This window comes from Mastigoproctus giganteus, chromosome 8 (genome assembly GCF_048544385.1).
Source record: "Mastigoproctus giganteus isolate SK-2022 chromosome 8, ASM4854438v1, whole genome shotgun sequence".
Classification (NCBI taxonomy): domain Eukaryota; kingdom Metazoa; phylum Arthropoda; class Arachnida; order Uropygi; family Thelyphonidae; genus Mastigoproctus; species Mastigoproctus giganteus.
Genome location: NC_143582.1, coordinates 151,345,574 through 151,417,662, shown reverse-complemented (window position 1 = coordinate 151,417,662; position 72,089 = coordinate 151,345,574). Strand labels below are relative to the sequence as shown.

Genomic DNA, 72,089 nt, shown 5'->3' with positions numbered 1-72,089 from the left:
TTTAAAACAGTTTTGGCGAAATTCACACGGGTATTCTAATATCTTAAGAATTTCCTATAAAGGCTTTGTACGTAGAAAAACCGTCTTATCGGATCATTCAAGAGCTATCTTATCTACCCATGTGTATTATGTCCATAAATTGCTCTGGTCTATTTGCATGTTTTGCTGAATGAAAAACCGGAAGTTTTTTTTTCGCAATGGAGACTGACTAACTCAGCCACGAAGTGAAAAAGCTCAAAAGAGTTCCTCGCGTCATTGACAGGATTCGAACCCGGGCCCTTTCCATCTGGTGTGGGGATGACCTCGTACCATTACTGCTGTTAGGGGTATTGCATCAGTCCTCAATATAACGCCATATTATTACTACTGATCGTCGTTGTTGTTGTTATTTTGGTTTTTAGGAGCATTAGCAACTAAAGCCAATATTGCTCCGGGATATGCGGTAGTCATTCCCTGATCTTTCTGCATCCTCCGTATTTGGTGGTGACGGGCTCGAACCCCGGTCTAATCAAGAAGCGTGTGCTACGCACTGCTGCTCCTTCCCACCTGGCTACGGAGGCGCCTACTACTAATCGCAATAAAGATATATATATACAGGGTGATCCACTACCAGTGCGACAAACTTGCAGGAGGTGTAGGGGGCACAAAGACGAATAGGAATCACATAGCATTGCAGGGTCCGAAATGCCTTCGTCATGCGGTAGAGGACGTTGAATGGGAGGTCGCGTGAACAGCGATCCCGCTGGAAGTCAGCATTTGCGAACCGGTTCCCGAGGCAGTAGGATGGACGAGTATTCAAACGTTGAACTGGCATACATGCACCTCGAGTATGGAGCTGCGGACTGTAATGGGCGCGCCGCTCTGCGCTTCTACCAGGAACGTTTCCCGCAGAGGCGTGCTCCTCATCATACGATTTTCGCACGTGTGCACAGAAGGTTACGTGAGACTGGTTGTTTCACGAGAGGTACCATGAATCGAGAGCGAACGACGAGGACGCCAGACAATGAGGAGAATGTCCTACGTCTTGCAGAAGGCAATCCGAGTACGAGTACTCGAGCGACAGGCCAACGATTGGGTATTTCCCAATCCACTGTATGGAGGATACTGTCAACAAACCAAATGAGTTCATACCATCTGCAATGTGTCCAATCATTGGAGCCTGCGGATTATCCACTCCGGAGGACTTTTGCTACTTGGTTTCTTCAACAGAAACGGTTCGCAAATGCTGACTTCCAGCGGGATCGCTGTTCACGCGACCTCCCGTTCAACGTCCTCTACCGCGTGACGAAGGCATTTCGGACCCTGCATTGCTATGTTATTCCGATTCGTCTTTGTGCCCCCCTACACCTCCTGCAAGTTTGTCGCACTGGTAGTGAATCACCCTGTATATATATTATAACCACTGTGCGAAGACTTTCCATGTAGAACAGCCTATGGTCCGTAGAGTAATGGGGATTATAGTGAAAGTCCATGAATAGAAGAGGAGGGACTCATGAGAAAGTGCCACTGCACTAACACTTCCAAACATCAACAGTTATTTGCCAGTTTCATTTAAGACATCCACACAGAAAGGGTGCGGGGTAGAAATCATAAAACTAGTCAGAGAAGATAATGAGAACTCGCCATACTCAATGAGTAGAATTAAAAAAAAAAAAAAAAAAAACACATCCGCTGTGATGTTTCAGTTAGCGTTGTTCAACTTTTTCACTCTTAGTACGTAATAAATATATACTTTACAGTTCTCTCTCTCTCTCTCTCTCTCTCTCTCTCTCTCTCTCTCTCTGTGTGGTACATAACAGAAACTTGTTATTTCCAACTGAAATTTGACAGAGAGAGAGAGAATCCGGTGACATGAAATAATAAATCTGAAAGACTACTGCTTTCCTGGATCCAAACTGAACGTACGTCAATTTTTCTCAGGAATGCCTCGGATTTATATAAAAACAGAAAAACCCTCTATTACTTCCTGTATAACTCAGTGATATACGTACTTACCGAATTCCTGGCAAATGTCCCCGCTGGATTTCTCCTTTTGTCGTCTTCTTAATCGTTACAGGCGCCAAAGAGCGGAAACTGGCAACGGGCATTTTATACGGGACCAACCTGTCAAATCGCGATGCCGTCTTCCTCTTCCACGTCACGGCCGTTGACCTGAACAGGCGGATCTGGGATTGGCCAAGCGTGAGTAACTAGACTTTCGAAGGTCAAGGTGTGCCTAACAGCGCTTAACGGGGAGAAAGCCAGCACCGAAAAACACAGATATAACAACTCCAGAAGTAGAGGTCACTGCGGACCATAGCGGACAGCTTCTAACAAATTATCGGTTAAGGAGAGGTAAAAATGAGCTAATGACTGCCAAATGATAATATAGAAGAAAGGGCAACTCCCTATAGGAAAGCAAAGACTAAGGGATGGGAAAGGGAATAGCAGCTAGGAAGATAAGGAGGAGGAGGAAGAGGTGTTGCTGTGAAACAAGAATATCGTTTATGGGGCACAATTAGGAATGTTTGTGGGAAAATGGAAAGTTTTGAAATGCAAAGTCAAATTTCCTATCTCAGCCTTTAAGCAGCAATCAATGATTTTCTTTATTACTTGAGGTAGATTCTTGCAATCTGAATCGGTACTGTTGTTATCGATTTCAGTGTGAAACTGCAACCACAGGAGACCATTATAATTTACCTAAACCAGTTGTTTCAGAGAGAGAATGGAAATAGCGGACGATATTTTGCACAACCTTTTAACTCCATGAAGCGAAATTATTTTCGCTCAGATGGCTGAATTTTCACTCATGGAGTTATCATCGAGTAAATTAAAGGTTGGAATTGTTGGTTCAGTCGCTCACACCGCAAGGGACATGACAAACAAGACTGCTTCTTTTGATACATGACATATTCAACAAGATTTGTTTCCAAGGGTGTTTTCCAACATTCCTGCTGCAAAACGGACTGTCATATTGCTATAGTAGATTACGAGTAGAGTTTATGTTATTGCGAACCATTTGAGACAATGCTACTTTTAAAAAGCAAAATTTATTATTAATTTTGTTTCGGTTACTTAGAAATTTTATATTACTTTAAAAATTAGATTTAGTATTGAATAACTATTTTAATTAGTAATCTAATTAATTAAATCAACTGAAACCAGTTCTTTTTAAAGACTAGATTGAATAATATTAAATATTCAGATAGCATTCTATCGCAAGTCGTTAGAAACATTTAAGACGGTGTATATGAATATATTTCTCATGAAACCCTTTATTTTATGATGAAATACGTAATCAAAATTCTGCAATGTTGTTTTTAAAAATTTAATGAAAGAAAACCAAATAATACTCGTATAGTCCTTGTTTACAACGTATATAAAGAACTGTTTATCTCGTTTTATTTTTAAAAAGTATTTTATCTTATTAATATAAAGAAACTGTACAAGGAGCAGATAATGTAAAATTTAACATTAAAATATATTAATAAGTGTCAAAAATATACAGTTAATTTTTATATAAAATCCAAATTTTACAGTTACAGTTCTCCCGGAACAAAAAAAGCCCTGGAAATTACTGTGCCTAGCAAGAACATTTTTTTGTAACTCTAGAAATGGTTTTACAAAAAAAATGTATAACGAAATATATATGACTTCAAAGTTAACACAATTCACTAAGTCGATAAAGCAGTTCAACATAAAACAACTGGTACCGATTACAAATTCCAGCTTACCTATGTTTTCCTTCATTTCGATATCTTCCCTTCTAAGGAAAATGTCTCTACAGATGTAGTAATATTCTGGGCACATTTCAAATATGAAACCATTCGGTATTTGACTAAACGTGAAAGATGAAATTCAAGATCCTTAATTATTATTATCTCTAGTCCCAAAAATGTGAAATCTCTACAACATTCAATTGAAATCTTTATAACATTCAGTTGGTATCGATTAGACAGAAATGTTGAACATTACTCAGAAACCAACCAATTAATTTAAATACAGTAAAACTTAACAGGAGTATGGTTTCCAGCTTCAAATAGTAAGCAACCCATTATTTTTGAATGCGGAATCCGTAATTCATTTGTTACCAAGCACCATCTCCAAAATTCATTTGACTAAATTTATTTATTTTATTACTTTTTTAAATTTTATTCATTTAATTATTTGCAAAATCAAGAAGCACATTCCAAATGTAAATAAATTTAGGAGGCGAATAGCTGGCTTGATAATGAAGTTAAAAGTCACCGATTAAATCGCATATAACACCTGTGGACATGCAAACAAATTGTGTACCATTTAAATCTGTTAGATTTGATTGAAACTGATTGAAAGGTTGGATGAATTATTTTAACGATATCGCTCTTGAAATGTCCAGTCAGAATAAAATGAATACTCCGTCTGGCAGTGGGACACGTGATTTTAAAGGAAATGCCGGAAGAATAGAAGAAAGTCACTCGATAATAGTACATAAGTATTACTTACTTACTTATTATATTTCGGCCACCCGAATAATTAAATTCATCTGCCGAGCTGTTTCTTATGTCTGTTAATTGCGTGTGTTCTATGGTCGATTTGTATGTTTGCTGGATGAAAAACCCCAGTTTATGGGGGGGGGGACCTTGCTATCTACGCCTGAGACCGACTAACTCAGTCACGGAGTGAAAAAAAGCCCATTAAAGTTCCTCGCGTCATCGACGGGATTTGAACCCGGGCCTTTTCCACCCAGTGTGGGGAGGACGGTGACGATACCACTGTGCTACCCGCGCAGACTGTACATACGTATTTTCATTTTTTTCAGGTTGGTTCTTCAAGCTGTAATGAAAGTTGCAGTTTCAGATATTTTTTCATTCTATTCACTATTCTGTATTTCGCCGATTTCAGAGCAGAAGGCTAATCGAAGACCATTTAATGATGTCCGTTGGATTGATGACATTAAAATACGGGCAAAGAGTGTGAAGAAATTAGGCGCCAACTCAGCGTTGTGATGGGCGTTTATAAGAGTTTTAAGAGTAGGGTAGATGCCCCCGAAGGAATTAAAACGGGGTCCATCAATCTCTCAGCTGTCAGCTCAATACCAGAGCTCACACTTGTGAATCAGGCAACACACGGCAATCTCCTAGGCCGAATGCGCTGGTCCCACAGAAGATGGTCATTGTCAGAGAAAAGGGAAATATATTGTGCAAGGACAGGTAGAATACAACCAGGGTATGTCTGCCAGAGACAAAAGTTGATGACGTTGTAGAGCAGATATCATCTTTTAAGGGCACAAAAGGATACAATTGTACACTAATGATATTAATAGTAGATAAGAGGACTTAACAAGTACAGGAAAAAGTCGAAAAAGTACGGGAAGTCGAAAGTATAGGAAAAAATCGGTACAGTTAGGAAAAAGTCGCGAGTAGGATTGAATTTGAAAATGTCTGCAATTCTGCTCAGACACAATAGGAAGGCGTACATCTTGAGAGCCATATCAATCAATTCAGCCCTGGAGAGAATGTGCAAGACTCATGAAGTAGAATTTTTCCCGGCGAAGTCTGCACTTGATAACAGGAGAGGCTGTTTTTAAAGGGATGGGATACACTTAAATAGAAGGGGTACAAGAATATTTGCTGATGCTATCGAGGCAGTGATAGGTGGTTTTAAAAATTGCTAGCTTTGGGAATACACAGACTAACAGGTTAACCAGAGCCGAAGGGGATTCTTGTGTTGCTTCTATTGGAAAATGCAGCAGACTGAAAGGAAAGGTTTTGGGGATTTCATACCCTGCTATGGGTTATCATGGAACAAGTGAATACATTGGCTATGTAAGGGTAACTAAGAGTAAGAATACGTGCAATGTCCATTAATGCCAGAAGCATTGTAAATAAACTTGATGAATTTGAAGTACTGCTTAAGTCATCAAATGCACAAATTGCAGAGACAGCAGAGACATGATGTCACTCACACATAAGTGATGCTGAATTTGAATATGGGGAGAACAATGTATACAGGAAGGAGAGACAGGAGAGGAGAGGTGGGGGATTATGCTCTTAGTTAAGAAGAATATTAAATCTAAGGCAGTTCACCGGTGTCTACAGTAATATCAGGAGTGTTGTCAATAAAATGGCCTGAATTTGAACTCCTGGTTAGGACAACTAACGCTAATGCTATAATAGGGCTAACAGAAACGTGATTCTACCCAGAAATTGGTGATGACGAGTTCCACTATGGTAAGTATGATGTATTTAGGAAAGATAGGGAAGATAGAAGGGGTGGAGGGATCATGATTCTTATCAAAATCAGCCTGAGCGCGAGAAGAGCTTTTGCTGAGTCAGAAGCTCTTCAGAAGCTCAGAATCTGCCAGCATTGAATCTGTGTGGTGTGAGTCAGTTGGAAGCAAAGAAACAATCTAGAGAGCAGAAGAATATGACAAGAGCCTTTACATGCAGATTGAATGGGCAAGCAAGCGTGAATGTCTTATTATGGGTGACTTTAATCTGCCCAAGACTGATCAGAACAAGTGGGAGTCTCACCATGGGGAAAAACTTTTTTAAATAAATTAGATGGTTATTATTTGTATCAGCGTGTTAGAGAAAGTACTAGGGACGAAAATATTCTTGACGTTATCATTACTAACGAATCAGATGACTTCACAGAACTTAAAAGTGCAGGAACCATTGTCAGCAAGTTATCATGCAATCGTCAGTTGGAAGATGAAGAAAGATGTTGCAGTAGTTAAAGGTTTTAACTTCAGAAGAGGGGACTTTGACAGTTTAAGGCGCTATATGGCATCTGTGAATTGGGCAGATTGCCGAGTGATGGCGAATATATTTGAATTGCGGAATACTTTCAAAGCAAAAATCACAGAAGCCATGCATGCATATATCACCATGGGGAAATTTAAGAAAATATTGCAGGAGGAGGAGGCCGAAATGGCTGACTGTGGAGCTGGCTGGTCAAATAGAGCAGAAAAAGATAGCATGGGACAGTTATAGAGCGATGACTGAATATGAAGCCTTTAATAACATGTAGTGCCCACTCCTTATTCTGGTCACCTCAAAGAACCAAAGTATAACTGCTAAATTTTCTGAATATCTGGCGTGACTGCACGCCATTGCGATTTATTTAGGAAAGAGCCACATACATAGCAGGATCTGTTGGGGTGATTTTTACACTTTCAAGGCATGATCAATGTGTTTTATTAATTTACCGGATCTTACCTGGAAGAATTTATAATCAAATAATTAAATTATGAGATAACAAACATATACACTGCGCTGCCACTTTATTAGGTACACCCCTGCTGTGCACACAAATGGTTTGTCCCACAACGTTGCAAGTCACATGACCACAGTTGTTGATATAAATGCAGCAGAACAACCTTTCTAGTATCAGTTAAGCGTACAAACCGTAGCAAGAATGGGGAAAAGGAGTGATCTAACAGACTTCGAACGTGGCATGGTAGTAGGTGCAAGACGTGCTGGACAAAGCATCTCTGAAACGGCAGTTCTCCTGAACTTTTCACGCACGACACTTTCAAGGATGTATCGAGAATGGTGCAACGAACAGAAAACATCCTCACAACGGCACTCCTCTGGAAGAAAATCGCTTGTTGATGAGAGAGGTCAGAGGAGGATGGCTAGAATTGTGCAAGCAAACAGACGGGCCACACTGTCGCACTTCACAGAATACAACCTTTGTGCGCAGAACAAAATATCGCAACGGACCACTAGTGGCACTTTGTCGCCAATGGGCTACAACAGCCGACGGCCACATCGTGTACTTTTGTTATCAATGAAGAACAAGAGAGCACGCCTCCTGTGGGCGCAGCAACACCAAAACTGGCTAAAGTTCCTTCTGCATCATGTTAATGGAAGGCTCAGAATTTGGCGAAAACAACATGAATCCATGGACCCGTCATGTCTGACGACTATTGTGCATGGTGGTGGGGGCAGTGTTATGGTGTGGGGAATGTTTTCTTGGCACACGTTGGGTCCATTGATACCTATAGATTCACGTCTGAATGCCACATCGTAAGGTGTAAGGTGTAAGGTGTATTTAGTGTCAGACGGCACCAGGGGTTTCCCCCATCTCCGTGTTGCTTTCATTGTGGGTGTACCAGTTCACTGGGAAATGCCAGAGATTTAAAAGTGTGTGGGCTTTGTATCTGTGTGATGTCGTGTACCGTTGTTCATCTGGTCGTTTAGCCGCTGGACCCCTGCTGAGGCCCAACGTTGCCCCACCTTCGCCCCGTGGAGGCAGACCAGGAACCCAGTAGTTTTAGTTTCACTCTGGCAGGTCCTGCCACCTAATTTCCTGAGATTTCAGAGGCTAGGACCTTAAAAAAAAAAAAAAAAAAAAAAACGCGCGCGCTCTTTTATATGCACGTATGTACAGACAGAGACATATATCCATCATCGTCGGTTTGATGATCGTTAGGTGAGGGGGATAATGCTTGCATAATAAAGGCCGAAAGAATGGGCGAACGGGAATTTTGACATAATTACGTTTTTGTGTGTGGGACATTCACTAGCATAAAGATAGAGTGGGTGGGAGACTGAAGGCTGGGGGGGTTAAGGCAGAAATATGGGGATGATAGAGTAGGCAACCCCAGAAGTCAGTGAGGCATGCCCATGCCTCACCAGGAGAAAGTAGGGGGCGCCGGGGGGACCGTCCCACCACCGGCGCAGGGGAGGGGGTGGAAAGGCACCAGGCAAGGGAGCCCGGTGAGCTGAAGAACAGATGTTCTTTGGTTATAATGGTAGTGGGTTGTGGGCTGCGGCCATTTGGTTTCTCCTCGTCGTCCTCCTCGTGAACAGTGCCTGTGCATAATCCGAGAAGGCTTGATACTCCTCCTTCGTGTCTAGGAGGTGATGTTCTTGTCCCTGTGGTAAGTAGTGGATTCTGGTGAGGAAAACACCACGTAGGTCTTCATAGAGCCTGCAGTCATACATTAGGTGCTGCCAGCTCTCCAGCCCCCCGCAAGTGCAAGTTGGATCAACCTGAATCCCAAGTAGAGACAGTTTGGCATTTATAGCTCCGTGTCCAGTTAAGAGGTACGTTGCTTGTAGACCTGGGGAGAACCAGTTGGGTGAGGTTGGGTAGTTTTGTTCAATATTGGGTAGAAATTTCTTTGTGATCTCTCCCTTTTGAGAGTTGCTCCACCTTTCCTGCCATGCCTGCTGCAGGTGAGTTTGTATCATCGTATGCCACATCGTACTTAAACATCGTTGCTGACCAAGTGCATCCGTTCATGTTGACAGTTTATCCTCAGTCAGATGGTTACTTTCAGCAGGATAATGCGCCGGTGCACAAAGCCCGAATCACTATGGAATGGTTCCGGGAACATGACAATGACTTTTCTTTGCTGCAGTGGCCCACTCACTCCCTGGATCTCAATCCTATTGAACATCTTTGGGATGAGCTGGAAAGGGCTGTTCGCTGCAGGCCTACACCTCCGTTGAATCTCAAGGAACTGCGTGACACACTCATGTCTGCATGGTACTCCATTCTTGCACAACATTTTCAGCATCTTGTTCAATCCATGCCTAGACGAATTCAGGCTGTTTTGAAATCTCAACACGCTACTAGGTAGGTGTACCTAATAAAGTGGCAGCACAGTGCAGATATATTCAAACAATTATGAATGTATAAACAATAATAAATATGAATGTATTAACAACAATAATAAATATGACTGTATAAACAATAACAACAATAATAAATATGAATGTATAAACAATAATAACAAATAAAGAATAATTATATTCATGTATGTTGGCTAATAGGTATGTAAGTGGCATAATCAGTCCTGACATGTTTATGTAATCGGTCTGATCACAAAATCTAGACGTGCTGGAGGCAAATCAAACAGTTTGGAAACAGCGTCCAAAGCTCTATCTAGTCCATATATATATTTTTTTCCAATGAAAAATACTTGTTGACGTATGTTATTCAGAGACTCGCACAAATCTGAAAATCATTACATCAAGCAATGATCCGAAATCTAATAGTTTCTGAAAGCATGTGTCTGAGCGCCTTATGCCACTTTATCCTTGATAATGATAGTACCTTAAAATTTTAACATAAAAAAAAATAATAAACAACAATAATTCAGTTCAGAATGGCAGGTTCTGCAGGTTTTCCTTAAAAAAAAAAAAAAAAAAAATCGCTATAGCTAGAAATCAAATAAAAAAAAAGACTTAATGAGTTTATTGACCTGTATTTCTGCTGACAGATGAAAAGGAGACCTTTATTATGGTCTTCAGTAATGAACTTGTAAACCTTTTCTTCTTTCTATGAAGGAATTTTGAAGGCTCAATATAATAGATCCATGGTGACAGTTGCCATGTTCACTTTGTTCTGCACTGTGAAAATCTTGAAGAAAGTTAATAGGCACACTTCAATGTAGCCATTGCAAAAAAATAAAATAAAATAATAATAATAGATCAGGAAGGACACGGACCTAAAACAGAAGATCAGAGATGTGGCATACGCAACAAGTAACGACTATCCCGATCCCCGTGTCAACCACCGGTATGGTGCCAAAGACCCTACATAACAGCCCGGCAGCAATAGGTCTCCAGGAGTACACATACAAAGAACTCCAGAAAGTCGCAATCCTGAACACCTGTAGGACAGTCAGAGAGTTCCCCGACCAACAGTAACACCAGATATAAAAACCACCCTGTGCACTTGGTACCAGTGCCCGTCACGGGATGGAACGCCATAAGGGAGAAATAATGTAAGAATAATAATAATAGCTGTTAAAAGAAATAAAAAAGAAAAATTATTTATTAATTTTAACAGGTATCTGGTGAGATACAACCCTTCCCTCTGGAACCATAAAAAATGCGTCATAGTGTCTCTGTCATAATAACTGAGAAACGAATGAAACATAAAATAAAACTCTTATGTTAACGACGCTGAATTTTCTTCAGGCAAACAAGGGCCATTTAAAGAAATCATGACTTTAGAGAAAGTTAGTTTAAAGATTGCTATCTGACACTTCCAAAAATATGTTAGATAATATCTTGTTTTATATTAAAAACTCTATAAAGTATTAGAAATGATAAAAGGGCAACAGGTTCCTAAATAAGCTTTTCAAACTTTGAATATTAAAATGATTGTTCTACTAATTAAATATTAAATAAATAAATAAATAAATAAATCTTTATTGTGAAGTAGAGTTACAGCACAATATCCCATCACGGCGACGAGCGCCAGGGGTTCACATATAGCAGTTAGGGAAAAGATAAGTACGGCGTACAAATACAAAAGGCTACAAAAATACAGCGAACACATACAAAAGGCTACAAAATGCCGATCACAAAAGCAAAAGAAATACAAATACAGCATAAAAACGCAGAGCTAGACAAATACAGAAATACATACAAGTTGGCCATATATCAGGGTTCGAGGGCTTTGATAAAGTTGTGTCTGTCCTTCTTGTTACTTATTATGCTGTCGATGTCGGCATCCACACGGTTGAGAGTAGCGAGCATCTGCTTGGGAAGAAATCTCTCAGTGAGTACAAGCCTGTTGTGGTGAGCCACGAGTGCTGGTACCGACCTTAGGCTTGGCTGTGGAATCCTCCAAGAGCAAGCGTTCCAAATGTTTGGAGATCATATCTGGCCCGTGATGAGTTTGGCTGTGAAGACCAGCCTCTTTTCCAAGATCAGGAACTTCATCATCGGGATGTCGAGTGCTTGTGCCATCATGGTGGTTTGGCCCATTTCAGTAGCCAGTATTCAGCGGTGTACACCCGCTTGAGGTTTGTAGGTGCAGCAGAGGCCCATATTTCTGCACCATAGAGAATGGCGGGGTAGACGGTGGAGGTGATGAACCTTTTAACAGTGACAGGATGTCGGACGTGTAGCAGCTGCTGCTTTGAGATCCACCGTAGACGAGAGAATTTGGTACTGATTTTGTTGATCTGATTGACAAAGGACATCTTTTGGTCAAACAGAACGCCAAGGTCTGTGTGTGAGGGTACGTTTGGTATTCGTACCCCTGCAAGTGAAACGTTGAGTACTGTCGGCATGGATTTAAGGGAGAATATAACCTGAGCAGACTTCAGTGGGTTGATTTTTAGATTGAAGGTTACCAGGTACAATTCTAGATCCTTAAGTTGGGAATTGATCTTGTTGCTGAGCTGAACGGGATTGTCGCCAGGGTTAATTTGAGTCAGCAGTTTAAGGTCATCGGCATAGCATAGGAGACCATTCGTTGAGGCAATAATGGGCACGATGATAGCTGTGAACAGACACCAGATAGGACACCCACCTGCGGTACTCCAGCAGTAATGTCGCAGGATAGGGTGTGTTGTTGCCGATGAAGAATAAGTATTCTGTGACAGAGAAGAGATTCCAAAAAGCACAGCATATCACCTCGAATGTGAAATTTCTCCTTAAGTAGGAGGAGAAAGGCCGGGATCGACACGGCATCAAAGGCTGCGCTTATGTCGAGATATGTGGTTGCTAGCTCAGCTCTTTGTTCGAATAATTGTTACATTACATAAGTTGTTAGAAGATGAAGTGAACAAGGCATAATTTCTTATGGATTTAGGTAATTAACTACATAATATTGGTGTAGATAGACCATAATTTACCCATAAATTTGAACTGCGTATGTAGTGTGTAAAGGCATCGTTTTAATTGTATTTCCTATTATCGGTGCCTTCACAACGAGATAGCTGGTATTGCACTACTTCAAATAAATAACACTTCTCTAGTAGTGCAATACCAGCTATCTTGTTGTGAAGGCACTCATAATATGAGATACAATTAAAACGATGCCTTTCACACTACATACGTAGTTCAAATTTATGGGTAAACTATGCTGTATCTACACCGATATTATATAGTTAATCACATAAGTTGTATACGCTCCTCAGGCAATTTATTTGGAACTACGAAAAGTTCAGTTATATGCGACTATGTATGTATGAATATTAACATAATACAAGAGTTAAAGGGCTTCCATCCCCAGGTGACATAACAGTAATATAATACGAATGAAAGAACACTGCTCTGTGTGTGTGTGTGTGTGTGTGTGTGTGTGTGTGTGTGTGTTTCCTTGTCGAGAATGACGATCCATCCACCCTTGTTGGCTTGACTGATATGGATCTGGCAAGCTGTGCCTGATAGTGAGAGCATCTTTCCACCCCCCATCCCTAAATGTTGGAATCTGTCTACCAGTGGTAAACGCTATATCTGGTAATCGTACCGTAGGCTGGGCGCCAGCATAGCTAAACATGTTGGGGCGACCCGCAGGCGCGTCTTCATTGGGGGAGGGAAGAGTGATGTGCCATTTCATAGCATCTGCAAGAACCATACCTTTAACTTTAAGAGTACGAAGATCTTCGCATAATCTTTGCCAGAGAGAGAGAGAGAGAGAGAGAAAGTTAATAGAAGTCTGGTCCATTCAGCACTGCGGGGATGTTAACATTGACAGAAACATTGGTATAGCGAAGATAACCTTTCTGTATTTTTTGCTGTTGACCACTTCTTGGAGGTCACCGTCGATCGCTTGCAGTGAGGGCAGCATTTGTTTTTGAAGGAATCTGTCGGTAAGCAGTAGCCGGTTATGGTCTGCTAGCAGCTGTGATGAAAACAGGAGATAAGGGAGAGGACTGCGCCAAGAGCAGTGATCCCAGAAATAAGACTCTGCAATTTTTCTTGTGGCCATCTTGATTGTGAATAGCAACGTTCTTTCTCCTTTGTACGATCGAAGCCTGCACAGTGAAAGGTATCTGCTGTGTTCCACTGAGAGCTGCAGGAAGGTGGAGTTAGATGTTGGCCCATTTTAACAGCCAGAAATCGGCGGCGAACATCCTTTGAAGGTTGGATTTGGCAGCCGAGGCCCATATCTCTGAGACATATAGTACAGTCGGGTAGAGATTTGATACGATGTACCGTTTTACCAGGTGTGTGGGTCATTGGTGTGGAGTAGCTGTTGCTTGGCAATCCAGTGTACTGAAGTCAGCCTCGAATCTATGAAGTTAACATGCTCGGTGAAGGATAGCTTGGAGTCGAAAACGATCCCAGATCTTTGTGCGTTTGTACGCTTGGGACTGAGGAGCCGTTGAGCGCAGGCTCCAGCATTGTTGGGTTGCCCTTTAGGGAAAATATATGTGCCGAATTCAGAGGGTTGATTTGGAAGCTAAATGCGTTGAGGTAATTATCTATCTCTTGAAGTTTCCTGTTAATTTTCTGCATGGCTTTGCCTGCCGAGTCGGATGGCGATATCCTAGTAAGCAGATTAGCAGATTGACATCGAGGAGAACCGAAGGGGGGATTCTTCAACGCATCACAGTCTAAAAAAATGTGCAAAATGTCTATTGTCAGAGAAACGGGAAATATATTGCTCAAAAAAGGATAGGTGGAATAGGACCAGGGTATTCTGCCAGGAGCAAAAGTTAATGACGTTGTAGAGCAGATATCGTCAATTAAGGACACAAAAGGTGATATAATTGTACACGTCGGCAATAATGACATTAAGTGTAGGAGATCTGCGGACTTACTTAACAAGTATACATCACTGTTTTAAAAAAAGTCGCGAGTTAGGATTAAATTTGAGAGTGTCTAATTCTGCCCAGACACTGTAGGAGGGAGTATATGATGAGAACCTTGTCAATTAATTTGGTACTGGAGAGATTGTGCAAGGCTCAGGGGTAGAATTTTTCACAGCGTGGTCTGTGCTTGTTAATAGGAGAGACTGCTTCTACAGAGAATGGATGTACTTAAATACAAAGGGTCCAAGAGTATTTGCTGATGCGATCGAAGCAATGTTAGGTGGGTCGGAAAACTCCTAGCATGAGGAGAATACACAGACTAATAGTTTAACATTAGCCGCTGGCAGAGGCGAAAGTGATTCTTGTACTGCTTCTATTGGAATGAGGAGCAGCCTGCAAAACAAGGTGCTGGGAATTCAAAGGACTGCTGTGAGTTATCACAGTAGTCCTTGGATGTTTGTTTTCTACAGAAGCATGCTCGAGGGGCAAACAGGCAGTAATACTCTTGATCTGATTATTAGTAGTGATTCTTCATGCATTAAGAACCTGCAGATAAAGCAACCACTAGGTGGCAGTGATCACAGTGTACTGATGTGGGATTTACTCAAAGATATAACTACCATCGGGAGTAAAGGGAAGAGTTTTTGCTTTCGTAAAGGTGACTACAGTGGTTTCAGACAGTTTTTAAATTCTATACAGTGGGACCAACTGATGATGTTACCAACAGCAAATTCTAAATGGGAAGCATTCAAGGAGGTAATCTGGGAAGCTACTAGGCTTTTTGTTCCAACTAAGAATTATTGTTCAAAGTTTGGGACTAAATGGATGTCAGATGAACTAATTAGACTCGCGAAAGATAAAAAAAAACGCATGGGATGCATATAAACTAACAAGTGACAGGGGATGAATCAGATTGGTCCACTTGATATCGATGGTTCGGCTGTTGATGATCCTGCTCAGGTAGCTGACAAATTGAATAAGCATTTCGCATCTTCAATCACACGAGGATATATTCAGGGAGGGAATGCTAGAAGTTTATCAAACTCCGGCAGGGAGATAAAATGATTTTGCAATAACTGAGAGCAAAGTAGAGGAGAAATTGTTGACGTTAAACATAAGGAAAGCACCTTGGGTGGATGGGATCTATCCAGTTATATTAAAGGAGACGGAAAAGGAAATAAGCAAACCTTTAGCCGCAATTATGAGAGCTGCTTTGGACTAAGGGGAGATCCTCATTGACTGGAGATGTGCAAATGTGCCTAAAATTCACAAAGGGGGATCAAAGGGTAACACAAGCAATTAATGGAGTCTCTGGTTAAAGAAGTAAAGCAGGGCCATCTAGACAAGACTGCAGTTATAATTGAGACACAGCATGGGTTTCTTAAGGGAAAAATCTTGTCTGACTAATTTGTTTGGGTGCAGTCACAAAGGAACTGGTTGCAAAAAATAATTTTGATATCATATACAGTACTTCGATTTTAGGAAATGTTTTGACACTGTTGCACATAGAAGACTACTGTACAGTATGGCATTAAGGGCAAATTGCTGCTATGGTTAAAGGGATGGTTGAGTGGGATAAGACAGAGTTGTAATCAATGGACAGTGCTCTTCGTGGACTAATGTTATCAGTAGAGTCCCCCCCCCCCCCAGGGTTCGGTGCTGGGTCTATTGCTGTTTTCTATATTTATTGATGAAGTATGCTACTGCAACAGGATCTAGAAAAGTTGAGCAGATGAGCTGAGAGGTGATAACTGAAGTTTAACATTGATAAATGTAAAGTACTGCATATAGGTAGCAGTAGCTAACGTATCAACTGTGTGGTACTATATTCAGGGTGGTAGAGAATGAAAAAGACCTGGGGTGATTGTACAGTCAGATATGAAGTTTTTGAGTAGTGCAGACATGCTGCAAGAGTAGCTCATGGTGTCCTGCCAATGATATACAGGACGTTTTCTAGCAGGGATAAAGAAGTGATTTTCCTCTTGTATAAGACAATGGTCAGGATAAGTATAAGACAATGGACAATGGTACACAGGTCCGGAAGCCTCATTTTAGGAAGGATGTTGAGCTGCTGGAACGAGTACAGAGAATGGCCACGAGATTGGTAAATGGAACAAAGAGTTGCTCTTACGAAGAAAGGCTTAAGCTCTGAAAATTGTAGCGTCAGGAGGCTAGGTACCTGCGAGGTAATTTGATTGAGGTGTATAAGGCCTGGAATGGTTTGAGCAAGAGGTTTTTTTTGGCTGATGCTGTATAAGCGTGCTCTCTTGCATCATATGTCTCTACTAATGCTAATATCTGCAATTGTTTGCAAAGCGTTATGCACGATATATACAGCATAGCCTACTCCCAAGATGGTCATTTTCATGTTCTTGCTTAAATTATGAGACATTATTCTTGCATTTTCTCGCAATGCAACCGAAGTTGGTGTTGCAGTTGTCACAACAAAATGCTATTATCTTGTTGTTAATTTATATTTCTCCAATGTAGCACAATGTTATCCACTGATATCTCCTACAAGATTTTTTAATTCCGACAATTTCACTTGTATTCCTTTTGTAGGTATAAAATACATCACGAAACCTGGGACCAACTTCAGGCTTGAATCATTTGATGATCTACCATAACAGATACATATTTTGCTTCACGCGTCACTTTTCACTTCTCGAAATGCAAAAGGGGCCAGTACATTTACAACTATACTTTCACAATTTTTATTGCACATGCGAATCTTTTTGAGAATATGTTTCGTAGGAGTCGATGTGCAATCCATTGATCTAAACGAATGGTTATGCCTGATACTATGCAAAGATAGCAATCCCTCTTGTGCAGCAAGACGTTTCCATTCATCATTTACATCTTGTTGTTTTATAATGTAACAGGTTAGTTTACGGCTTGCACTTTTTGCAGCAACTGTTTCTTTCTAGCAGTGTGATGTATAATGTCCAAATGACTACCATGTTTAATAGAAAATTCAGTTGCACAAACAGTGTATAAAACTTTACCGATAACATTATGACTTTCAGTTAGGAAAGAGAATTCTTGTTACAACATGCCCATGAAACTACACTTTCGTTGGGGCATCTGTGGCCTATTGTCAACAAACTGAATTTATAATTAATTACTAAACCTTTCAAATAATGTTACATAGTTTACATCACCACCAACACATCAATACTTTGAATAGCACCAAAGAAAATAGTGGAATTAATTTGCATGTGTCTATTCACAAAAGTCGACTCTCGTGTGCAGAAGAAAGAAAAGAAAAATGGGACGCGATTTTTTTTTTAAAAACGGACATTTGGCGTGCAGCATACATTTTCTCGGAACAGTGGGATCAGTGGCAGAAAAACGGGACAATCCGGTTAAAAACGGGACGTCTGGTCACCCTACTTTAGACACATTAGCGACTTAGGACATATTGTGCCACGTACAGATTATGATTTGCAATTTGGATGTATTCTGTAGTCAATTTGTGTGTTTGCCGGAAAAAGCTGGTTTGTTAGAAAACCTGCGGTTTCGGGAGGGGGAAAAAGCCCCAATCTCGTCTGAGACCGACTAACTCAACCACGTTGTTAAAACCGCGCATAAAAAATCCTCGCTACAATGACGGGATTAGATCTCAGGCCTTTACCAATCAATGTAATGCAGTACACTGTACTCTGTGGTTCGGCTAGTAAATAATAAATTGCAATATTTATTTTAGGTTTATTTAATCAATAAATGTAGAGGGCGCTGGGATATCACTGTATATTTGAAAAGATACGAATGTGTGGTAAGATTTTAGGTGCCTGATATTTCTTTTGCTTTACGATGTTGGCTGCACCTGGTGGACAACAAATTCAATCTAATCAACCTGTAAATGTAAATCCGCAGGCACCTACACAATCTCAATCATCTACTGAATATAAATATGATTATGTAGCAAAAGTTAAATCTCTCGTGTGGTCACTAAAGGAAGCACTTTCTGTAAGTAGGGTTAGCAATGTTGAAAATCAGTTTTTTTTTTTTTTTTTTTTTTTGAAGTGTAGATTTAATAATATATTTTTAGATCTAATAACGTTTGTGTAATGGTGAAGGTTATACTCTTTCTCATAGCATAAATACAGCTATGTAGTGATGCTGTGGAACTTTTCTGTGCAATCATTCAAAGGACAAATGAATGTGCCAGAATAAGTCTTATGTTTCTGTTCTCGTGTGCTTTTGAATGTTTTTTTTAGTGCTTATTCCCAAAGAATAAAATAATTTATTAAAATAGTAAGAATAACATGCATTGCAGTTATATGATGATAAACTTGAAATTGAACGACTGGGCAGACGAAGGGCAACAACGAGAAATAGAGTAGCTGGTTGGTGGAACAGACTTTCATCCCTTGTTGTGGAAGTTGATAGCCTAAATAAATTTAAGGCTCAGCTGGACAGGTATTTCGAACGAACGGAGGGATGAAGTGGTTTTTTTTTTTTTTTCCGGCTGATGCTGCATAAGCTTGCTTTCTTGCTAGAGTGGGCTAGTGAATCAGAATGTCTTGTAATGGGAGATTTTAACTTTCTAGATATTGACTGGAACTTGTGGGTTAGTCACTTGCATGCTAGCAAGATTTTATGAATTTATTGGAGGGTTGTTTTCTACAGCAACTGTTCAAGGAGTAACCAGAGGGAGTAATACTCTTTAGCATTATTAGGGGTATACAATGCAAGAAAACAAGCTTATGCAGCATCAGCCAAAAAAAAAAAAAACCTCCCATTTTAGCCCTCCATTCGTTCCAGATGCCTGTCCAGCTCAGCCTTACATTTATTTAGGCTATCAACTTCCACAATAAAAGATGAAAGTCTGTTCCACCAATCAACCACCCGCTGGCTAAAGACAAATTTCAACACATCAATTCTACAACTGTCTTTTCTCAATTTGAATCTGTGCCCCCCCCCCCCCCCCCCATCAGGTTCTTAATCTGAGCAAGAGGAAGAATCCCATCCGCATTCAGCTTGCTCAACCCCATTCAAGGCCTTATACACCTTAATCAGATTGCCTCGCAAGTGCTGCAATTAGCAGAACTTAAGCCTTTCTTGGTAAGAGAACTCCTTTGGTCCCCTCACAAATCTTGTTGCCCTTCTTTGTACTCATTCTAGCAACTCTACATCCTTCTTAAAATGAGGCCTCCAGACCTGTACACAGTACTCTTAAGTGTGGCCTGACTATGGCTTATACAACAGGATAATCACCTCCCTGTCCCTGCTAGCAAAATTCTATATATCATTGACAAGACTCCGTGACCTGCCCTAGCAGCCCGACTGCATTGCTCAGCAAACTTCATATTTGACTGCACAATTACCCCCAAGTCTTTTTCACTTTCCACTTCCCTGAGTGTAGTACCACACAGTTGCTATGTTTCTCTTGGGTTATTGCTACCCATATGCAGTACTTTGCATTTATCAATGTTAAACTTCAGTTGCCACTTGTCAGTCCAACTCGTGTAGATCCTGTTGGAGTAGCATACTGTCATTAACAACTATTCTAGCAAAAATTATTAAACATACAGTTATTCTAAAAACATAAAAATAAGCATCTACACCACCTGTCCGAATAAAGTGAGCTCTTAAACTCAATTGTGTTATCGTTTAAACTGGATCTAATTTTAGTACATATTTAATTAGCGGCTGAAAACGTCCTTTTGGATTCTGTGCTGGTTAGTGCTTTGTACTGAGATAGTCGTAGATGAGTTGCAGTTTAACCCCCTCCCTTATTCCCTCATCTTCAAAAGATGTTATTTCCTTTTTATGAAAAATAAAAAATATTTCCTTTTTGACTTTTTATGGCACTATATCCATATTAACGAAAGAAAGGGACTGGCATTTAAGCTTGGACTGACGTTTAATATAAAAGAAGTCATTTATCGTACAAATCTACTTATAATACATAACTGGTGTTTTCATTTAATGTACATCTAATCTATTCATTTTTCTCATTTAATCTGTTAATACACTATCTTTTCCATAAAATTTCTCTCAATTAACAATCAACTCTCTCTACAGCTTCAAACACTAAACTAATTCAATCTTAATCACTTCCTCATATTTCTCTTAATCACCAATATCAATTCTCTTCACAACAGCAATCCATAAGTTGCTAACTTAATGCTAACAGTTCTGTGTAATCTCTCTTAATTTAGCAATATAAATTTTCTTTACATCTTCAACCAATAAACCAACTCAATACTAAACATTTTCCTATTTCTCATGTTTCTTCAACTTCAACCTTACTCTAAAATAATCTTCCATTTTATCTAAGTACCATTTCCAAAACAACACAGTTCAGAGGGCTTACCTTCCTTCTCTTTCACGGTGGGATTCCTTTGTGCAGGTTCCTTCCACAGAGTGCAGTGATGTCTCTCTCTCTCTCTCTCTCTCTCTCTCTTAGTTGAACTCTGCATCTCTGCTGTATAGCTCTTCCAGTACTGTCTTATTTTGGGATTTCAAGAACAGTTCTCTATTAATACTGAAGGAAATTACCACAGCAGTAGTAGAAGCCAGGGCACTATCTGACTGGCTTGTTATTCAACTTCCAAAGTAACTTCTAGCACACGAGCGTGCCCAGCAGAACCCTTCACTATATAGCTGGATACTCCCAGAACTGGATCCAAACTGAACCCATAACTACCACTGGAAGTCTGCAACTCCTCCGAACAACAACCACAAACCCCTCTTTTGGTGCAAGTACCTTATTTATTTATTTCTCTATTTATTTATTTAATTGATTGCAAGTTACAATTGCCCCTTGTACTACTTTTTTATATGCAAGCTTATGTGCAAATCCCAGAGAGGTTTGCACACATTTACATACTCCCCCCCCTTATCTAATTTAAACCTGACCCAATCACAGTGTTATTATTTAAACTCGCTCTTCTTCCTTTGGTGGGAAAAACAGAATATTTTCCCCACACAACGAAATACTTTCATCTTTTACCTCTAGATCACCTGTTCACAATACCTTTGAACTGCTCCATACTGACACCCTTTCTCAAAATGCACTAAATGTTGCATGTTGGATCCTCAAGTAGAAGTGTAATAGAGGGATTAAACTATTGTTCAGTAGCTTTTAATTTTAACCATTCCGAACCTGCCATACCAATGTTCACCATATTCCTTAATTGCCCTACCAGACCTACTCCCACTAATGGAAATATTTCCGTAATGATGTTTTTGTTATTCCTTAAGTGCTTTACTTCCACATACACACACTATACTTACAAAGCAAATTATATTTGTAAGATTTTATGTCTTACAGTTCCATGACGTTTTCAAGTTTCCATTGCATTTGTACTGTGTATAACAATCCCTCATTTGCAAATTCAGTAGTATTAATGATTTATTGTTGTCGATTTTATAACCTTTATGTGAATAAATCATGGATAATTATTTTTTAAATTAGTACCGAAAAACTGGTGTATTTTTGTATCGATACTGGGATTTGAATACTGGAAAATAATTACTGGGATCCCGTAATCTCGGTATTGCAAGCCCTAGTTCTTACCATTCTGTTTGCAGCTCCGACAAAGAAGCTTTACAGTTTTTAAGGCATAAGCACTTCAAGACACGATTCTGTTTTGGCGTAGACTCTGCAGCATCCAGTTCCTTTTTTCCTATCAGCAGAACTGGTATTCTTGAGTTCGGAAAGAAATCTACTCACTGTCGACTGATTACAAGACATGACAGGAATAACATCCTTCCTCACGTAAAGCAATAATAACACTCTTTCTTTGTGATGTCAACTGCATGTAACTCGCCATCCTGACACAAGCAAGGAATGACTGCAACTCTTGCAGAGCATGCTTATATAGCTGAAAGTAACATCTGATGCAATATTACGTCATCACCTACGCGTGTCAATCTTATGTGACGCAATCCGTAAGAAATATTGCCATATACTTATGTTATTCGGATGACAATTACAATTTTAAGGGGTGATGCACTTTCTTGAACGCCAGTGTATATATATATATTTTTTAAAATTTATTTATTATTATTTTTTTTAACTACAAGTTGAACTCTTCAGCAGTTGCTACTGCTTAAAAAAAAAAAAAAAAAAAAAATGGACAATCAGTGAATAAGTAAGACCATGACTTGTAAAATAGTTGCCTGTTGCTAAGAAATCTTGCTTGGTGACCAGTATTTTACTGCCCAATCTAGATAAGGTTTAAATCCTACTTTTAGTGCCAAAAATTCTAATCCAGACTTCTGGCTAGGAACCCACAATTTATATTTGCTAGTTTAAGTATTAATTTAACACACATAAGGTGTTAGTGAGCTCCTCATGACACAAACTCTGTATGGACAAGTATTTATTCATTAATCTATAAAATTTGTTTTATAAATGTGAAATTGTTTATTTTTTTTACTATATCACAAGCATTTAGTGTATACAGTAATTTTTTTATATAGTTAACAAAAACATTTGGTGAAGCAGATCAGTAGTGGGGATTACCGATTCCAGTAGCTTATGGATGATGCATGTTCAAACATATGTAGTACACTGCAGAACAAGTTTGGGCATCCCTGGTTATTGCTTAGCATATGTGATTTAGGTTTTACATGTCTCACCAGAACTCATCCTTTATTACCATGAAAAAAAAAAAAACCAACAGAATCCCTTTCTGTTAGAATAAAAACCTTTTCTTGAAAAGATCACTGGGAATTACTATTGGTCTTGCCTTACCTTCAATTATTGAGACACTAATTATCCCTCTTCCCCCTTCAGCAACCTACATAAAAAGTGCTTCCCTTTATTTTTATGATGTCGATTTTAAATCTAATAACTTCCCATTATTTTTTTTTTTTCAATGTCGCGTATGGTAACCTACATTATAATGGTTCTTTAGAGATTTAACAGATGCACCGTTTTCAAACTTGAATAATTTCAAGTTTTTGTTCATTGAAAGCACAACTCTTGCGTTTGCCCATCATTTTCACGATTTCTAAACAAAAATAGAAATAATAATAATAAAAATTCCGATAACCCTGACATAAATAATGAAACAAAATTTGTCCTTTTGCCGTGTGACAGAACACAACAATCGATGCTATGCACTAAAAGAAACTAAACGTTTGGTCTCTTTTTTTTTTTTTTATGAACGTCAGATGTGAAGACAGCAGGGGTTGCAAGATAATAGGTACACTAATCTCCCAATGATGACTTATAACGCCCCTTCTTGTCGCTTATTTACAACTTGCAAAACATCTGTTTAATACCTATTCTAATTATTACTTGAATTTTTTGATTTCTGGGTGCTTAATCATATTCATGGAACTTACTCCTATGAAAGTGGGGAGAGTTCTGGTTAGAGGTCATCAAGATTAAAAGATTGTAAGGAACCCACTGGCCTTAATCTTGATGACGTGTGGAATGGAAATTGCATGGCAATGTATAAACTATACATTCTAAAGGAATGTTTCTTTCCTAATAATGAAAGCAAATGCTGATAAACACTATGCTTTTAAGTGATTACTATCGAAACTATTAAGCAAGAAAAGCCAGTAGCATGAAAATTGGTAATCGCCCTCCGTCTTTTGTGCATGAAAAGATGTAGTGCATACTGATTAATTATAAAATGTATTGAAATTGATTACTCATTTTGAATGTGCTACTGTGCACAAGGGAGCATACTGCATAATACTAACTAATGTAGAGGGAGGATGCTGGAAAATGAGTTGCAAGATACTGTTTTTAAAGGTATCAAGTGTGTGTGGGTGTGTGTAAATTAACTGATATTGCCATGACAGTCCTGGCGCCTCCGTAGCCAGGTGTGCAGGAGCAGCAGTGCGTAGCACATGCTTCTTGATTAGACCGGGGTTTGAGCCCATGAGCCAACAAATACAGAGGATGCGGAAAGGTCAGGGAGTGACCACCACATATCCCCAGAGCAATATGGCCTTAGTTGCTAATGCTCCTAAATAATAATAACATAACCATGACAGTCCCATAGGAAAAAATCTAAAGGCAACAGCTCTAGTGAGAGAAAGGGGTTATAGTCTTTATGAATTTATGCATTCCTCAGAGAGGGGAACTTCACTCATTATTATTATTATTATTATTATTATCACTAGCCATATAGTGCAAGGAAGCCTGAGGCTTATGCTGCACCAGCCAAAAAAAAAAAAAAAAAAAAAAAATTTCCGAGTTACCCAGAGAGAGAGAGAGAGAGAGAGAAGTAGAAGGGAATCAACAAGAAACAGAAGAATGGTGATTTCCAGCTCAGGACCCTGGGTGTGCCAAGCCCATACTCACCAGATGTGAGCCCCTGGGGTTCTGCAATTTGCACTATCTTTAGGAGTTGATTTCTGGAGGCAGGCTTGGTGTAAGGGTGAGTGAGGCACTTGCCACAGCCGCTGCACAGTTAATAAGAATGTTTTACATTTAACATTAAATTTCTGCTTTCTCCCTACCTGTTTTACAACTCAATTTTGAAAATCCATCTAAATTTAGAAATTATTAATAACTATTTTGTTAAGTGTTTTCATTAAATGGTTCTGCAGATGCTTTTCTGTGGGGATGCAGGTAAATTTGCAAGGACTTTAAGTCATTAGTAATTTTCTCCAGGTTAACCCCACAAAGCTAAATGCCAGATGTGTTATTGCATATATATGTGCGTGTTAAGATACAATATGAATTAGATGTCATTACAAAGTTTTGCCTTAGGCACCACCAATGCTAGTGCCTTTCCTGTCTGGAGGCACAGTCATATTGAAACTAAACAGCACTTAGACATTTGCACCTAAAAATAACTAGCTTCACTCTGAATGATAATTATTTTGTAACACTGGTTTGATCACATTGCAAAGCATAAAGATGGGTGAGCAGATCAAATAAATGTAATGCAATTATGTCAGGTTAGAATTGTTTAGAATGTGCACTGTGGTACCAAGGTAATGGCATCAGTATTTGTAAATTGCACAAGTTCTATGGTTGGTTATTGTGAGGGATGAAAGATTAGAGTTGCTGCATCCTGCAACCCTCATTTGAGATCAAAGGAGTAACAGTATGAAAAGAGTCCAATGAAAATGCTCCTGTCAAGACAGGCACATTTCTGAATTTTGACTAACGTCAAAAATCAAACACAGAGGCTTATGTGTAAAAAGGTATTCCTCCCTTTATTTTTATTGTAGTCTGCAAAAAAGGTATTTCAATATGGTCTTAATTTTCTCATGCAACACTAATTATGGCTCTTTAAAGTTGCTCATTACTGCACTACTTTCAAATAAACATTTCCCAAAACACAAATACTGTATTTTGCTATTTAAAAAGCATCAACACTCTGAGTCATTTTAATTAAATTCTCATTTCATTATTTTTTTTTTGCCAGCTTAAAAAGCTTGTTAATAAAAGTAAGCAACAGGGAACTTTTGTGAAATTGGCATGCTAAAATTACTTTTTTTTCCCAGGATAATTTAAAGGTGGCAGGAATATTTCTATCACACAAAAATTTCTATATTTGTGGGCATGTTTCAATTAATTATCCTGCAATCTTGTGCAAAAGAGTTATGTTACATTTTATGATTTCAAGAGAATGGCACCATTATCCCAGGGGCTCACATCTGGTGAGTATGGGCTTGGCAAACCCAGGGTCCTGAGCTGGATATCATCATTCTTCTTTCTTGGTGATTCCCTTCTACTTCTCTCTCTCTCTCTCAGGGTAACATGGCATTTTTTTTTTTTTTTGGCTGGTGCAGCATAAGCCTCAGGCTTTTTTGCACCTTATGGCTAATAATAATTAATCCAGACTAGCGAGGGTTTAATGTATTTTGGTTTGATATCTTCATATTGGGGGGAAGACAGGAAAAATGCTTTGTTTCCCCTTACAGCGTGAGCTGACATATATACCAGCTCTCTATAAATAAATTTTTATGGTAATTTAGCAGTAATTGAATTGTGTTCTCCACTGTCAACTTTTTCTGGCTTGTAAACATCTTCATAGTTATGAATTCCTCCATGGAAAGATAAAGGTATCAACAGCATTCCTATTACTGTTGATACCTTTATTAATAAGATTAAAATATAATCTTTTAAAAGATTAAAATATAAAATATTAAAATAAAATCAATTAAAATATAACATCCTATAATATTGCTTTAATATATAATAATAGTATTGCTATAATATTTATATACTGTATTATATATAATTGCTATAATATTTAATATATAATATTGCTACTTTTTGTAACTTGCCAAAAAATATCATAATTGTATTTGAAAACGTTATTAATTAAAATTTTTAAATTGGTTATTAAAAAAGAAATAGGTTGGTTAGTTAATTCCATTAATGACATGTACTGCAATACTACTAGTGTGTGCATATTTTTAACTTGGTGAAAAGGTTTGTGTTATGGTAATTATATTTATGGTATTAATATTAATCTCAATTAACTATCAGCTGTTTCTGAGAAATCTTTTGTAACTGTTCATTATATTCTGTATTATTTAAATTGTTAAAAAAAATTATTCTTTCAGAATGTAATGAAAGTAGCAGGGGCAAATATATATCACAATACTGCAGTAGATACAGGAATGTAAGTGAAATTCTATCTTGATATATACTGTACTGTTTTATTGAAATTTATGGTGTTAAAATCCCCCAATGTTTCTCAGCCTGTTTTGTAAAACAACCACCCACCTAGATATAATAAAAAAATTGTGACATATCATTTTTGGGATTATATTTGCAGACATAAAAGATTTCATTGTTATTGTTTTCTCAATTTTTCATATAATTATTGATATCAAAAATTGAGAAGACAAAAAAATTGATAATTTATCAATAATTTGGGTGGGTTGCTGGTTGAGTGGAGTTTATGTATTTGTTCTAATTTTGAGGATGGGATATAGCTTTTGTGTGGTGTATCAGACAAGAAAACAAAGTTAAAAACCTAGTATAACTCTAGTAAATTGAATAAACAAAATACTGTATTATCATTTTGAGAATTTTGGTGGAAAAAACATTGAAGGATTCCATTTTATTCTTAGAATATCCTCAACAACTGAATATTCTGAATAACAAAGAACAGTACACTGGGGAAGCACATGTTTTGATTGCTCTCTGTAGATCTTCAGTGGATTAACAAAAAAACAAAATTTACTTAGTGGGATAATAAAAATAGGCAGGTAAAATAAATAGTGCATGTTGCAGATCAAACAAACAAACAAAAAAAAAAAAAGCACAAAGACAAATACTAAGAGCAAACAAAGGAACAAATGATTCCCAGTTTGACCTTTCAGTTGGTAGGTTATCTGGCATGTAGCAAGCTCTCGCTGTCTCTCACAACAAACCTTTTGGCATTGTCCTGTTATTTCTTGACCCTCATTGCTGCCAGTTGTTATCCAGGGTGTCACTCAGGTTATTATTTATTTGGGGGGGGGAATAGGAAAGAAAAACACTACAGTAGACTGGATGTTTAACCTCTGGTATGTTAAAATATCAGATCTGATCCCCTGCCTCCTAATTTCAACAATATCTAAATGATTGACACTGATGCAATTTGAGTTTCTCAATTATTGTGTTTCCGATCAACCTCAAGATACATACAAATTGTAGGCATAACATGTGAAAAAAAAATATCTAAAGTGACCATGGCAGGGTTTATTTTAAAAAAAAAATTAAAAAAAATGTGTTTCTAATATAAAAATGGATAATTTTTCATATGATGAAAGCAACAGGTGGTATCAAGAAGTGAGCAGTTTTAAATTTTTTTTTGTGCTGATTTTAAGGTTATAAAACGACATACTTTAATCCCAATGTGTGTCTATTGGTTAAAAGGTAATCTACATCCCATATATGGTTAAGAATTCATGCAAAAAAAAAAGTGAAATTCATTTCTCTGTAAGATGCTTGCAGGACATCAAAGACAAACTTCCTGGTGGTTTGTCTTTGATGTTCTTTGAACCTGGTGATCATACTTTCCTTTCCAAGTGTTCACTTCTTGCTCAACTAATTCACTCACACAGACAGCAAGGCATTTTTCTATAATCAAGTTTTTGGCCAAGTAGCCAGACCAAAAATTTTAATCTCCACAGTAGCCAACTATGGTCCAACTTTCTTAATGGTCAGGTAATTTTGCTTAGTAATTTTAAAGTTCACAACTCCAGCTTGCTTCAGTTTTCTTGTTCTGTGGAACCAACTGGTCACGGTGCTGAGGTTTTTGTGTTTACTGATGACCTTACACAACTTTTTTTAGCATTAGCATTAGTAGAGGCATTTGATGCAAGAAAGCAAGCTTATGCAGCATCAGCCAAAAAAAAAAAAAAAAAAAAGTAACATAAATAAATAAAAAATAACCACTTCCACTTCACCCCTCTGTTCGTTCGAAATACCTGTCCGAGCCTTAAACTTATTTAGGCTATCAACTTCCACGACAAGGGATGGAAGTCTGTTCCACCTACCAACCACCCGCTGGCTAAAGGCAAATTTCCGCACATCTATCCTACATCTGTCTTTCCTCAATTTGAATTTATGCCCTCTCAGGTGATTATTCTGAGCAAGAGGAAGAATCCCATCAGCATTGAGCATGCTCAAACCATTCAAGGCTTTGTACACCTCTATCAGATCACCTCGCTGGTGCCTAGTTTCCAGACACTGTAATTCGCAAAACTTAAGCCTTTCTTCGTAAGAGCACCCCTTTGTCCCATTCACCAATCTTGTTGCCCGTCTCTGTACTCGTTCCAGCAGCTCTACATCCTTCTTGAAATGAGGACTCCAGGCCTGTATACAGTACTCTAGGTGTGGTCTGACCATTGCCTTATACAAGGGAATAATCACCTCCTTATCCCTGCTAGAAAAATTCCTATATATCATTGACAATACACCATGAGCTACTCTTGCAGCTCGTCTGCACTGCTCAGAGAACTTCATATCTGCCTGCACAACCACCCCCAGGTCCCTTTCATTCTCTACCACTGTCAGTGTAGTACCACAGAGTTGATACGTTGCTCTGGGGTTGCTGTTTCCCATATGTAGTACTTTACATTTGTCAGTGTTAAACTTCATTTGCCACCTCGAAGCCCATCTGCTCAACCTTTGCAAATCCTGTTGCAGCAGCATAGTATCAGTAGTGTCCTTGACAACCCTGCCAACCTTCGTATCGTCTGCAAACTTGGACATTAAGCCTGATATACCATCATCAATATCATTTATAAATACAGAAAACAATAAAGGACCCAATACTGAACCCTGAGGGACTCCACTAATAACATTAGTCCACGATGAGCAGTGTCCATTGATTACCACTCTCTGTCTTCTCCCCCTCAACCACCCCTTTATCCATAGCAGCAATTTGCCTCCAATGCCACACTGCTCCAATTTGTGCAGCAGTCTTCCATGTGCAACAGTATCGAAAGCCTTTCTAACTTGTTCATTTACATACCAGAATACCAAACAATATTAACCACACACAATCCAACAATCCTTCAAAGTACACAATATACAAGGTGCAACTGTTAAATAACAAGACTGCAAAAAATAAATATAATAAAATATTTCATAACTTGATAAGTTATCCCCTTGTAGACACTGTTCCATGTTTCTTCCAAGCACAAAAACATTTCTGTAAGTTATTTTCTGTAACCCCGTTTAACACTTCGGTCGTTTTTTTTTTCTGAATGTCTTCAATGGACGTGAAATGGGTTTTAGCATTAGTAGAGGCATATGATGCAAGAAAGCAAGCTTATGCAGCATCAGCCAAGAGAAAAAAAAAAAAAAGCTGCTCCCATTTCACCCCTCCGTTGGTTCCAAGTACCTGTCCAGCTCAGCCTTAAATTTATTTAGGCTATCAACTTCCACAACAAAGGACGGAAGTCTTCCACCCACCAACTACCCGCTGGCTAAAGGCAAACTTCCACACATCTATCCTACATCTGTCTTTCCTCAATTTGGATTTATGCCCTCTCAGATGATTATTATGAGCAAGAGGAAAATTCCATCGGCATTGAGCATGCTCAAACCATTCAACGCTTTATACACCTCAATCAGATCACCTCGCAGTGCCTAGTCTCCAGACACTGTAATTTTCAAAATTTATGCCTTTCTTCGTAAGAGCAACCCTTTGTTCCATTCACTAATCTTGTTGCTCTTCTCTGTACTCATTCCAACAGCTCTACATCCTTCTTAAAATGAGGCCTCTAGACCTGTATACAGTACTCAAGGTGTGGCCTGACCATTGCCTTATACAAGGGGATAATCACCTCCTTATCCCTGCTAGAAAAATTCCTGTATATCATTGACAAGACACTATGAGCTAGTCTTGCAGTCCATCTGCCTGCACAATTACCCCCAGGTCCTTTTCGTTCTTCATTTCGGTGGCAAATGAAGTTTAACATTTGTCAATGTTAAACTTCATTTGCCACCTCTCAGCCCATCTGTTCAACTTTCATTAAGCTTGATATACCATCATCAGTATCATTTATAAATACAGAAAACAACAATGGACCCAACACTGAACCCTGAGGGACTCCACTAATAACATTAGTCCACGATGAGCAGTGTTCATTGATTACCACTCTCTATCTTCTCCCACTCAACCATCCCTTTATTCATAGCAGCAATTTGCCTCCAGTGCCACACTGCTCCAATTTGTGCAGCAGTCTTCCATGTGCAACAGTATCAAAAGCCTTTATAAGATCCAAATATATGATATCAAAGTTATTCCCTGCATCCAGTTCCTTTGTGACCACATCATAATATCCAATCAAATTGGTCAGGCAAGACTTTCCCTTAACAAAACCATGCTGTGTCCGAGCTATAACTGAAGTCTTGTCTAGATGATCCTGCAGTGCTTCTTTAACCAGTGCCTCCAATAATTTTCCTGGAACAGAAGTTAAACTAACAGGTCTGTAATTACTTGTGATGCCCTTTGATCCTCATTTGTGAATTGGGATCACATTTGCACATATTCAGTCCAGAGGTACTTCCCCTGAGTCCAAAGAAGCTCTCATAATTATGGCTAAGGGTTTGCTGCCTCTTTTAATATAACTGTATAGATCCCGTCCACCCCGGGTGCCTTTTTTAGGTTTATCTTCAACAATTTCTCCTCCACTTTCCTCTCAGTTATTTCAAAATCATCTAGCTTGCTGCCAGAGTTTAACTCACTTCTGGCATTCCCTTCCCTGAATAACTCCTCATGGGTGAATGTAGATGCAAAATACTCATTTCGTTCGTTAGCCACATGAGCAGGATCATCAACAGTTGAACCATCAATATCCAGTGGACCAATCTGATTCATCCCTTTCCTTCTAGAGTTTACATAGGTAAAGAACTCTTTGTTGTTTTTCTTTGCATCCTTTGCCAAGGATTTCTCATAATCTGCCTTTGCTTGCCTAATCTCCTTTGACTTGGTTACAGACCAGCTTATATCTATCATAGGCGTCCATGTCACCCATTAATTTATATGTATCCCATGCATTTTTCTTCTCTGCCATGTCTCGTTAGTTCATCTGACATCCATTTAACCCCGAACCATATTTTTTAGTTGGTATGTAAAGCCTAGTAGCTTCCAAGATAAATTCTTTGAATGCTTCCCATTTTGAATTTGAATACTGTCTCAGACCACCGTAATCGCCTTTACGAAAGCAAAAACCCTTCCCTTTACCCCTGATGGTAGTTACCTCTTTGAGTAAATCCCACTTCAGCACACTGTGATCACTGCCACCCAGCGGCTCCTTCATCTGCAGATTCTTTATGCATGAAGAATCACTACTGATAATCAGATCAAGAGTATTACTCCCTCTAGTTGCCTCCCTAACATGCTGATGTAGAAAACAATCATCCAATAAATCCACAAAAGCCTTGTTAGTGTGTGAGTGACCAACCCACAAATTCCAGTCAATATCTGGGAAATTAAAATCTCCCATTATAAGACTCTCTCTGATTTACTGGCCCACTCTATTTCCCTGTACAGTTTCTTATTATACTCATCAGAGTCATTAGGCCTATAACACACTCCTACTCTCAATTTTGATCTCCCAGCTTATATCACACCAAACTGACTTGAGACTGCATTGTCCAGCGATGTCGACTGGCTTCACTTCCTTGGATTTTGTGTTTCTTAACTAATAGCATAACCCCTCCTCCCTTCCTATCCTGTCTGTCCTTCCTGTACACAGTGTAACCTCCAAATTCCAGTTCTGCATTCCTTATATCTGTGTGACACCACGTCTCTGATATCCCAACAATATCTGCCTTTGATGTTCTGGGCAATACCTCAAATTCATTTACCAAACTCCTAGCATTGGTGTACATGCAAGTATACATGCACCTGTTCCTATTGTTAGCTACCCTAACACAACCCATGTGTTTACTTCTACCGCAATGACTCCCAGCAGTCTCTGAAATACCCTGCATATTGTTTTCCACGCTGCTGTTCATTTCAATGGAAGCAGTGCAAGAATTACTTTCACCTCTGCCAGTGGCTACTGTTAATCTATTAGTCCTTGTATCCTTCCCAAGCTAGCAGTTTTCCGACCCACCTAACACTGCCTCGATAGCATCAGCAAATATTCTTGCACACTTTCTATTTAAGTGTGTCCCATCTCTGTAGAAGCAGTCTCTCCTGTTAACAAGTACAGACCAGGCTGAGAAAAATTCTACCCCTTGAGCCTTGCACAATCTTTCCAGGAGCGAATTGATCGACAAGGCTCTCATCATATACTCCCTCCTATTGTGTGTGGGCAGAATTGCGGACACTTTCAAATTCAACCCTAATTCATGGCTTTTTCTGAGCAGTGACCTGTACTTGGTAAGTAATTCTGCCGGTTTCCTACTCTTAATATCATTAGTGTCAACATGTGCAACAATATCACCTTTTGTGCCCTTAAAAGATGATATCCTCTCTACAACGTCATCAACCTTTGCCTCTGGCAGACATACACTGGTCCTGTTCCACCTATCCTTTTTACATAGCATGTTCCCCGTTTCCCTGTCAGTAGTCGCCAATAACTACTAGTTCCTGTGGACCAGCGCATTCTGCCTTGTGGGTTGCCACTGTGTTGCGTGATGATCAAGTGCAAGCTCTGGCATTGATGTGGGCAGCTGAGAGCTTGATGGGCCCCTCAATTTAAATCCTTCGAGAGAATCCACCCTGTCCTTCAAGCTCTCATATAGGCCCATAACAACGCTGAGTTGTTGCCTCATTTCCTCACATTCCTTACATGCACACACAAAGACATCCCCCTTGGCAATATCATGTCCCGTACCTGATTGCTCCACAAACATCAAGCAAGCAGTGCATTTTAAAAGGCTGTGATTCAGAGAGTAACTGTCCCCCTCAGTTCTTCCCTGAGCCACAGCACTCCATTTAGCTTGAGCCTTTTGCTTTGCTGCTCTGGTCTGAGTCATGATTTCGATTCAATTTCAGTAAAAAATTATAACCCTGAACTTGTATCCCAACCCAGTTGTAACACTATATCTATATACATATATATATTTTTTTTTTCAGTATCAAGTATTATCTTCGAGTTTCTTTCTATAACTTTCGTATCAAGTTATGTATTAATTAATTATGTTACGTTTGTAAAATCTAAGTCGTTATATGTATTTAGTTAAAAAGTACAATTTAATTGACAATGAAGTTCAACAAGATTAATAAATTTTACTGATTAATTGATAATATTATATACTATACTAAGCTAACACTACTAGTTCAGGATATAACGTATCATATAACAATAGCGGCAAGTTGTGAACAGTAAATCTACGGACACTTAAATATTAATTAACTTCCAAAATCTCGCTGTCTGAATTCAGAATAAACCAAGGATCTTGACTAGGTCTATAAGCTACTTACAGAAAATAATTTAATATAACAATTAGTCAATAAAATGGCTAAATATAGCTAAAAAACTTCCCGTTCGCCAGTTCTGCAAAATTTGTAAAACACATGGATCGGATAATCCACCCTTACTGATGGCGCCTCCATAGCCAGGTGGGAAGGAGCAGCAGTGCGTAGCATACGCTTCTTGAGCAATATGGCCTTAGTTGCTAATGCTCCTAAAAACCAAATAACAATCAGACAACTACAACACATTACACAAGCAATACCATTCATATTCCTTAACACATTTTTAAAATATAATTTAGGAGACCTTGTAATTTGAATGCACTCTGTAGGCTTCAATATATAAATTAAATTAATAAACAAATTCTGAAATCCACAATGACCATTTAAACAAAACACTTTGAACGATCCTTGTTTTTTTTCTCTTATTATATCAAGTGCTTGATTTTTTTATTTTTATTGATTAGTGAGATCCACTAATCACACATCTCATTCATGGATTAGTTATTATATTGGCCAAATGATTTAAGGAAGTTGACATAGTATAAACCATATAGTGCATAGTACAGTAAACCCCTGCTATTCGCGGGGGTTATGTTCCTGAGAAATGTCGCGAATACTGAGTTATGGCTCCCATAGTAATAAAGGGGTTCCGTTCCAAAGTATGAAATATATAAGAAAAACTAGTCTAAAATTTTGTCTATGTATGTATTATATGTACCTTCATAATATGACTATGTACATAGACAGTACATAGTGAAATGCAAGCATATGGCATCGAAATGAAAATAAGAAACAATTTAATATTAAATGTAATATTTATTAGAAATTTCAAACAAATTTTTCAAACCAGCGCCTTTGCAAGCAAAAAAACTTATCGTGCCAGTGCTTATCACCAGTTTCGCTAAAGTGTTGATAAAGGAGTTTTGCTTTTTCACGAATGATGAGTGAACTTAATGGAATTTTATTTTGAGTTCGGTCTTTTATCCACAGATTTAAAGCTTTTTCCATTTTTTCTAATTTAACATCACGAGTCACAGAGCAAATTTTTTAAGCAATTAGTGCATTTTCACGGACACTACGGCGGATTTTTTCTTCTGATTTTTTGATTGATCGTACCCTTGACTCATTGATTTTATAATGTTTTGCCACTGAGGAGACACTTTCACCATTGGAAATTTTGTCTAATAACTCAAATTTATTCATTAATGTCATCACCTTCTTTGATATTTTCACGTTTCCCTTGTTATTCATAGCCATATTTTTGTACAGGTTAGAAAGAACTTGTCCACAATAAAGTCACTTTCTTCCGTTAACACACCCGAAAAAGTCTGTTTTACACTACAAAATGGTAGATTTATCACTTTTGTAAGCATATAAATTAAAAGCAGACGACGAAACCTTCCATGATAAGCGCATAACACATACTGAACAAGGATTAGCGAGAAACATCCACGCTCGCGATTTTGTCACCCCTCTCCCCCACCCACTGAGCGCTGTTTTGACCGGGAAAGATAATTTTAGCCACGCCCATTTTTTTTATGGCAGAAAATATTCACAGCGCTTTAAAATTCACATTTTTTTAGGTTTCATTTTATATTAAATTAGCGATCGTGAAACCGCGAATACAGGTACCGCAAATAGCGGGGGTTTACTGTATAAGCCATGTAGTGAAAAATACCAGGCTTTTGCTGCACCAGTGGAGAAGGGACCCTATGTACGTTACTTCTCATACCAGTATACAGTGGCGGACAAAAAAACTGCATCACCTTAAAAAAAGTAACATTTGTAGTGAAACATATAAGATATTGTTTTGATTACAGTCATCTTGTTTTTCGCAGCCTTTTATATAACTACGGCATTGGAAGGGTATACACGCTCGTTAGTATCCTGTTTTGTGGAGGTGTAAGCATGGCTCCATATGTTTAGTTGACACCAAGAAAATAAAGTGTTGCTGTTGCTCTGTCCCAGGAAAGGCTTTCTACGCATGCTATCGCTGATAAAATAGGCTGCCACCAGTCAACAGTATCCCAGGTGCTGAAATTAAAGTCTGAAACCGGTGATGTGAAGAGAAGATCTGGATCAAGCTTTCTCTTCACATGTTTTAAGCCTTGTCTCACAAGGCTTACACCAGTATTTTCCCTCGTTTTTCTCCCTTAAGGTGCAGTCATACCTCAGAAATGCTAGCATTACAACGTTGGACTGGTTTGGTAAAACCAAAGATTTGAACCCTATTGAAAATTGCTGGTACATAATGTTGTCTAAAATTGCTCAGAAGAAGCCAACAATAAGATTCAGCTGCAGGAGAGCATTTTAGGGCTGTGGTACCACAAAATTGAGCAACTGTATATCCAGAAGTTGATTAACTCCATGCCAGATTGTTGCAAGGCTGTAATTGCATCTTGAGGAGGAACAACAAAATATTGAGGACTTATTTTGCTGATTTACAGTACATAATACTATTACATTAACTTGTTATTTCAGTTTGTACACGTAAATGCAATAAAATGTATGCTTGGTTGTAATGATTGCCATTTGTACGATTTCTCATATTTCCATTAATTATGCATTTTGCCCTTTGGGAAGATATTTATGTTAATTAGGTTTATCAGGTGGAGTCTTTTTATTGGATTTCATTCACAAAGATATATATCCCATCTAACAAATGCATTTCTAACATTTCTGCAACCCACAATGCAGCACAAAACACATTATTTGCAAAATTCACAACTGATGCAGTTTTTTTGCCTGCCACTGTAGATACCAATCAGGCTGACCGTTGAGTTTCCCCAAGTTTTTATCCTTGGTTACCTATTGGAATAACTTATTCCAGCAATTAATAACTCACCAGCAAAAAGAAAACTTCCTATAAACTCTTTCACCTTCCTTGTAATTCTTCCACCATAATTTCAATTTAAGGCCTATTTCTAGTACTTTTTATAACTGAACATTTAATCTTCATTCATTTTTATCATCTCCTCTAAGGCACCTAGTTACCAAGCCCTATAGTCCACATGTTCAGTCTTTTCTCATATGGACATTTTTTGCCTAGGGGCACTCTGATCTTTAGACCTTAAGGGAAAGCATTATAAGTGGTTCCCCCTTTTGGAGGCAATTTTTATTTATCATCAATATTTTGGTAGATAACACTGATTTGATTTTACAGAAAAACACTAAAAAAAACTAATTGATTTTAGCTTTTTTGCAGTGTTTATGAAGGAATGTTAAGTTGAAAACCTGCACACAGTATTACACTTGTTTTTTTGGACCTATCTTTAACCCTTTATACAGTAAATTACATATTGTAATAATATGTAATTTACTGTTTATCGTTATTTATTCAACTGGAAATCTGTAATTAAACAGGAATTAAATTAAATGCATTGAGTAAATTATTTTAATCCCAAAAACAGTGTGAAAGCTAGAGGATGAAAAAAGTAAAGAAGTAAATTTGCAAAGTAAGTATTGTATAATTTGGTAGGTCTTATGGAAAGTGCAATTTTCACAGAGAACAGAAGCACACAGTTTATTCTGAATCTGTTGAAATAAAAAAATAGTATATTCATGAGGAAAAGTGGTATATATTACAGTATGTAATTTACTGTATAAAGGGTTAAAGATAGGTCCAAAAAAACAAGTGTAATACTGTGTGCAAGTTTTCAATTTAACATTTCTTCATAAACACTGCAAAAAAGCTAAAATCAATTAGTTTTTTTTTTTGTGTTTTTCTGTAAAATCAAATCAGTGTTATCTACCAAAATATTGATGATAAATAAAAATTGCTCCAAAAGGGGGGAACCACTTATAACCACTTAAGGTCTAAAGATCAGTAGTGCTGCATTAAAATATGATTATTGCGACTGCGTCTTGTGAATCGAGTGTAGAGAAAGTAGTTTTGCAAGTTAAAATATTCCAATTATGAAAAGCTTCTGTTGGATGCATTATATATATAAAAAAGTATCCCTCTAGAAATTAAAGGTTTCCTAAAGGCCTTATTTAGCACCTTGCAAAAACAGTAGTATGCAGGATTTTTTTATTAATAAATATCTTTATTTATATGTAAAAATTTTATAATGACATTCATATTATAGCAACTGTAAAAATTTTTTTTCTCTTTCCCCCACCAAGTAAAACTAGTGATGAATCTCCCCCTCGAATAGATAAAACCCTGGAAGACTTCTTTTCTATATGTAATCAAATAGAGTTGAACCTTGTAAGTATTTGGTTTTTGCTCATGTTTTTATATTAAGTTATCAGATTACATATACATAATTACTATCTCATATCATTCATAGTCATATAAGAACAAGATCAATATTTTATTCATGTCTCATAGTTTAATAAATAATTTAATTTAATTATCCTTAGCAAGAAGCCTCTTATCTCCACGAACCTTCAAGGTTCATGTGCTACTTTATTCCACCCATTTTTGTCTGTTAGCAAGAAACTTAGATTTGTTAAATGATGTTTTCATGATAAGTAGACACTGGAATTTATGCATTTACATATTTTGGCTGGTTTAATTATTAGTGCATATAAATACATATAACATGAATACTACTAGCAGCAAGCATATTTTGTTAATTTGATCAGATTTTCAGGCATTAAATTCAGAAACATGATTGCAGTTGTTGTTATCTGATGTTTATTGATACAGTGGTCTGAGCCAAATTGTGCCTGTTCGTTTTTTATTTTAAGTTAATCAAAAAAGATGGTAGATATGGTCATATAGATGGCATTTCAAGTATTGGAACACTTTATCAAATTAACATGATTTCCAAGAATGTGTCAGATTTAATGGTTCTTGAAAGTTAGATAGCAAACTGAAGCTATTTTCACGGATACTGGATTAACAATAACATGTTTGATTGGAAGCTGTGTCTGACAGTAGGAGTATTGAGGAGGGTTTTCTCATTTTATCATCTCCTCTAAGGCACTTAGTTACCAAGCCCTATAGTCCACATGTTCAGTCTTTTCTCATATGGACATTTTTTGCCTAGGGGCACTACTGATCTTTAGACCTTAAGGGAAAGCATTATAAGTGACTTTTTCATCATCTAAGAACAGATGGGTGGGGTCCTTCACTAGTATTGTCGTTCCATCTGTTGCACCTGCAGCATGATTCCCACATTTGTGGTTCATTTTTAGTAGTTAGTAGTAGTAGAGGTATGTGATGCAAAAAATCAAGCTTATGTAGCATCAGCCAAAAAAAAGAAAACCCATTCCCTCTAAACATTTGTCCATTTCCTCATTGAATTTGTTTAAGTTATAAACATCCACATTGACAGATGGAAGTTTGTTCCAGAAATCAACTATCCACTGGTTAAAGGCAGATTTCCGCACATCCGTTCTATAACTGTCTTTCCTCAATTTGAATTTATGCTCCCTCAAGTTCGTAACCTGAGCAAGAGGAAGAATTCCATCAGAATTGCACCTGCTCAACCCATTCACGACCTTATACACCTCAATCCGATCACCTCGCAGGTGCCTGGTTTCCAAACGCTGCAATTTGCAGAACTTAAACTTTCTTGGTAAGACCATACTTTCGTTCCCTTCACCAATCTTATTGCTCTTTTCTGTACTCACTCAAGCAATTCTACATCCTTCCTAAAATGTGGCCTCCACACCTGTCTGTGGTACTCAAGGCATGGCCTGACCATTGTCTCATACAAAGGGATAATCACCTCCTTTTCCCTACTGGCAAAATTCCTGTATATCATTGACAATACTCCATGACCTGCTCTGGCTGCACTGCTCTGAAAATTTCATATTTGACTGTACAATTACTCCCAAGTCTTTCATTTTCTACCACCCTAATTATACTACCATAGAGCTGGTATGTTTCTCTGGGATTACTTATACCCATATGCAGTACTTTGCATTTGTCAATGTTAAACTTCAGTTGCCACTTCTCACCCAACTGCCCAAGTTTTCTAGATCCTGTTGCAGTAGCACACTGTCATTACTGTCATTAACAACCCTGCCAACCTTTGTATCATTGGCAAACTTTGACATCAAGCCTGATACCTTCATCAATATCAATCATAAATATACAAAACAGTGGGCCCAACACCGAACCCTGGGGAAGTCCACTGATAACATTAGTCCACGATAAGCAGCATCTATTGATTAATACTGTCTTCTCCCACTCAACCACCCTTTTATCCATTGTAGCGACTTGCCCTTAATACCATACTGCTCCAATTTGTACAGCAGTCTTCCATGTGCAACAGTGTCGAAAGCTTTCCTGAAATCCAAGTATATGATACCAAAATTATTTTTTGCATCCGGTTCCTTTGTAGCCACATCATGGTATCCAATCAAATTTGTCAGACAAGACTTTCCCTTAACAAACCCATGCCGTGTCTGAATTATTACTTCAGTCTTGTCTAGATGATCCTGCAATACTTCTTTTACCAGTGACTCCATTATTTTCCCCGGAACAGAAGTTAAACTAACTGGTCTGTGATTACTCATGTCACTCTTAGATTCCCCTTTGTGAATTGGGGGATACATTTGCACATCTCCAGTCTGTGGGGACTTCCCTTGAGTCCAAGGATGCTCTCATAATTATGGCTAAGGGTTTGCTTACTTCCTTTGCTGCCTCCTTTAATATAACTGGGTAGATCCAATCCACCCCAGGTGCCTTTCTTATGTTTATCTTCAATAATTTCTCCTCTACTTTGCTCTGTTATTACAAAATCATTACGTACCCTGTTACAGTTTGATAAACTTCTGGCATTCTCCTCCCTTAATAACTCCTCATGTATGAATGTAGATGCAAAATACTCATTCAGATTGTCAGCTATCTGAGCAGGATCATCAACAGTTGAACCATCGATATCAAGTGGACCAATCTGATTCATCCCCTTCCTTCTAGATTTTATATAACTAAAGAAATCCTTGGTGTTTTTCCTAGCATCCTTTGCCAGAGATTTTTTGTAATCTGCATTCACTTGCCTAACCTCCTTTGTGACTTGATTACAGACTAGCTTATATCTACCATAGGCTTCTGTGTCATCTGATAATTTCCATGCATCCCATGCATTTTTCTTCTCTGCAATGAGTCGCATTAGTCCATCTGACATCCATTTATGCCTAAACCTTGAACAGTACAGTAAACTCTTGTTAATACAAACTCGGTTTATACAAAGCACATACCATTCCCCTGTGAAAGGATAGGCTTTTCTATGTGTAAATATATTCGTTTAATACAAAATTCAGTTATGTATTACAAAGTTCTTTTTCATTCCGTGAGAAATAAATATTGTCATTTTGTATGTTTAATACTAATCTTGGCAGAGCGATCCGATTATTGTCCCCAGCCACCTGGCTTCCTACTTCCCAAAGGATAGCACTGACTTGTTAGAAATTAGTTTTGTGTGAATAAAAGCAGTTTAAGGAAGCTACAATGTCAAGTGCACTCTGAAAAACACCTTTCTGAAGAATGAGTTGTTAAATTAACAAATGAATAAAAAGTTTTTCTTAAGTTGTTTCTTCACTTCCTCACTCTCCACAGGAATAAGTTCAGTTGCAGTTCTTGCTGTCGTATACAGCAATCTATTTTTTGTGCCATTTTATCTGAGCTGATGTCTTTTTTGGAACTTGTCTTTAAATTAATTTTATATTTGTTTATATTAAATCTTATCTAGCAGTGTTATGGCAACAAAACGTAGATGGACAGAATTAAGCCTGGAAATTAAATTAAAAATTCTAAAAAGGTCTGATAGAATGGAAAGAAGCAAAATGGACATTGCAAAGGAATACAACATCCCTTTACCTACTTTATCTACAATACTAAAAAACCGAAAAAGACTTAAGTGCATGAAACTGGAGCAGTGATGAAAAACAGGAAATGAATTTGTGGTTCAAAACACGAGGGGCTTGAAATAAAACTTTGAATGGTATCAACAAATGCATGCATATAATTTGCCAATATCAGGTCTGATTTTGCAAGAAAAAGAAAATTATCGAGCTCAGCAAAATGGGATTAGTGACATCAAATGCAGCAGTGGCTGGCTCCAAAGATTTAAAGGATGTGTTCTGTACGGTCCATCCTTGAAAAATATGAGGCAAAGGATATTGTTAATCTTGGCAAGACAAGTTTATTTTTATAATTTGCTGTTCAAGCAGAGTCTTGTCATGGTGGAAAATTAAATAAACAAAGACTCACTGTTCTGTTATGCTGAAATTCAGACGGCAGTATAAAACTATGCCTACTTAAAGCAGTTAACCAACTTCCCTGTGATTATGAGGCCAATACAAGTGCTTGGCTTACAGTCAAAATTTCAGTCTTGGTTATCAAAATTGGACAGACAGAAGAATGGCTTCAGAAAAAAGGAACATTTTAATGATTCTAGGCCATTGTACACACATTCTGCCGAGACACTTAAGTTGACAAATATACGGCTGTTGTTTTTACCCCCCCCCAGTACCACAAGTTTAATGCAACCACTGGATCAAGGCATTATTTATAACCTCAAGAGAGCATATAGAGCCTGCCTGATAAGGTACTTGATCCGCAACGTAGAAGGAAGGAACAATTTGCAGCCAAATTGGAATGTCTTGGATGCTATCCGTAATCTTGTTATTGCTTGGGAAAGTATTACATCAATTGTAATAATCAACTTCTTCAGAAAGACTGGCGCTTTGGAGAGAACACCATCGAAAAACATGGTCCAGCAGATGACTGTGATAGCAACAGTGAGGAATGGAGGAATTTGAAGGAGCATATGGATTTTGTTAGAGAATTTGAAGAGTTTGTGAAGGTGGCTGATGAAGTTGCTACCACTGCAATGCCAACAGCAGAAGAGCTGTTGGGTACCAAAGAAGACTATGATGTTTTTGTTACCAGTGAAAGTGAAGAAGCCCACACACTGCCATCTAAAAAGGATGCCCAAGATGCATTGAACATAATAGAGAATGTGTTGGCATGCAGTAACATTGATAAAGAAACAACTATTGCATTTGATAACATCTGTGCTGTAGTTAAAAATGCATATAGGACAAAAACTGTGCAAACAACATTGGATTCTCTCTTTAAATTAGATTAATTTATTAAAAAGTTAATGGTTTGTATGTCTCCTTTTATATTAAGATTGTAATTCTTTTTACTGTGATACTAAAATATTGTATATATCAAAATATATACTGTACAATATTTTCATTTCCATTAATATTGCTTTTCTCTTACAAATAAAATATGTTATTCCTATTACTGTATTGTTAGACAAGGCTTTTGTTTTTATTTTATTTTTATTATTTTATTTTATTAGTTTATTTTTCATATTATTATTCTTAGATATACAGTATGTATCAAAAAAAGAAGGGAAAAAAAAAGGTAAAATTTTGACACTTTTGGGGGACCTCGTTATTACAAAACGTGAAAATTTAGGTTCCTTGAACTTTGCATTAATGAGATTCCACTGTATTTCTTAATCGGTATGAAAAGCCTAGTAGCTTCCACGATTAATTCCTTGAATGCTTCCCATTTAGAATTTGCTGTTGGTTCCACTGTATAGAATTTAAAAATTGTCTGAGACCACTGTAGTGTCACCTTTTACAAAAGCAAAACCCCTTCCCTTTACCCCTGATGGTAGTTATATCTTTAAGTAAATCCCACATCAGTGCACTGTGATCACTACCACCTAGTGGTTCCTTTATCTGCAAATTCTTAATGTACGAATAATCACTGCTGATAACCAGATCAAAGTATTACTCTCTCTGGTTGCCTCTCTAAATTTGCTGTAGAAAACAGTCATCGAATAAATCCACAAATTTCTTGCTGGTGTGCAAGTGACCAACCCATAAGTTCCAGTTAATATCTGGGAAGTTAAAATCCCCCATTATAAGACAATCTGATTTACTGGCCTACTCTATTTCTCTGTACAACTGTTCACTGTATTCATCAACATCATTAGGCCTATAACACACACCCCTTCTCATTTTTGCTTTTTCAGTGCGTAATTTGTAGAAGTTTATTATTAACCATAGATTGCCATAGTTTTCTGCATGCTACTTGTATAAGATTTTTGTAGTCTCTTTGGGGCACTTTGAAAGATTATGGGGGTTACATCGTGGAGTTGTTTTGCAGCGGGGTCCAATTTTTTCATTTACAGATAAGCCTGGAAATGAAACCTGATACAGGTTGGTTTTCATTTGGTTTGCAGAGGTAAAGGAATCCAAGTAGAGTTATATAGATATTTCCAACTGGGATGGGGAGTAATAGAGGGGTTTGTGTGCTTCATTGTAAAGGATAGGTTCTGAAAGCTCCCAAGCAATTCTGAAAGCATTGTGTTGGATAGTATTTAGTGTTAGTTTTGACTGGAAAGGGGTGTTCCCCCTATGTGTTCATTATAAATAGTGTATATGCTTTCCAGATGGTAGTAAAATTGATGGTTATTAATATGATCCATGATCTGCAATCATATTAGAGATCTGTAGTTGAAACGAGATCTGTTTGTCAGGTATGAAATAGTCTATGCATTTATCATTGACTATTCCATACTTGGATATATATTTGATGAGCAGATGGCCAAGTCTATTGCAGAGGTGGAAATAGGTAAATGGATGTATGCTGGGGAGCCAGTATGTGATATAGTCAAATAGTGTTCATCAGGAAATGTCTCAATTAAATGGCCTGTTGTGTTCATGGTAAGGAATCTTCACAGTGGGTGATGTGCATTGAAATCACCTAGCAAGTGCACAGGAGGTGATAGTTGTGCAATAAAATTGCTAAGTCCTGTCCTGGAGAAAGGATACAGTGGCACAAAAATGGACATCAGGGTCAGTGCCATTTCTATCTGAATAAAATATCAATAATTTCTAAATAGGTTTGTAATGTGTTGTGTCTGGAGGGTATAGTAGATCTTAACCAGTTTTGCCACTCCTCCACAAGGGTTCTGTTTCTCTATCTTGTATGTACATTGTATATTTTGAAAACTTAAGAGACTTAAGATGACCAAGTTTAGGCAAATACCCACTGGATTCATTTGAACAAGTAAATATTTCAGTTCATCGAGGTTGCCACAAAGGCCTCTACAGTTCTGCTGTACAAGTTTATATATTACTTAGGCTTAGGTCTTGAATGTTGAAAATTGATCTGACTGCCTTTTGTGAGTGGTGGACTTTTATAAATCTTGTTTCAATTTATTCTTTCTAGGGAAGATGGGGCATACTTGATTCCTTAGTATGATTTACATTTTATATCTGATGGATCATCTGTGTCCATGTTTCTGGTAGTTGGTGGTACCTTTTCAGACTTTATTTTTTGTTTTGTCATTTTGCATGTAGGTGGATGCTGAGTGGAGTGTTACTGGTCTCCTGATTGTTTCATGGTAAGGAAAACCCTTGGCACCACCATGCCGTGACGGGACTAATTGTATGTCTATCATTGCTGTTTATAGGAGGTTGTTAATACAGTTTTGGCCCAGCTAGCTAGAGCAGTGGTTTTCAACTGGTGTGTGTGTGTCACAATAATTTATAGAAAAGCTCTATTGGGAAAATTAGAAAAAAAATTGAAATACAAAATATATGAAAATGTTTGTTTCTGGTTACTCCCAAGATGTCTTTGTTTTGGGGCAACAGTGGGTAGAACCAAAATCCATGCCTGTTCCAGCAAGGCATAAAAGAAGAGTATTACACAATAGCAGCCCCTTTGTGTGAACTTTAATTTTCTGCCACAGAAATTCAAGTCCACACAAAACAGAAGTTAACTCTAGACCACAGGTTTAACGAAAAAAAAATGAAGAAATGCCATCAGGACCTGGAACCTTCTTAGCATCACAACTGTTCAGAATATTAACATTTTTCTATCAGAAAACCATGTGGAGCATTGAACTGAATCTGACTATTGCAGTAGGAAGAGGAGATTTATGAAGTTCATCAATGGAGGAGTTAAGAGTAAAAGTAAGATGCTGATAAGTCTACTTTATCTTTAAATGAAAATGAAATAGAATTAGCTGGATATAACAAAGATCAAAGTATAGATGGCAGAAGTTGCAACTAATAACTTTTGGAAGACACCACACCTTGACTACTATTTGGTACATATACATGTATTTGTATACAAGTAAGTATACATACAAATAAGTATGTGTATATTTAGGGGAACCAGTTTTCTATTCAGTCTTTAAAAAATCAAGTTTGCTCTTTTTTACAACTGTTGTGAGCTTTAGTATAGGCAGAAAATGAAGTTTGAGATTTGGATACAAACCAATTGTGATATGCTATACGCTTATCATGAGAAGCCTCATTGAATTTTTGGAGAGTTTAGAGTGAAGAAATCAGGAACAAATAATAATTTTATTGGAACAATCTAAGTAAATATTAGGATCACAAAAAGAGGAATAGAAATCATGGTTCGATTATGATGGCTTAAGGTGCTACATGCCTCTATGAACTGGGAGATAGCACAAAGAGCATGATTACATTAGAATTATGGTATATCTTTAAAGCTGTATTCACATGAATACATATATACCATTAAAAAATAAAGCAAGAGATGGATGAATAATGAGCTAGTGAGTTTAATAAAAGCAGGAAAGATAGCATGAGAATGTTAGAGAAAAACAGTACTAAAAAGGTACTGAAGTCTAGAACAGCTGCAAGGTACTGAAGTTGATCTGTAATAGTACCAGAAAAGGTTAGGATTATGAGAAATCACTGGCTAAGAGAGCAAATAAAGGGGACGTGGTACTTTGCATTGATATTTACAGAAGAAAGACCCTTCACAGTGAGGGAAACTGAGTGAAGCTGGAAAGCATGAAATTATTGATATTGAAATTTCAGAAGATTATTTATTTATTAGAAAAATAATCTTTTGAAATTCCTGGAGTTGATGGTATACACTCAGTAATTTTGAGGCACCAAGAGAGTGCATTGAACCATTAAGGTTAATTATGAGAGCATTGGTAGACTCAAGAGAAATTCCCTTGGTTGAAGATGTGTCATTGTATTGCCAATGTAAAATCATAAATGCAGTGATGAAGAGGATCGTTTAGACAGAAATGGAATTCTGAAAGAAATGCAACATGATTTTATAAAGGGAGAAATTTTATTTATCCGAACTGGTTAGCTATTTGGTAGGCTGATGAGCTGTGTGTAAGAAATAATTACGACACTGTTTATTTGGATTTCAGCAAAGGATTTCAGATTTTGGCAAAACCTCGAGTGGTTACTGTACAAACAGGAATACGTTGGAATTGCAAGAAAATTCCTTAGATGGATTGTGGAGAAGATGCTGAAGGTTGTGATTAATGGTATCTCTTCAGAGTGGGTTAAATGCAAGAAGTGGGGGTTCCCCAAGGATCAGTACTGGGACCAATTGTTTTTGCTTTTCTTAAATGACATCAGTGAAGGGATAATGTCAAGATTGGTAAGTAGCACTTTATTAGTGATCAGCACTAGGCTGCACTTCTTCAGGATGACTTAGATAAACTTCAGGGGTGGTCAGGAAAGTGGCAGCTAAAGGGATTTGGGAGATTAATGATATGGTTGTACGTGAAGTTCTATGAGCAGTTTAGACACAGCAAGGAAGGTCCATCGTGTACTATCAATGACTTATTTACTTGTAGCAGGAGAGTAGCACCACACTTTGCTGAGTGGTGCTACTCTGCAGTGTACTGTACAGTAGTACCACTTAGCAATGTTCTGAATTTATTATTGGTTTTCAGATAGTTCTGGTTTATATATTATTTGTGTGTTTTGTGGCTGTGTGATTGATGTTTGTTTACCGAATTTGTTTCACCTTCTCTCTCTCTTTTTTTTTTAATGGCATCAGAGTGATTAAGTGGGTTAGCAAGTGCTAATAATGCAAAGAAGATGAAAAGCAATTGAAAGCTTATTAAAAACTAAACTGGAAATTGTATAATTGATGTATTTGAAACATATTTAAAGGTTTAAATGTTTTTGCTACATTTAATATTGTTAAATAAAGAAATTGGGTTAAAATCAACCAGAAATATTACTCAACCAACCACTTAATATTATTTACATTATTTCTTATGGATAAATCTCTCATTTAACACTGTTTTTACGGCACTAAGCAGAGGACACCAAAAGAAACAGACAAAAGAAATTATAATCTATTTTATTTTGCTGTGACTACAGCATTAAAATATTTGTAACACAAGTACCAACAGATAAATTTCCTTAATTTTATTAGCAGATGCAAAACAGACTGAAGAAGTAAGGGATGTATAATAATTTTCTTTTCTGAAGAAAACAGTTTGTTGTGAGTAGCATGCACTATTTTTTTTTTTTTGTGCAAAACTTCACACACAAGTTATTGGAAGTTAATAACAGTTTCCAGTACAGACTTTAAGTTCAAATACACATCCAGAAAAGGTGCACACTAGTAATACAATTTTCAAATAAACAATTCTATTGAAGTAGCATGAACTCTTTTTTTATCCAGTTCACAGTGTGGTGTTTTGTATTTGACATTAGCTTTTATAATTTGTAATGCATCTTTCAGTAGACGCAAAACACACCGAAGGAGAAATGTATAATATATATATATGTTTTTTTTTTTTTTTCCCTCTCAATAAACAATTCAGGAGTGGACAGGTTTTTTTTTTTCCTTTGCATGCAAAGAAACAGATGTAGCAGCATTTGAAAAAAACTAATGGAAATTTATGGAATTTAATAGAGCAATCAAAAGTTAACTTTTTTTTTTTTTAAAAGGTATTTGAAAGGAGTAGACAAAGAACATAAATCACAATTCTCTGGGCTTGAAAAGAACCTCCCCCCCCCTGCACCCAGCTCAGAGTTAATTATGATGGAGCTGAAAAGAGCATGCTGTCCTAATTTGTCAGTAATGGGAACCAATGAACGTAACTAAGTCCAACTGAGTACAGGTCTGAGGCAAAACAGTATTTTCTATTCTACAGAAAGCGAAGTTCTGGTATTCAGCCTAATGTCCTCGTCTAATAGCTGCTTATTGTATGCAATAGGATACTGTGCAAAACAGATGTGAATAGGGTGACCATGTTGAATGAGCCATAATGAAGGTCTCATTTTCCACAAGCAAAGGAGAGCACCACAAGCTCTCCTTCGCTGACTATCAACACTCTACAGGAAACTGCATGGATTGAAAATATTTCTCCTCCTGTACTGTTTTTTAATGTAAAAGACCACATTTTGCAGCATTAAAACATATTTTCACTTTTCTGACCATCCTTGAAGCCTATCCAAGTCATTCAGGAGTGTTACTTAGTGTTTGTCATTAACTACTCCCAATTTTGACATCATACCCTGTATTCCTTATGCAATGCCATTCAAGAAAAATCAGAAACAATGGCAGTTCCAGCATCTCAGAAAGACTTCCAGCATACCAGTGCCTCTATGAGATTGATGCCTATAGAGAAGTATATATGATCCTGAGAAACTGATACACCAACTTCATTAGACTAAAGAAGAAAGAACCTTGGTACACCCTTATCTCCACTACGGGAAACAGTGACCCACGGAGACTTGTCTACTGTGTTGTAACTGACAAGAAGAGAAATTGCTCAATCAGTGATCACTCCTGCAGGCACAGTAACTTGCTCATGGAATACCATGGTCAACAACATCTTGGACCACATTTTCCCTGAGGATGTGCGGCCTTTTACAGTGCATCAAATAGAAACTAACTTAACTAGATGCACCCACAATCAGAACTACTGCAACCCACTAACTGAACAGCTGTTTACCAGAGAAGAGCTTTTCATCATCTTAGCAGAAATGGACAGGAGGTGCATCTAGTTAAGTTAGAGGTCCTGGAGAAACACAGAAATCTGCTCAACCACTATGCTCAATAGGTGCCTTACAGAAGACATATTTCAGATGCCTGGAAGAATGCTTAAACTGATACTCAAGAACCCTGTGAAACCACCCCACCTGCCTAGATCATATCATCTAATCACCCTGCTTTCTGTCTTTGGAAGAGTCCTCTAGTGTTTCCTTCACCTCTCAACCCACTTACGAGACTCAGAACCTCAGCTCTGCCAGCCAGTTTGGCTTTGAGGCTGGGTACAGTACCACTGATGCAGTCCATCATCTGATCCAAGCTGCCAATGCTACAGAGGAGAAATATTTCCTTGCCATCAGTGTGGCCTTCTGCCCTCCATTTCTATTGCCTTCGGCACCAAACTTCCCAGAAATACTCCTGCCTTAAGAGTTATCCAAATAACAGGTCCATCTCTGTCACCACAACCTTCAACAAGACTAATTGCCCTGTCACTATAGGTTGCCCATAGGATTCAGTCCTTGGACCGTTCCTTTGTTCAGTCGTTCTGAATGAATTCCTTGCCATGTATCTTGGGCATGTGTGGTGCCTAGTGTTTGCTGACAATCTTGTCTTTACGTTGCAGACAGGTACCAGACACCTTGAAAATTGAATTAGCATACAGCAGACATAACCAAGGCCCTTTTGTTAAAGGGAAAACTTGACATTAGATGTCCCCCTGGTATTAAGATTGGCAACAGCACCACCATTTATTTACTTGGTCACTGACTTAAAATATCTTGGAATTATTTTTGACAGCAACCTCACTTTTACTCCACACCTCCAATATCTTTGAACAAAGATTAGAAAATACACTGCCATGGTGAAAAGGATCACGTGCAAGGACTGGGTGCTTCCATGGTCTTTCTCTCACCCTGCTCTTCAAGGAAGTTTTCCTGCCTACCACTTGTTATGAGGCTGGTGCCTGGGCTTACAGGACAACACTTGTCAGGAATTCAGAAAAGCTATAATCAATACAACGTACCATGCTCCTCACCCTCTCTAGGGCATGCTTTACTGTTAGTACTCTTGCACTTTAAGTTTTGGTGGGCTTCCTTCCCCTTGATCCGGAGGTCATCTAAAGCAGGCTATCCTACAGTCTTAAGAAAAGTATTCCAACTATGCTAAATTGCAGTCTAAAACGCTGATGGAACTGATATTTGGGTGATACTGAAGTCAAGTGAACCAAATTTTGGTGAAGTCTGGACAGTCTGTGACAGCCAAATCCTCTTCTTGCACCTTCACAATGGTGGGACTGTTAGTAATCCTGGGTATAACCTCCATGCACAAGCACACTGTGGGTGACCACCCAGGTGTGAACCAATGTAAGCAGGGGTCGAGATATGGTGCCCAAACCACATGGAGGAATGCCGCCCCTCTGTGTTACCAGGCAATACTAGGTGGTAGATGACTCATCAACCAGTGCAATACCACCACTTTGCTTATTAGAGGGTTGAAGTGATGGAACCCATGTTTAGTCTCCAGAGTTTAGTTCCGATCAACCCTTCCCCATCGCTTCCATCATGCAGTATGACGGATGACTTTTGAGGTTATGATGAACATCGTTGCGAGATCCAATCTTTCTTACATTTTGAGGGTACAGCACTAAAATGGTGTTTGCAGGCCAGCCGCTACTTAGTACACTGGACTGAATCTATTGGTAACTCTTTTTGGGGCTTCCAGATCAGCTAGTGTATAATCTTGCTACCTCTACTCTGCCAGATGGTGACTGGAAGGAGTTGGAGTAGCGTGTACGTGGGAGTCATTGTCGAGTCCATGTTATGTCAAGGATCTGGGTATATTCTTACCATGTGTATGCCATATCCAAAAAATTTCATTACCTCATACAGCAAGTCCCCCCCCCCACTTTTTCTTACTATTGAATACACCATGAATTGTCAAACTAATAGAGTAAGCTTATCTGTGAAAAGATCAAACCTCCCAAACACTTCCTAGTTCATTTCACAAATATATGTGGTCTCAGTTTTAATCTCAACGACGTCCATTTCCACTTGTAGTCTGCCAATCCCCATGTACTTTTTCTGACAGAATCTCAGTTATCGGTTGATTTAACTGCTCATCTCCATTGCCCAAATTATTCGTTGTATGATTCCTTCGCCTCAAAGGTGGTACTTGTGCATATATCCGTTCCGATATTCTGTCAGAGACTTGGTAATTTAGAATCTCCTCTTTTCGATCTTCTCTGGCTTCAAATCTCTCTACCTCATTGTGTCAAATTCATCTGTTGTCTCTACTGTTCTCCCAACTCCACTAATCACTTGGAGCTCTTTGACTTCCTGTCTTTGCAACTTGACTTTCTCCAGTACAACTTTCCTAATAGTGAGGTAATTTTCCTTGGTGATTTTAATGTTTACAACTCCAGCTGACTTACAACTCGAGATGCTGAGGCTTTTGCAATTACTAATGATCTTGCACAGATTGTTCATTTACCTACAAGAATACCACACAATCCTAATCATATAGCCAACACACTTCATCTTTTTCTCACAAAGAAAAAGACCAATAAAATCATCACTTTGTGCATAATTAATGTTATTAGTACCCATATGCATAATAATTTATATCACTTGAACTAACAGCCTGTTTGTTACATCAGTTTTCATTCTCAGCAGATGTATGCTAGTTCTAGTATAACCATCTTTACTGTAGAAAAGTTAGCAGGTTCCCTTAATATAGAGGGGCCACCCAAAAAAAACTATCCTTTTGAACCAGATCAGTCTCCTGCGGCCTACATTGGGAGCACATCACTTGGCAGATTATTAGATAAATGAATCCCTGATGAGTTCCTCAGTTTTATTTGCCTCTATAATCATAGAGGCAAATAAAGTGAAGTACTCATGACTCACAGAGGAATTGCAAAACAAAGCATTCAAAATGGATCTTGTAGTAATTGTTATTTAAACTTACAAAATATTATGGAACTACAAAATATAACTTAAAAAAAAAACAAACTGTAAATTAAATAACAAATAAGCCCAGGACTTGAATCCTAACCCAGATTTGTTATAATTCTCTGCATTCATTGATTTCCACATCACAGTCAACAGAGAATATTGTTTCATTTCTAAAGGAATTTTTGAGATCTGCACTGTAAGAGGACAAACCTATTAAAGCAAGGTTCACTGATTTTACATGACCATATCCTGTGACTGTACAGTGACAAAATTGTTGCAGAAATACGACTATATTTCAGCAGCTAAAATCGTACAACTAATAGTAACTTTAGTTGCTGTTGTATTATACAGCAGCATCTAAGGTTACTATTAGTGGTACGGAGCAACTGATTTACATAGTTTATAAATGTATCAATGCATGGAAGATGATTTATTTTCAAGATAAAGGCAGGCTGCATACAAAGTTTAAGACTGCCATAATGTAAATGTTATGTTAGTAACATTAACACAACATTTACCAATACTTGTGGTGGCTTTTGGCAAGATGAAATTAACATTACAGTAAATGTAATTTTTGGCTAATTCTCTGGTCATTCCAAAATATAAACTAATTAATTTGCATGCATAGCTTGCAAGTGCGTTTATTAACTCTCAGCACTTCTAGCACTAAGTTTGGAGTACACAGTAATAATTAGTTTTGTTTGATATGATAAAGTAGCCCTTTACCAATTATTTTGAATGAGCCTCCTTTTACTGTATGGAAGTTAGCTTGGGCCATAAGCACATTTTCTGTTAATGTATAAAAAGTTTATTATGCATCCAAATACTTCTGATAATTTTATTCACATTTAATCTAAAACTTTTAATATTCTTTTGTTCATATAAATTAACTGTTATCTAGTATGGTGACACAACACCAAGAAGTCCAGAGATATCAGTCCCCCAGAACTTAGTGTGTAGACAATTCTCACTCTGAAGTTTCCTAAACAATTGGGAAAATGGCTAATGACAGTAAAAATGTCAAACTTAATGAGAGGTGGGAGAGGGACTATGTTGTACTTTATAACCATCCATAACTATGTCATTCATGAATACCTATGCAAAACTTGTTGACTGCTCTTGTTATATCATATCAGCCACTGCCACTTTTTAATACCAGTTTATGAAATTCAGAAGAAAAATACATTAGCAATAGGACTATTGTTTCAAAAAATCACCATGGAAAGCATTGAGTTACTGCAGAGTGAACAAAATGTATTTAAAGTGATGTCAGATGGAATTAATGCTATAAAAAAAGAGGTTCAAAATAACTCTTTATGACCAGAAATGGGTTAAATCTGGTCAGTCACCAGATGGGCTTTAAATTCTCCTAATTTCAAAGCTTCATAAAAAGACTTTGCTCCTTATAAACATATGGAATCAGAGATGGGGTGTTCATCTTATTTCTGGCTAGATCATCAAAATGTGGAAAAAATCCAGTTCTTCATACTCTTCCATCAGCACAGCACCACTATCAGTTTTTATAAAGTCAGTGAACTTAGATTTGTTCTTCATATCACAGACAGTTGGTGCCCATGCCATAATCTTCAGCTATTCCCATTACTGATTCTCCTTCTTTTGACTCTGTTAATTTCAATTTTTGTTTAGGCAGTTTTCTTTCTTTTTTTTTCAACGACATCTAGGGTAATTCATATGATTAAAGTACAGGAAAATATCTCGCCTTGGTAGTATAGCTCAGCTAAAGAGGTATAATGCAAGAATAGACCAAGAAACAGTCACTGAAGTGGGTTTCTGGGTTTCTTCATGATCCAAATGGAGAGATGTCAAATTCATTATTATACATGGTAAAAAAAAAAAAAAAATATAATTCTGATGGATCTCAGCTTTGAAGTATCCAATATTAATGTAAAATTAATTAATTTTTATATTATATTTTGGTATGGAGTAATTACATACATGATTATTTAACTGTTTACAATAATTTTTTAAAGTTCTAGCTTAGATTTTATAATACTGAAGGTAAAAACTTTTCATCTTTACATTCAGAAAGCAATCCAGGAATGTGCTCTTCAGCAGAAAGACAGTATTCAGTACCTTCCTCTTCATATATCTTCAAAGATTGAAGGCACATCAGTTCCTCCTCAAGACACTAATCTCTCCTATAGCCAGTATTTGAGCACAGTGAAAGCTCATGTAAACTTTGCCAAAGCTGTACAAGAGACTTTAAATGATGGAGCCAGGAAGATAGCTCAAGGAGAGTAGTTGATAATGCTTTTTGATAAGGTGTGGTAAAACTGTATATATACTGCTAAATGTGAATTGAAAAAAACTAATTTTAAAAGTTAAATGACATTAGTATAAAGCTTAACATTTTTATATTTGATATAAAAATGTGAATTTAAATTAATTTTTGTTTTCTTTTAGACTGCAGTCAGGATAGCTGCATTTTTAGGTTAATCTGGTTGTGACTAAAAGCACTGTCAGTGTCTCAAGTGTACATTTTTATTTAATGCCATGCCACCTGTACAATTGTAAGGCAAGATTCCCTGGTAGCTAACTTTAACTTGAGGAAAAAGAGAAATGCCATAATATTCAAATCAAAGGTGAAAAAACCCAGTGATTTACTGTGGTTTAGTGATGTTTTGTTTATATGAAGTGGTAAATAAAAAACATAACTGATAAAGAAAAGGTAGTCCAGTTTTGATTACTCATATTATTTGATTTTTGAGAAGTAATAATCTTAGTGATAAATTAAAGTAACCTGACTGGATGGAAGTTGACAGAATACAACAGGTTCTCTTTCTGTAGCAGATTAGTCTGAATGATAACAAATTGAACTCTGTCTTGCTTTAATTACTTGTAAGGATTTTTTAAATTGGTGGTAATAAGTTTCTGTATAGAAAAACAGTAGAATGACCATAGTGTGAATTTGTGCTCCCTATTATTTTGCATCACATCTGTCCTGACATTGAATTAAATAGATTCATTATAATCATGTTTGTGTAGTGATTTGAATCCTGAATGTGTGTATTAATGAAAACTTGTTTTAAACTGAGAGTTAGTTGACAATGGTAAGGTAAAATCACAGAGTATTGATCATAATTTGCTTGATGGAATTAAATTGTTGAAACTAATTTTTAAATTTTGGTTATTATGTGATTAAGTGTTTGGAATATTGTCTTTTTTTTGAAAAGCATTTTTAATGCACCGTACATTCTCGAATAAAATGTTTGAGTCCTGATGAATTATTTTATTGCATTAACAAAGCAATAGTTTTAATCTCAATATTTTTAGGGATAAATAAATTTTAATAAAAATGTATACAGAAAACTAATACACACAAACCAAAATTTTTGCATTTTTGTACATTTTCAAATAAAAAAAAGTGTTTTCAACAAGTAATTATGCATGAGCAAGATTTTATTAAAATATTATATTGCATTCACAAAGTGCTTTCCAAAAGAGACCATGTCCCAAATGGTAAATGGAATTCTAATTCAAACAATAAATAAATTGTCCAATATACACTTTATAGTTTTATTTTACCACTGCTAACTAGCACACCATTTCAAACAATTTTTTTTGCTAACACAAATATTAAATTAGTCTTTTCAACTTATTACAAATAGAATACATTCTTTAACAAATATCTCTAATTCTAAGCAGTGCACCATGTTGCATTTTGAATCCTGATGAATTATAATAATGTCTAATTCAATGCCAGGACAGATGTTATGCAAATTACATGGGGAGCATATTATCTCACTATGGTCATTCTATTCAACCATATAAGAGCGTGTTAATAACCAGTTCATTGCCATCCCATCCAGTGTACTCCAAAAGAGTACACTGGATCAAACTAGTGCATGTGTTCCTTTAAAGAGAAGAATTAATTTGTTCAGTTTGATGAAAAGTGGTGTCGAACAAGCATCTTTTTCAAAGGCCAGAAAAGGTTGGATGAGGTGTCACTTCAAACCATATTTCACCATTGTATCAGAACAAGTTCAAAGCTGGGCACTGTTGTGTTCAAGACATACATACCAGTTATAGACCTTTAAAATTTTCTTTTACAGTTAACCTCTGAATTTACCAGGTTCAGCAGGAATTATCTAAACACTGGAACAAGCATTTGTCTTTATCATGTTTATTTTTCTTTGTAAATTCAATAGCAAAGCCATAAAGAAAATATGATACAGGGTAGAAAAGTAACATACATGTTAAACTAAGTAAAGTTGAACCTCCCAGATCTGGTAGTCTATTTTCCATTTATGTTTAGGAAAATTAGTGACTCTTACAATCAACAATTGGGAAATTTAGTTCTTGGTTTGGTAATTTGCAAAAGCAGCTTATATTGAGTGAATATCTCAATTCAGAGCTATAAAGTGTCAGCCAACATAAAAAAATTTGTTAAATCAAAGAATTGTCTAATTGCAGCACTTGATATTTCTCAAATAAAATTACCAATTCATCGATAATAAGTGATGGATTACTCAGTTTAAGTTGCATACATGAAACAATTGAAGTAAGAATTCATCAAACACATTTACTGTTTAGTGAATGCTTTTAGAACAAACTGTCTTTGTAAACAACGCTGACACAGCAGCTTTCATCCATTTATATTTGCCACTTAAAATTTAAGTGGCAGAAACTTGGGAGTTTCTCAAAATGCATATCTGAACTATTGAGGAAGAGGTTATTAAGGCACTCTACGTTTGGACTTCGGTGAAACAATTGTATTAAACTTTTTTTTCTTCCTACACAAAATATATTGTGTAAAGTATATATTTTTGAAGAATTTTTTTATTTTTTTTTATTGCACTGTATAATACATACAATTTATTTGAAAAAAAATAGCCTGTGCTGGTGAATATTATAGTATTAGAACAGAATAGAATGCAATTTTTTACCCTGGTGTAAACAGGAAATACAATCTTTTAGCAGGGTGAGTTGTTTAGAATTTGCCAAAGACAAGTAATATCAGGAGGTGTGCATTTTTACCCAGAGGTAACCATGCTGCCTTCACCAGAGACCAACTGTCACTGAAAAAAATTCCCATAGAAATTCATGTTCAAATGAATTTTTTCTCAGCTTTGGCAATCAATATCAATTATACCCAGATGCAGTAGCACTGTACTACTGGGGATGGGGGGGTCAAACTTCAATGGATGTTATATGGTAAATATTTAGTGCACATATATGGTTCTTATTTTTGAAGTGGGCATTGCATGTAGCACTTAATATTTTGAGAGGGAAAAAAGCAAGAAATAGTTTAAAATGTGTACTCAAAAATGAATTCTTTATTCTGACACTATATTTCATAAGAATGGTATCTTCAGAAACAGCACTTTTGTCATTCAAAAATAATTTTTTCGAGTACCTCAAGTCTAATGTAGAACAAATGAAATAGAGGTAGAATGCAAAATTACTATAAAATTGTATACAGGCAGTCGAGTAGCAAATTTTATACACCAGCACAGGTTTTTCATGGATATGTTCTTCCATATTAAAAAAAAAAAATGAAAAGATTATTGGGCACATTATAATCAACACTAATTCAAATAGATTAGCATTAGTAGAGGCATTTGATGCAAGAAAGCAAGCTTATGCAGCATCAGCCAAAAAAAAAAACCCACTTCCGCTTCACCCCTCTGTTCGTTCAAAATACCTGTCCAGCTGAGCCTTAAACTTATTTAGGCTATCAACCTCCACCACAAGGGATGGCAGTCTGTTCCACCAACCAACCACCCGCTGGCTAAAGGCAAATTTCCGCACGTCTATCCTACATCTGTCTTTCCTCAATTTGAATTTATGCCCTCTCAGGTGATTTTTCTGAGCTAGAGGAAGAATCCCATCAGCATTGAGCATGCTTAAACCATTCAAGGCTTTATACACCTCTATCAGATCACCTCGCTGGTGCCTAGTCTCCAGACACTGTAATTTGCAAAACTTAAACCTTTCTTCGTAAGAGCACCCCTTTGTTCCATTCACTAATCTTGTTGCCCTTCTCTGTACTCGTTCCAGCAGCTCTACATCCTTCTTGAAATGAGGCCTCCAGACCTGTATACAGTACTCTAGGTGTGGCCTGACCATTGCCTTATACAATGGAATAATCACCTCCTTATCCCTGCTGGAAAAATTCCTGTATATCATTGACAATACTCCATGAGCTACTCTTGCAGCCCGTCTGCACTGCTCAGAGAACTTCATATCTGCCTGCACAACCACCCCCAAGTCCCTTTCATTCTCTACCACTGTCAGTGTAGTACCACAGAGTTGATACGTTGCTCTGGGGTTGCTTTTTCCCATGTGTAGTACTTTACATTTGTCAATGTTAAACTTCATTTGCCACCTCTCAGCCCATCTGCTCAACCTTTCCAGATCCTGTTGCAGCAGCATAGTGTCAGTAGTGTCCTTGACAACCCTGCCAACCTTTGTATCATCTGCAAACTTGGACATTAAGCTTGATATACCATCATCAATATCATTTATAAATACAGAAAACAATAATGGACCCAACACTGAGCCCTGAGGGACTCCACTAATAACATTAGTCCACGATGAGCAGTGTCCATTGATTACCACTCTCTGTCTTCTCCCCTCAACCACCCCTTCATCCATAGCAGCAATTTGCCTCCAATGTCACACTGCTCCAATTTGTGTAGCAGTCTTCCATGTGCAACAGTATCAAAAGCCTTTCTAAGATCCAAGTATATAATATCAAAGTTATTCCCTGCATCCAGTTCTTTTGTGACTGCATCATAGTATCCAATCAAGTTGGTCAGGCAAGACTTCCCCTTAACAAAACCATGCTGTGTCTGAGCTATAACTGAAGTCTTGTCTAAATGATCCTGCAGTGCTTCTTTAACCAGTGCCTCCATTAATTTTCCTGGAACAGAAGTTAAGCTCACAGGTCTATAATTACTTGTCTCAGCCTTTGATCCTCCTTTGTGAATTGGGGTCACATTTGCACATTTCCAGTCTATGGGTACCTCCCCTGAGTCCAAGGAAGCTCTCATAATTATGGCTAAGGGTTTGCTTACTTCCTTTGCTGCCTCCTTTAATATAACTGGATAGATCCCATCCACCCCGGGTGCCTTTCTTGTGTTTATCTTCAACAGTTTCTCCTCCACTTTACTCCCAGTTATTTCAAGATTCTGTAGCTTACTGCTAGAGTTGAATACACCTCTGGCATTCCCCTTGCTGAATAACTCCTCATGTGTGAATGTCGATGCAAAATATTCATTTAGTTTGTTAGCTACCTGAGCAGGATCATCAACAGTTGACCCATCAATATCAAGTGGACTAATCTGATTCATCCCCTTCCTTCTAGAGTTTACATAAGTAAAGAACTCTTTGCTGTTTTTCTTTGCATCCCTTGCCAAGGATTTCTCGTAATCTGCCTTCGCCTGCCTAACCTCCTTTGTAACTTGGTTGCATATCAACTTGTATCTATCATAGGCTTCTGTGTCATGTGTTAATTTGTAAGTATCCCATGCATTTTTCTTCTCTGCCATATGCCTCATTAGTTCATCTGACATCCATTTTGGCCTAAACCTTGAACAATATTTCTTAGTTGGTATGTAAAGCCTAGTAGCTTCCAAAATAAGTTCTTTGAATGCTTCCCATTTTGAATTTGCTGTTGGTAACATCATCAGTTGGTCCCACTGTATAGAATTTAAATACTGTCTCAGTCCATCATAGTCGCCTTTACGGAAGCAATAACCCTTCCCTTTACCCCTAATGGTAGTTACCTCTTTCAGTAAATCCCACTTCAGCACACTGTGATCACTGCCACCTAGTGGTTCATTTATCTGCAGATTCTTAATGCATGAAGAATCACTGCTGATAATCAAATCAAGAGTATTACTCCCTCTAGTTGCCTCCCGAACATGCTGATGTAGAAAACAATCATCCAATAAATCCACAAAAGCCCTGCTAGTGTGTGGAGTAACCAGCCCCCAAATTCCAGTCAATATCTGGGAAATTAAAATCTCCCATTATAAGACTCTCTGATTTACTGGCCCACTATTTCCCTGTACAGTTCCTTATTATACTCATCAGAGTCATTAGGCCTATAGCACACTCCTACTCTCAATTTTGATCTCCCAATGCTTATGTCACACCAAACTGACTCAACACTGCACTGTCCAGCGATGTCGACTGGCTTCACTTCCTTGGTTTTTATGTGTTTCTTAACTAATAGCATAACCCCTCCCCCCTTCCTATCCTTTCTGTAGACGTTGTACTCACCAAATTGCATTTCTGCATCCCTTATATCTGTGTGACACCACGTCTCTGATATCCCAACAATATCTGCCTTTGATGTTTTGAGCAATACCTCAAATTCATCAAATTTATTTACTAAACTCCTAGCATTGGTGTACATGGAAGTATACCTGCACCTGTTCTTAGCTACCCTAACACAACCCATGTGTTTACTTGTACCGCAATGGCTCCCAGCAGTCTCTGAAATACCATGCATCTTGTTTTTCAGGCTTCTGCTCATTCTAATAGAAGCAGTGCAAGAATCTCTTTCACCTCTGCCAGTGGCTACTGTCAATCTATTGGTCTTTGTCTCCCCCCCAAGCTAGCAGTTTTCCGACCTACCTAACACTGCCTCGATAGCATCAGCAAATATTCTTGCACCCTTTCTATTTAAGTGTATCCCATCCCTGTAGAAGCAATCTCTCCTGTTAACAAGTACAGTCCAGGCTGAAAAAAATTCTACCCCTTGAGCCTTGCACAATCTTTCCAGGGCCAAATTGATCGACAAGGCTCTCATCATATACTCCCTCCTATCGTGTCTGGGCAGAATTGCAGACACTTTCAAATTCAACCCTAATTCTCGGCTTTTGTTCAACAGTGACCTGTACTTGTTAAGTAATTCTGCCAGTCTCCTACTCTTAATATCGTTAGTGCCAACGTGTACAACTATATCACCTTTTGTGCCCTTAAAAGATGATATTCGCTCTACAACGTCATCAACCTTTGCCCCTGGCAGACATACCCTGGTCCTGTTCCACCTATCTTTTTTACAAAGCATGTTCCCCGTTTCCCTGACAATAGAGTCACCAACAACTACTAGTTCCTTCGGGACCAGCGCATTCTGCCTTGGGGGTTGTCTCTGTGTCACGCGATGCCCAAGTGCAAGCTCTGGCGTTGATGTGGGCAGCTGAGAGCTTGATGGGCCCCTCAATTTAGTTTCTTCGAGGGCATCCACCCTGTCCTTCAAGCTCTCATATAGGCCCACAAGAACGCCGAGTTGTTGCCTGATATCGATACACTCCTTGCATCGCGCACACACAAAGACATCCCCCTTGGCAGTATCATGTCCCGTACCCGATTGCTCTGCAAACATCAAGCAAACAGTGCATTTTATAATACAGTGGAGCTTCTCTATTATGAACTTCTATTTAACAAATTTCTCTATATTACGAATTTTTTTCGCAAAACATTGCACTCTGAAATGAAATTACATGTAAAATTAACCCCATATAGTGAAGTGTCTCTCTATAACGAATTTTTAAAAAAATTAGTAAAAGCATTTACTGCTAAACAGCCGCTCAAATATACTGCCTCCTTCCTGCCGAAATTGTGCATTAGCATCTGGAATTAAATAATCATCCTTTTAGTGAACACTTGTGGCCATTGACGCCCGTAGGAGGGTCTTTCTTCATTTTTGTTACAGTTATTAAATGAAATAGGTTTTCTTAAAAGTGGTCGTAAACTTTACAATAAATACGGTAGATTTGTAAATTGATGTTGGCTCAGGGAGAAACGAAATTTGCTGCGGTAAACCATTAGCATGCTGCAGCGGCAATACATAGAATGCTACCATAGTCAGTTTTTAGTAACGCCTACTGAGTGACATTTGCTTCTCACTTCAACTGTACCACGTGACCTTCCTGTCAATCATTATATGATATGTCCATTCTCATCTAACTGGACTCCCAATAGATGGTTTTCATGGATTTTTTTTTTTTTTTAATTTCGTTCGTCTTTAATCACATAGGCCATATACTCTTGTATTTTTTTTTTTTTTTTCTATAAAGTAACATACAGCATACATTAATCATAAATTTTCTTTCGTGTATATATGAATGAAAGCAGAATAAAAGAAATTCACAAAGCCATATATTTCTTCAAAGTGATTGATAGGAAAGGTCACGTGATACTGTTGAAATGGCAAGCGAACGTCATCGAGTAGGCGGTACTAACAATTCACTATATGGCCAGCACAGTGAAGTTTGCGGTGTATGTATCGGCAAGAGCTGCAGTCCAGTAATTTTTACAATTGCAGAAACAATGTCGAAAAGAAAGTGTTTAAGTATTAATGATAGAGCAAAGATAGTTATGATATTGACAAGGGTTTTAATAAAAAATATGTTGCGGAGAAATGTGGCATACCTGCAAGCAGTTTATCTACGATTTTAAAAAATCGAGAATCAATTTTAAATGCAATTGAAGGAGGAGCAGACAAGAAACAAATTAAGTTGTGTATATATACGAAGATGTTGATAAAGCTATTCTAAAATGGGTGCAAATGATACGTGAAAAGAATATACCAATATCGGGCTTATAGTTAAGCAACAAGCTCTGAAATTTGAACAGTCCCTTGGAATGAAATTCCAAGGGACTGTGCAAATACAGAATTTAATGCGAGCACTGGGTGGCTAGATAAATTTAAGAAGTGCCACAGAATTGTGGAAAAGGTTATTTGTGGAGAAAGTTAATGTAAGCAAAGAAGATTGCAACAGTTGGAGGAACAATACCTTAAAGAAGATTTGGAAGAATATGAGCATAAGGATGTTTTTAATGATGACGAAATGGGTTTATTCTTTTAAATGTTTACTGAATAGAACACTTGCTTTTAAGGATGATAAATGTTTTGGCGGAAAACAAAGCAAAGAAAGAATCACTGTGCTAGTTGGAGCAAATATGACAGGAAGTGAAAAATTAAGACTTTTAGTCATGAGAATATCAAAAAACCCAAGATGTTTTAGAGGCACAAAATCTTTGGAAGTTGACTACACCTTTAATAAAAAAGCATGGATGACAAGTGATATTTTTGAAGAATGGATATTAAAACTAGACAAGCGTATAACAAAAAAATTAAAAAGGAAAATCGTGTTGGTAACTGATAACTGTCCGGCACGCCGTGCCAAACTTAAAAGTGCGAAGTTGTTGTTTTTACCACCAAACATAACATCAAAACTCTGCCAATGGATCAAGGCATTATTAAAAATTTTAAATTTCATTATTGAAAGAGAATAATAATGAAGATTGGTCATGCGTTATCAGAAAATAGAAACTTGGGGGTTACAATTAAACTTAGAGATTGCATCTCTGAACTGACAAAAGTTTGGACAAACAATGTCACTGAATACACTATTCAAAATTGTTTTTCGAACGCAGGATTTGCATTGAATACAGAAGTCGAACAACGACTGGACGAACAAGATGAACTTTATTTCAAACACATAATGTCCAATAGTTTTTCACAACTGAACATTATTGGACATTATTAGAATTATCCGGAAACATCAAAAATGAAATAACATTGGATAGTTATGTTTATGTAGATCACAGCAGAACATCCAAATGAAGATGAAATACTGCTGAACAGTGTTAGACGCGACCATGATCACGAAGAAATTAACGATGATGCTGAAGCATCAGAACAATCCGTGGAAAAGCCAACTTGCTAAGAAATGATTAACGCTTTTAAAACGGTTCGTATGAGTCTACAGTTTTGTGAAAATGTTCCTGATAATGTTTTTAATGCTCTGAACAAATGTGAGATTTTTTTTGAGAATCAGACAATTTTTTAATTGTACTGTGCAAACGAAAATTACAAAATTACAGATTTTTTTTAATTTGTGATACTTACCGGTGAAAATTGTCTAAACGTGATTTAAATAAGTATGTGTTTGAAATAAAATACATTAAAAGTAAATGTAGATTCGTTTTCATTTTCTAATTAGATAATTTCTAATAAAAAAGATATTCTCTGTATAACGAAATTTCTCTATACCGAATTTTTTCGCTGGATTTATCAAATTCGTTATAGGGAAGTTAGACTGTATTTAATTTAAAGGGAGACAGTCATAGCTTTGCCTGTTGCAGGATTAATATTTATTTTCTCAGGTGGATGTTAACCATTTGGCATTGTGCTTTATGGTGTTCCCAAATATTATGGCTACAGTACAATAGATATCCTGGGTCTTGAGAATATTGTAGAAACCTAGTGACACACAAACCACTGTTTTAATTTTCAACAAAGACAAAAAGTGTTACAAGTCTATGGTCCTAGAAAAATTTTATATTTTGTCTTTGCAGGTTTTTTTTTTTTTTTAAGATCTTGTTTAGTTTTTCTATATAACATGCAATTTAATTATTTGTTATTCTTTGTCACTTTTCCAATATTTTTTATTCTGTAGTAAGAACGCCAGTTTACAGAAAATTTGGTTGTATTACTATATACGGCAGACTCTCGATTTACCAGGATCGGATTAACCGGGACACTTCAAGACTCCAAGATCCAAATTAAAAAAAACAGAAATCATAAAATTTAACTAATAACTAGAATAGGTATAAACAGATATTTTGCAAGTAAATAAGCAGCATTATAAGTCGTCATTGGGAGATTAATGTGCCTATTATCTAACAACCCCCGCTGTCTTCACACCCGCCACTTGGAAAAGAAAAAAAAAGACACCAAATGTTTAGGTCGTTTTAGTGCGTCGCGTCGATTGTTGTGTTCTGTCAAACCGCAAAAAGACAAATCTTGTTTCGTTATTTATTATTATTATTAGCCATATGGTGCAAGGAAGCCTGAGGCTTATGCTGCACCAGCCAAAAAAAAATTCCTGAGTTACCCTCTGTAAGAGAGAGAGAGAGAGTCAGAAATAGAAGGGATTTGCCAAGAAAGAAGAGTGATGATATCCAGCTCGGGACTCTGGGTGTGCAGATGTGAGTATGGACTAGGCACATGTTGAAATTTTTTTTATAGTAAATATTATTTATTTTTTTTGTTTGTTTAGAAATCATGAAAATGATGGGTAAATGCAAGAGTTGTGCTTTCAGTTAAACAAACACTTGAAATTATTCAAAAGTTTGAAAACGGTGCATCCGTTAAATCTCTAAAGAATCAATTATGATGTTGGTGACCAAACCATACGTGACATTGTAAGAAATAAAGGGAAGCTATTCGATTTAAAATCGACATTGCAAAAAATAAAGGGAAACATCATATTGGACACATGAGTAGTACGTGGTAAGTTTTTTATCCATTGCCATATTTTTTACGTAGGTTGCTGAACATTTTTCGATACAGTAAGTCTCTGACTTACCCAACTACGGATTTACGTAAATTTGTTTTTACTCAATTTTTAAATTTTTTTTTTAGGATTGTAAAATTTAAAACAAAAAAAAAATAATAAGAAATCGATAACAATTACCACGGCATGCACAAATTGCCCAAGTGAGATCGGAGTAACAAGCAAAAAAATAGGAAAGATTCTTCCAATTTATGTTTTTTTTTTTTTTTTTTTATGTGACTGAAGATTTCAGTGAAAGGTACACACTTCACCATAATAACATAAAAACCCACAGAATTCCAGCTATCGGTATCATTGCAAATGCAGTAAGATCGAGTTTACCTACCTGTTTATAACAGATTGCGCTAACAAAAAAAGCCCAATAAACCGGAAAGTGCAAATTGTTTTTGTTGACCTCCAGAAATGTGCTTTAGTAAAATGTGAGCTCGCGCAGGGTGATAATAGTGAGTTTTTGTCTTAACCCTGTGAAGTTTTTTACAGAACATTTCATTTTGACCATTATCATGGTGCCGATTAAGAGAATAAGTGACAGTGCTACTAGTAAATCTATCAAGAAAAGGAAAGCAATCGAGTTGGATCAGAAAATTAAACTAATAAGAATGTATGAAAATGGTCAAACATTAACAAGTATCACACTGAATTCAGATTTGTCAATAATAATACAGTAGCAATATGTTACTAGTCATTCCCGAGTTACGTAAAACTCGACAAAGTAAGAAGTACTGGAATGTATCTCTTACGTATGTTGGGGACTTCTGTATTTTTATATTAACCGGGAAATCGATTATCTGGGATTTGTTTTTTACCATCTATCCCGGAAAATCTAAAGTCTACCGTACTACTTTTGCTGGAAGTCAGCAAAAGACCTGTGACTGTTTTATTAGCTCTGTTTCTAAATGCCAAAGTCAGTCTGGAAAGGATACTGGAAGTGGTTCAGATGAGCCATGTTGCAGACATCTTCAGGCAGCCATAAGAGATGCAAGTGTGTCAGTTATTTTTATCTGAATGTAACCTGCCCGTTACTGCAAAAGTCACTAAATAATCTGAAATTAAAGCCTTACATTTTTATGCCTATTCAGGGTCAACCACAAAAATTTTCAAATCTTGAAAGTGGGACACACTGTGAACCTACTAAATATACTGGAATTTTAAAGGAAGTGACATCCCCATTTATAAACTTTACTAGTAATATGTTATTTCTGTTTAAGTGATACAAAACAATGAAATTTCTCTGTGGAGTCCTAATAAACCTGCTGTGCACATGCTACAAAGCAACGATTGTATGTTCTACCCATTTTTACTTTTTGAATATTAAGTTCAAATACCATGAACAATAAAAGAAAGATATGTTCTGTTGAAAAAAAGTAGTCAAACATGTTAACTAACAAGAAAGAATATATTTGTTTCCTTATAATAATACACATGAAATCATTCAACCTTTAAATGGCAAACTAATACAACCTTGCTGATGAACTACTTTATGAGGAAGTTTTCCCTTTCATAAATATCAATATTAATAACATCCACTAGATAAATCAGCCAACTGCACTTTTTTAAAACTAAAAGGAAAGCTTAGATATTGTTCTCTACCTGTTGATTTCAATTATAATAAAAAGTTTACAGTACCTGAAATTATGCAACTGAAATCCTGTACATAAACATAAATCCGGTAATGATCACTGCCTGTTTGTGGTTACATGTAGTTATTTTCTTAATTGAAATATGTATCAGATAATAAACATATCCAATTTAAAAAGCAGATGACTTATTTTCCAATTGAATGATGCAAATGCACTAACTTGTACATTATTTTCCAATTATAATCTACTTTTAGAGTACCATAAACAGACAATACTGTAAATTACATATACAAAAAAAGAAAAACCTAGAAAATTTTCTGCATCTCTTGTATCCATTTTCTCATGCAGCTACTTTTTGTTTTCTTACACAATTATATTTATTTCACAAGCAGTTGTGGCACCCAAAATGTAGCAAAAACGGTGTCACATCACCTGACAGCTGCTAAACTTTCTACCCATTTTTACCTCTTTGTATATTAAGTTCAATTACCATGAGCAATAAAAGAAATACATGTCCCATTAAAACAAAACAGACATTAGTAAGTAAAATGCGGTAACTAACAGAAGGAAGATTTTGGGTTTTTTAGGCAGTGCCTATATTTTCTTAATGGATTGCAGTACTTGTATCTACTTTTAAGTTTTAATAAAAAAATTAAATTTAAAACAAGTTTTACGCCTTTTATTAAAAAAAAAATTTAATTTTGGTGGCAAATAACGACAGTTTCTCGCATGCAATTTCTGTATGACAGCCGTAAAGTAATCACTTCAACAACTATTGCAATAAAAGTTTGACTATATTTAGGTATAAAAAAAGTTTCATATTATTAATCATTGATTAATGGCTAATGTGGGAACATTATTTTCGACAATTGCCTGCCACTGGGTCAAATTTCTCTCTCCAATTTTTTTTTTTTTTTATTCACTCAACCTCAGAATTCCCAGCAAGTAGTGATGTTACAGATTTACTCACAATCGTTTTTTAATCATTATGCTACAAAAATTAAAAACAAATATGTACAATAATAAATAACTGCATTCTTTGAGAAAGCATTAGATTACATATCACATATGTTAAAAATCCAGCATTTCTATATCCACATACCTGTCATTGCCAAATGAAATTTCCCCTTACACTCTTGGTCATGTGAAGAGACCTATAAGGAGAGCTGCAGTGCTTTAGACACATTTAAGGTGTACTGTGAGAAAGGCAGGCAACATCAGAGACCTCACAAGAGGAATAATCAGGTGCATGTGCAGTGTGAACATCAGTGGAGTTCATCCATGTCTCAAAGAAGACTGTTTAGCATACTGACTCAGTGCTACAGCAGGGAAAACAAACAACAATAGGTTAGGCTGGAAGAAAACATTCAGTGGCTACATTATTATGTACATAGATCATTTTCATAAAATGGCATGTTCCTTCATATCGAGGGCTTAGTGTAAGACAACAATGCATATCATACAGAAATGTATTTCTCTAGTAGTTTACAAGTTAGCTTGGACTATAAGCACATTTCCTGTAAACCAAGAAAATTTTTATTTTTTCTTTGTTAATTAAAAAATGTTTACTACAAAATGATTTTGTAGTTAACGTCTGACACTAAACCCTCGATACGATTGTACCATGCTATATGTAACAGGTGGACAGATACATCGGGATGCTGTATGTGTACAATTCATTGCAAGAATGCCGACCGGGCTAGCCGGGTGGCTAAAGTGCCTGTCTGGCAACCCAAAGGTCGCGGGTTCGATTCCCGCCTCGGGCTTGGACCAAAGTACTGCAAAAACCTTGGGAGGTGCATTATGGCCACAGAAGCCTATGCACCAACAACTACAAAAAAAAAAATTGCAAGAATGGCCAAGACAAAAGATTTACGTGACTGAATATGGCATTGCAGTTAGTACCAGATCCACTGGTATGACTATCTTGGAAATTGCAACCCTTCTGGGATTTTTTTCATATATGATTTTTCAGGTCTATTGAGATTGGTTTGATAACCAATTAAACATCCAGTTTACAGAAGCCCTGTGGGCAGAAAGAGCTCAATGTGAGAAGCCAGTCGTGGCCAACAAGACTTGTGCAGGGTAACAGGAGAGCTGTAGCCAGTCAAATAATGCATACAACAATGATAACCAAAGGATCCAGAATGCACAACTTGCATTTTATCATGAATGTACTTTCTTATTTCGTTTTTTGCACTGATGGAGGACCAAAATATGGCAAAAAAACAGCTTTGGTCACCCATCCTGCCAGGTGTTAATAATGCAAGCTGCTGGTGGCAACATAATGATGGCAGTGCACATTGGGATCTTTGATACCAGTGGAACATTAAATGCTGCAGGTTATCTGGTCAGAAGTTGAAGAGGCACACCTGGTCAGAAACTCTACCAATCACACCCCTATATGGCCACAGGTATATTCATCTGTGAATGGATTTTTCAACAGGATAAGATGCCATGTCACAAGATCAGCATTTTCAGGTCTTGTAACATGTAACAAGATACTTGTTCCAGGCACATAGTGAATTCAGTCTATTATGGTGACCTTCACAGTCACCAAATCTCAATCCAGAGCACCTGTGGAATGAGTAGAGATGCACTTTGGAGTACAGATCCACAACCAACCAATTTGCAAAAATTGTGGGAAGAAAGTGAATCAACATGGACCAGCAACCCTCCACTTCTGGGTGCCTCTGTGGGCAGGAAGCAGCAGTGTACGTAGTACACGCTTCTTGATTAGACTGGAGGTCGAGCCCGTGACCACCAAATACGGAGGCTGTGGGAAGGTCAGGGAATGACCACCGCATATCCCTGGAGCAATATGGCCTTAGTTGCTAATGCTCCTAAAAACCAAATAAACCCTCCACTTCTGATCCCTTATTAATTAACAGAAGTCAATGAATTCAGACTACTAAAGGCAAAAAGGGGGAAATTCAATATGAATTTCCCCAAAGTGACCACTCAGTATATATCCATCAGTGGAGCCAGTGCAAAAGCACATGCCTTTTATGATGAAAGGACAAGGGAGGTTCGAGCCCACGTAATTGCTCCGTATAGTATGGTTTATATTATTGTCAAAATGATTAGCTGTAATCTTCTATAACTAAGGTAGTTGTGCTGGAGTATAAAAAAAACAACATAAATCAGTGCAAAAAAAATATAATAATTTTGATATACACTTAAATTTCACTAAAGCTTTTATTAGTGTTCTGTATGAAAGACTGCTGCACAAATTGGAGGGATGTGACAAGGTGGTTGCAGGGTTTTAGAGGCATCAGCAACTTGCCATATTGCACCGTACATAATAATGTCTATAAATTGCATGTGTTCTGTGATAGATTTGCTGTTTGCTAGACAAAAATCCCAAATTTCTGGGAGAAATACCAAGCTGCCCTTTCTTGAGACTAACTCAATCATACCCATAATTTCTTGCATCATTGACAGGATTTGAACTGAGGTCTTTTCCATCCAGTGTGAGGAAGACACTGGATGGACACTGTGCTACCCGTGAGGGCAATGGCAGTTGGCACATGCTATCCAGGATAACAGATATCTCATGATCCCTCAATTTATGGCAGACTACAATTTGGTGGCCAGGAGAGCACACAAAATGGGATATGGTCCTTGAAACTCCTGCTCAATGCAGGTTTTGTGGTACGGACAATATCTTGTTGAAAGAATCCAGTGCCATCTATATCAGTCCTCACGTAGGGCAAAACTTGGTGTGAAACAATGCCAAGGTAGGATCTGGCAGTGAGGGTGTGTTCAATGGAGAGGAGGGGTCTGATGTCCATGGAAATATCCCTTGAAAACATGATATTACTGCTGCCGGCCTGTTTTTGTAAAATTGTGCAATCTAGTTGCAGCTGTTTTCCTGCTAGCTGTTGAGTAGGCAGAGCTGGAAGCTTGACTCATCAAACCAGGTGATATTTCCAGTCATCCAATGTCCAGGCACTGAGCTCTGGTGGCTACTGCAGGCAGGGGTGTCAATGAAGGTTGGTTAACATGGGCACACGAGCAGGTTGTCTACTCCATAGGTCTATCTGCAAGTGTCTGGCGAATGGTGTGCTTAGAACATTTCTCTGTATGCCCTTGTTGTAGTCTGCTGTTTTGAGAGATCGTAATCCCACTGTTGTCATGGGCAGCACATACCAACCACTGTTCACCTCGACTGTCAACCAGTGGTGTCCACCCATCT

The 72,089-nt window shown here is 37.4% G+C and overlaps 1 protein-coding gene across 2 annotated transcripts; it reads left to right on the top strand.

Moving 5' to 3' along the window:
• The first annotated feature begins 18,226 nt into the window (after positions 1-18,226).
• ix (mediator complex subunit intersex) lies at positions 18,227-55,659 on the top strand. 2 transcript variants are annotated; one of them, XM_090379825.1, is made up of 5 exons: positions 18,227-18,445; positions 26,978-27,036; positions 38,416-38,500; positions 55,018-55,254; positions 55,396-55,659. In XM_090379825.1, exons 1-4 carry the CDS (start codon positions 18,290-18,292, stop codon positions 55,231-55,233), a joined length of 516 nt encoding a protein of 171 aa, XP_090235951.1. In that variant the 5' UTR covers positions 18,227-18,289; the 3' UTR covers positions 55,234-55,254; positions 55,396-55,659. The 2 variants fall into 2 exon arrangements, with proteins under 2 accessions (XP_090235951.1, XP_090235950.1); XM_090379824.1 differs by having other exon boundaries at positions 55,018-55,659.
• The last annotated feature ends 16,430 nt before the right edge of the window (positions 55,660-72,089 follow it).

Bases quoted from the DNA above. Each gene is read 5' to 3' on its own strand.
- ix (XM_090379825.1), top strand. From the start codon at position 18,290: ATGTTGGCTGCACCTGGTGGACAACAAATTCAATCTAATCAACCTGTA. The intron at 18,446-26,977 runs GTAAGTAGGGTT...TTATTCTTTCAG, and splicing joins CACTAAAGGAAGCACTTTCT to AATGTAATGAAAGTAGCAGG. The intron at 27,037-38,415 runs GTAAGTGAAATT...TCCCCCACCAAG, and splicing joins ACTGCAGTAGATACAGGAAT to TAAAACTAGTGATGAATCTC.